Source organism: Bombina bombina, chromosome 2 (genome assembly GCF_027579735.1).
Source record: "Bombina bombina isolate aBomBom1 chromosome 2, aBomBom1.pri, whole genome shotgun sequence".
Lineage (NCBI taxonomy): Eukaryota > Metazoa > Chordata > Amphibia > Anura > Bombinatoridae > Bombina > Bombina bombina.
Window position 1 is genome coordinate 1,063,669,745 of NC_069500.1, and position 71,081 is coordinate 1,063,740,825.

The 71,081-nt window shown below is 38.7% G+C and overlaps 1 protein-coding gene across 1 annotated transcript; it reads left to right on the plus strand.

The window, feature by feature from the left end:
• Positions 1–17,447: 17,447 nt before the first annotated feature.
• On the plus strand, positions 17,448–57,389 carry LOC128650032 (microsomal glutathione S-transferase 2). The gene is made up of 5 exons (XM_053703687.1): positions 17,448–17,559; positions 31,492–31,591; positions 36,891–36,961; positions 45,677–45,758; positions 56,926–57,389. Exons 1-5 carry the CDS (start codon positions 17,502–17,504, stop codon positions 57,056–57,058), a joined length of 444 nt encoding a protein of 147 aa, XP_053559662.1. The 5' UTR covers positions 17,448–17,501; the 3' UTR covers positions 57,059–57,389.
• The last annotated feature ends 13,692 nt before the right edge of the window (positions 57,390–71,081 follow it).

Genomic DNA, 71,081 nt, shown 5'->3' on the forward strand with positions numbered 1-71,081 from the left:
GTTTGTCATGTTTGTTCAAACAATTTATGTTAAATTAAGTTATTTTCTGCTTTGAATAGCTTAAGTAACGTTTATAAATAACAGAAAATGTTATAAATTTGCAAAGTATTACACTTTCCCCACCCGGCGTCTTTATAAAACCACCAAGCTGGCAATCGTTTCTGTGGACAACACTGTTCAGCAAGAGCCTCTGTGTGTTGAATTTGATATCTCAATTTGTTGTAGATACTTCTTCAATAAATTGTGGTCAGAAGGATTGAGATTGTGAAACCAATGTTATCCACACATTGGGGCAGATTGCAAGTGGAGCAATATTTAATGCTCCCGCTTTCACGCTAACTCCGACAGAAGTAAGCTTTTTTCACGCATCGGGTAGCTGTTTTAACATGAACCCTAACCCGCTGTGCGCAGAAAAACAAACTTAAAATATTGCGCACACATTAACGTATTCCGCCATAGAAGTCAATGGTGCAAAAAAAGTGAAAAAAACAAACCACTCTATTCATGCGCAATGATCGCATAGTGCAATAACCCTACATGCTAATATGAATATTCACACAGAAGAATATGTTCAATTTATTCATAAATATATATATATATATATATATATACACTGTATATGGTATTTTGGTACAATATACTGTATATCTATACAAAAATTTACAGACTTTCAGCTGTTTGCAATGAACAAATCAAACAAAAGCAATTGAAATAGCTCAACACAACGAATATTTCAATTGGTTTTCTCAAATTCAAGTGATAATGCAACTTTTAATGAATTCTGCAGTCTCAAAATTATTCAACCCCTTCATGACAAGCATCTTTAGTATGAGACAAAGGAAAAGGTGCGCTACAAAATAGCAGCTAATATGTTATAGAGATCTAAGCAATCAAATCTAGGCAATCAAATACAATCCTCAGAAATATTAATCAAATGTAGAGCATATATATGCATTTATTAAAAAAGACAAAGGGGTAGATTTATTATGCTGCGGATGCAGCTGTTTCCGTGTGAGCCTTCAGGCTCACTGGGAAACAAAAGTTAACACCGCTGCTCTTTAACTCATCTGCCACCTCTGAAGTGGCGGACAGCAATCATCCCGATCAGACACGATCGAGTTGATTGAAACCCCCTGCTAGTGGTCAATTGGCCGTGAATGTGCAGGGGGCGGCATTTCACAAGCATTTCACCAGAAATGCTTGTGCAATGTTAAATGCCAACAGTGTATGCTCTCGGCCTTTAGCGATGTCGAGCGGACAAGATCCACTACAGTAGATCATTTCAGCCTGACTCTTGATAAATCTACCCCAAAGTGTATACCACCGGTGGTTAAAAACACTCAATCATAAATGGCCATACAACTAAGCTAAAAGTAGTAAACGTTCAAGTAAAGTCCCAAGATTAGTGCACGTGTCAAACTTAAAGCAGAATAATTCCTCAAAATGGAAGGGTATAAACGAGTGAAACCGCAAGAGTTCAGGCATATACATTCCCAGAAACAGACTTCATTATCATGGAACTCACCTGGAATACAAAATCTTCTCCTGTGTAGATTTCTCCGCTTCCTATGGACCTACATTAATGAGTTTTGGACCCTCTGACACAGCAGATGTCAACTCCAACCACCACGGGCACTGCCGTTGTTAGTTCCGGTTTACGTGATATCACTCTAACCAGTCAGGAAGTTGGATTACCGGAGTCCGAGTTAAAGACTTTCTGTTGTATACAAAGTTGCAAACTCACTGCGTATCCTCAATGTTAATTCAGATCCCATACAGAGCGCTTTATTCATGTCATCTCATCAACGCATTTCAGCTGGTGCAGCCTTTTTCAAGAGATCGCAGTTTTTTTTTTATTGCTTTTAAGCATCTTTAGTACTTAGTAGAGCACCATTTTGCTGTTATAACCTTCTGCAAACAAGATGCATAGTCAGACACCAGCTTCTTATCCCATTCCTCATGAGCAATGGCCCTCAGCTTAGTAATATTCTTGGGTTTGCATGCTGCAACCGCCTTCTTCAAATCCCACCAGGGATTCTATGGGGTTGTTGAAGTTAGGTGATTGTAAAGGCCACTGTAGAATCTTCCAGGACTTCTTCTGCAACCAAGCCTTGGTGGAATATGAGGCATGCTTGGGATCATTGTCCTTTTAGAAAGGTCCAATGACGCCCCAAGCTTCAGCCTCCTCACAGATGGCATGACGTTTTCTCCTAAGATTTCCTGATACTTCAATGAATCCATCTTGCTTTCCACAAGCTGCAGGTTTCCAGTACCAAAGGAGGCAAAGCAGCCTCAGCGCATCACTGAGACACCACCTTGATTAACTGTAGGCAGAGTGTTCTTTTCAGTGCATGCTTCATTCTTCTTACTCCAGACATACAGTTGATCTTTTAGGCTGAAAAGTCCCAGTTTTGTTTCATCGCTTCACAGAACAGAATCCCAAAACCTCTGTGGTTTATTTATATGATTTTGAGCATATTGGAGCCAACTTTTCTTGTGCTTTTGGGTCAGTAGTGGTGTACGTTTTGGAGTTCTGGCATGGAAACCTTCTGCGTTTAGTACACGCCTTACTGTGCAAACTGAAACCTCAGTGCCTGTTGCCACCAAGTCTTGCTGTAGATCTTTTGCAGTCACTCAATGGTTTTTCTCAACCTGCCTTCTAAGAAATCTGGTTGCAGCTGTTGATAGCTTCCTTTTTCTGCAAACTATGCTTCCAACGGTGTCTCTAGGAACATTCAGGGTCTTCGCTATCTTTTTGTAACCTGTTCCTTGTTAGTGAAGGGCGATGTTCTCTTCTCTTTACTTTTTGAACCATATTTCTAACATGCAGTCAAACGTGACACTCAACAAACCCTAGCCAGTTAAGGTATTTCATGTGTTCTAGCTGAAGCACCCCTGGTGCAGCTAATGAAACCCTTGATTAGTTGCATCAGGTGTGCATGAGACAACATTTGTTTTGCATATTTGTGTTGTTCTGAGGAATTCTATTCAGGGGGTTGAATAATTTTGAGCCTGCAGAATTCATTAAAAGTTGCATTTCCAGGGGGGCGTGTCTTGATCGTGGCCATGATCAGCAGCAAATTTGTGGAGCTCCTTATGTAATTTTGACAATCTGCAGTATATCTTCCCTTAACCTTAACATCCTGCTTTGAAACTTGTTAAGCCAACAAAGGAGAAGACATGAAGCTGTAGGATGCCTTCATTTTTATGATTATACATATTGGGCCCAATCTGTTAGGGCCTTGAATACAGGCCGCGACATCATCTCATGATATTAACCCCCTCGGATACCCATATGATCTGAGTAGAGCAGTATTCATCTGCTATAACCTTCTACATACGCAGGCGCGTCATATAAGGATACTGACATGGAGGATTTTCATACTATACTAAGTGCTGAGCTAGAGGCTTTGGAGCAACTTCGATGGACGCACATGAGGATTTTCCAAGAGGCTATAGACACGAGGAGGCCTGTTCAGTCCACAGACACACGACCAGAGACGGCGCAGCAGACAGTTTTACATAGATTTAACCTAACGAAATAAAGAACAGCTTAAACGAATCCTACCTGAGATGTACGACATGGAGTGTGTGGCGCTGCCCTCGGCTTCCCTGGAGGGGGATGCGGTTGGCCCCCACGGGGGTAAAGGGGGTTTTGCAGTAAAACAAGAAGTAGGAGCCTTTGATCCCATTGGGCACCTTGTCAAAGTCTGGACTATGGTCCTCAGCATGCAGCGCAGTGGATGCAGCGAGGGATCGTTGACAACAGAACTGCTGCGGACTCGATCGACCATGCCTCTTATATGGGACTATACACCATGCTGGTTTGTTCTCCAGATCCCTTACAACTTACCTCACAGACGCTGCATAAGAGTTGGAGTGGGGTGATGCTGGACGTTTGGTAGCAGAAGCCTTAGTCCCCTGAATCAGGTTTCTATAAATCTGTGGTTACTGAACTCGGTAATGAGATTTATACAGTTCGATATGTGGGTCCTAAATACACTTGCTATTGTAATTCACATCACCCTTTGACTTTTTATTTTATTTTATGTACATCCTCAGGTTGTTTACTATTAATATTTAGCAAATACTGTGCAGATTTATAACTGTGTCTGAGATTACCTTTAATGGTGTCTACAACGCTCCCTAGCTGTTAGGTCATGTATTCATCTCTGTAGCTGTGGTCACTGAGTCAAACTGTATTTTTTAGTTTTTATGTATAGATATCCTGCTTCGCTATGATCTTAGAGAGATATTGCATATAGTTGAGTTATACTAGGTAATAACAGAAGCCTTCACTACCATATTATGTGCCAAATGATAAACATACCTAACAATGTATTGGGGGCCTGTAGCACAGTAAGCTCCAGAATATTTAGAAAGGTACATAGGGGTAACATAATTTAGAACTACCTAACATAAGGTCTTACTTTTTGGATGCAGTTACTCTCTCTTGTGCCGCCCCAAATAACTTTTTGGTTCTCATCCGAGGTACGCCTTCAGGTTTTCATACTACTCTAGATTTGACTGCAGGCTGTGGTACTCCTATCATGACGGTCCTGTTTATATATATGCATTGGCCTCATCATAGTTAAATATGTATATAGTCTTTTTCTAGTCTACTTGGTATCTATTTTATTTGTATTTTTCCAATAATAAGTGTTCACTGATACCAACTGCATCTATAAGTGTCTAAGTATAAATATTTTGCCTAGCTAAGGATTAAAAGATATAAAATTTGAGACAGAGGTATACTAAGTTCCAGCAGGAGCCCTTTTAATCCTTTTTTATCTCATTTTATTCCATTTACTGCCAAATACAGAATTCACCTGAAGAAGTGCAGGTGTCTGAGTGCACAGCAAACTACTATTTCAAGATATGGTTGCTATACATAATGTTTCTATTGTAATAATTTTGAGATGTTCTTGTGTATGTATGACAGGTCCTTTGACTTACCATCATATTGTCATAATCCACTGGATATAACTCCCCTCTATTACAAATATGCTCTTTGTCTCGGTTATCATAATTTGTAGACAGATACCACACTATAAGGTGTCCTTCTTTATAAGGGAGAAAAGTTTATTTTAATGTTCACTTTAATGTTTATAGAAAATGAGGTATCATAGTTTGTCATGTATATTACATTATGCTTTGGCAATGGAGTTAATATAGCCTACTTTATTAGCCAATTTTAGTATGTAATTTTTTCAAAGTCACTAAGCAGATGAGTACATGTGAAATATGTGAATTCTTACCCCAATCTGGGCCTGTTGTGGCATGTTGGTACGTTTTATGCCTATACTTTAAAAAATATGTATTTGTTGGTGGCAATTTTTATACATGATGTTATGTAACTAATGTTATATCACGCAATACCTCAATAAAAATCTTTGATTAAAAATAAAAGTTGCATTTTCAGTTGAATTTAGGGAAATCACTTGAAGAATTCGTTGTGTTGAGCTATTTCAATTGCTTTTGTGTGATTTGATAGTCTGTAAATTTTGATAATAAACTTGATTTGCAATGGGGGGGGGGATTGAATAATTTTGATTACAACTGTAAGTACAGATATATATATATATATATATATATAGGAATATCTATTTAAAAATATTTAGAACATATTATCTTATGTGAAGAACATTGGAATATGAAATATTTACAGTAAATACACAATATAATACTTTATTAAACATGAATATTGCATAAATATTTTCATGTTTTCATCTACTTGACTGAAGTAATTGTATAAAACAGTGAAGTGGAGCGCTGGACTCAACCCACATCGCCAACCTCTTATACTACCTCCTTCCTAGGTAGTTCTGGTTTCAAAAGGATTTTTTATTATTGGAGTGTAGGTGGCGCTAGAAGTACACCGAGTTACCCAAGCAATGGGTTAATAAACTAATTGTCTAAGTCTATTTTATTCAGCCTCCAACGATTGGTTTCCAAAATTGTGTTAGTCAAGCTAATACCGTTTAGTGAACTGGGTAGTAATAATGAGAAATGAAAGTCTAAAACTATTTACTAAAATTTCATATCAAATTTATTCAATGGTTCAAAACTTAAAAATCAACATACTCAGTCATACATGTGGCCCACGCTATTCAATCAAATCACCTTACAGAATCACAATGAAAATATCAAACTCTGTTAAAATAATGAAAAATGCAACAGCTTTAGATCAGTTTGCGTATATGAATAATTAAGGCAATAAAAGTGTTGAGGCAATCTGGCTTAGGTTATATTTGCCTTTAAAGTCTCTTGTGTTAAATTCTGATATAAGATTATGTTTAGTCCATAAATATATTCCTTATAGCAGTCAGAATCAGGTAAACCTTATCTCAAGTGGGTTAGGGCAAAACCCGGTGGACTAAACATCATGTTAGATGATGTTATTATGAGTGTAACTGTACTTTGTAATGTATTTTTAATATGTTTTGTAAAACTTTTTCTCTATGCGCGTTAACTTCAATTGCGCTCAAGCGATCGCGTTTACTTTCAACTTGCAAATACAAGCACTACATCCGACACCCGCAAACAGCCGCGATAAACCTGATATCACTTACCACTCGTTATCTGGTCCTGTATTGGTGATTTTACCAATATCTGCTCATACTAGATGTAATGTTTTCCAGTATGCAAATTGTGTTGTCATTTGCATTGTGATCCCTCCAAACTAGAAAAACACATATTGGGAGCTGAAAAAAGCCAATAAACATGATCTGAAAGACTAAATTTGACCCCATGCTTTTTATATGCTGCCTATGTAGGAATGCTTTTCAACAAAGTATACCAAGAAAATTGTTAGGGGTAATATGAACCTGACTGCAGCCATCTTGTTCCCCGCAGCCATCTTGTGATGATTAGCATCCATTTTGTAATAATTAGACTTTATTATAGCAGTTATTATGTAGTGAGAAATATGCTGATGTTAGTAAAATTGTATTAGTATTACTGGCCTTGTAGAAGGTTCCTGGCAAGGTGCCTGGAAGTCTGTTATCTAGGTAAGATGGCCAAACGACCTTGCTTTAGGCTGAAATATGCGCACAGATATATTTTTGCTACTGTCATAAGAAACATTCCTTTATACTCCTCTTTTTCTCATGTATTTTTGTAAGCTTCTTTTGTTCATGAAATATGGTACGAGATGACGTGGTCCTAACGTGTCATTTCCTTAACCCTGTATGTTACTATAAGAAAGGCTTGCACTGTGAAATAAACAGAATTGGCTTTCGATCATAATGCTGCGTGGTCTGAGTCATTCTAAGGGGCCCTTATCAGGTAATCTACATATGCCTCAGGTGGTACACTAGGCCCCAGGCTTTGGCCTGCACTGACACTTACCCCCTGAAGGGGACACCTAACAGTTTTGGTGTCAGAAGTGGGATTCGCAGTGCGTAAGTATGAGTGCTTTTACCATGCTTTCCTTCTGTGAATTTGAACCTAAATTTAGTCTGGTAATAGGTGTTGATAATATATGATAAAGGGTTAAAGGGGTTCCTGTGGTTGAAGCACAGGTTTGCGGAGGTTAGAGTCCTGCCGGCAGTTGTGATACCCCTCCAGACAGGTGTAGAGTCCTGTGCTGGGATACGACAGGTATTGTGAGTCCTGTCTGTGATAAGCGCGCAAGAAATATATGAATGCCAGTTGACGGGAGGATTTTTTTAAGATAAAACTCCCCCGGGCAAGGTGGCAGTGAGTGAGTGAGTCTCACGTCTGTTAAAGTTTCCCATATTCATTCCCATAATAGAGTTTTGTTAACCACCTGAAGCTCATGTTGATATCTGATGCTTGCTTTGCTTTGGTTATTTGTGTGGTGCTGCTATATAAAATGATGCTGTGCGTAGAAAATATTAAGTGGCTGTGCATGTTATTATTGTGGCTTTTATTGTGTTGAGAAATGGGAACTGTTTATAGATAAGAAGGCACAGAGAAAATTACATGTATAAGGTAAAAGAAAAGAAGAGTTAATAGTTTCTGTAAAAGACAGAAATATTTTTTTTAAAACACTGTCAGTAAGTACTGCTGTGTGATAAATAGAGGAATCTCTGTGTTTAAAAATGTAGCAGGCAAAGAAGGGGGGCCACCACTGAGCGCGCACATAGATCAGAAAAAAAAAGAGAGAAGAAACTGTTACAGCAACTCCGTTTGTGAGACTTTTTGTATTTGCAGTAAGGAAATTTAGGAAATTTTGTCTGTCGGTTCTCACTGTGGTATGCGTGTGACAGATTTGCTTTAAACCAAAAAACAGAATGTATTATTTGAAAATGATTATCCCAATCCAGGCAAAAAATGGCCATTTTGCGTGGAATCGGAAAAGAATACATTTTGGACTTGGTGACAGGTTAATCTGGTGGTCTTTAATATATATATGTCGTACGGGATGCAATAGATGTTTTTCTGCGAAAGGAAAAAAAGGGAGTGAATCTTTGGCATGCGAGATGAAATGAGCTTGTGTGTGTCTGTATCGTTGTAATAATGTTTCTTTCTGTTTCTCTGCTGGGAAATCAGACGTTTTTAGAAGATATTTGGTAATGTTATTTTATGTAACTGTATTTCAAAGTCACCAGCATGTTTTTAGTATGTGGTATTCATATGCAGTTGTAGTTTTAAGTGATAATTGTGTGGCGGCATGTAAAGATATGATATTGTTTTTGTAAGTGAAGTAACGGCTTTGAAAGTGGCTTTGAAAGTGCGATGGTGTGTGTGATTTTTTGTCACGCTCTGGTAAATATGAAACTGTTTCTGGTATGATTAATGGGTTAACGTATGTTGTATTTGTAAGGTCTGTGCACAGAGTTGGTGCACCCAATGACATATAGTTATAAGCTGTAATTGAAAGTTTATTTAAAAGTGCGTCCGTTTTTGTTGCAAGTTAATTAATCTGCAGGTCATGCTACAGTACAGAGGTGAAATTTGTGTGGTAAATCATACAAGCAGCCTAAATTATGGTTAGGATATACATATGTAATTTACGTGATGAATGGTTAGTCCTTAAAGGGACAGTCCACTGTGACAAGGTGTTGCTATTAATGTATTGTCAATGACTTGTGATACAAGCTGAATAGTATAACATATAGGAGAAATTGCATTTGCAAGTTTATTTGTATATATATGCAGTAGCTGGTCTTATGCTTTCAAAACACAGTTGATTGCAATGGGTTGCATTTTAGATAATAAGAATATCGCATTATCTTATATTTGTCTGTAAAATCAGAGCTCAGTGTTTAGACGGAGCAATAGAAAATTGTCATTTTATTATTTAAAGGACCAGTGCAATAACACTGTATTAGTAATTTGCACTAAATATATTTTAAGAGACTTTTCTTTGTATATATTTATTTTAAATCTGCCGTTTAGATCGCAGATATTTCTTTTTGCAGTATAACTTAATTCTCTCTGTAATGCAAACTGAAGTGATAAGTTGTCTACAATTTTAGTGTAGGGATCCGTGAGACTAGCGGACAGAAAAAAAAAAAAAAAAAAAACGAGGAAAAACAGGAGAGAAAATATTTAAAGGGATACAGTCAAACTGATATAACATCTGAGAATTTAAGGGAATATTTACATAAAAGACAATGAGGTTTACTGTAAGCCTAACACTAGTATATTCCACTGTGTTAGCAGTTTCAATTAAAGATTATTTTTGCGTTTGGGTAAAATGTCCCTTTAATTAGTCTGCATCCCGCTGTGAGTGCGTTCTTATGCTGCTTATGCTTGTTTAGGCTATTTCATGAACGTCAGTATGCATTTTTTATTATAAGGATCATTGGGAATAATTTTAAGGGGAAATTGTATTAGTATTCTTTTGTAGAAAGCTTATTTTTGTGTTATATACGGTTGTAATATTTGGCTGGACAACTGCAGAATGGTGAATATCAATTTATACACAATACTAAATCCAATAATTTTGTTGTGGTTAAACTAATTAGCATTTATCAAGTTTTAGTGTGAATTTTATATTTTTAAGCAGTAAACAGTGTTTCTCCTTTAAGTAGAAATGAAACTTTGAGCTTGCCTCACTATCCTTGAGAAGAATGATAACACTGTGCATGTTTTGCTTTTCTTTAAAAAAAAAAAAAAAAAAAAAAAAAAGTTTCTCTGTTTGGCTTTGTTGCAGAGAGAACAATTTGCACTTTACATTTAAAGCGGCAGTACTGGTGTTCTATGTTATGAAAAATGATAAATATAAATTGCTCACTACAAAGGAACCAGTATTTATGTTATATTCTGTCACAGAATATTTCTTAAAAATGATAATTTTATTTCTGTGGCTGTCAAACTGTATATCACAGATATAACTCTTTGTTATTTAAAATAACCCCCACTGCGTTCAATGAATAAATGAAATATTATTTAATGAAGTGATTTCAGTGACACTTTAAAATATATATAGTTATTTGGTTATTAACTAGTCTACCACTATTATTGCAATGACTTTGATTGCTGCTTAACAGCTAAGCCGTGGTCTATAAGGTGTCTACAAATAAACACCCCGAATTAAGGCAATAGGGGTCAGCAAACAAATGATGCACATTTTATCTGATTCTACTGCATTTATATAACTTGCTAATTTATCTGATCACAGTTTTAATTTTATTTATATGGCTTACGTGTATTTTGTCTCTTGGGGTTGTAATGAGATTTATACAGCCTGTGATAAGAGGCAGTCCTCAAAGGTTTAAAAAATTAGCATATGAGCCTACCTATGTTTGGTTTAATCTAGGAAGGTTGGTGAAAATTAAAAGTCCTATCTGAATAATGAATTTTCATTTATCCTAGAATGTCCCTTTAACAGTGGCTACTGTGGTTATCTGATCTTTCCCAAATAAGCGCAATTTTATTTGTGCAATCTGCAGCTTAAGTTTTTTTGGCATCTGCTGTGATTGTACATAGTGGATGTTTTTAATTGTTTATAGTGTTCTGAGAGTGTTGCATTCCAGTGAATGTCAGAATATGTGGTGCATTCTAAGTTAATTGTGGTTGTTTGAAATTTGTGTCTGCAGCTAATGTTTTGTTTTGTGAAAGACAAGAACGATTGGTTTTCACTGTTTGTTATGTTTTTCTCTTTTGTGAATACGTGTGGAAGCGTGCTGTATGGACAGCATATTGAAGTGTGAAGTGTATGTCATTTTGCTTGCTATTGAGCAGTGTCTCTGCATGAGTGGAGTGCATGCTTTGCGTTTAGTTTCTTGTTATCTTGTGTTTGCGTGTCACATGAGATGTTTCACGCAAACATGGGGGAAGTATTGATGAGTATTGATGAATATCGCTATGTAATGGGGGTGATTGCTTTTAGGAGGTGAACCTAAAACGTTTTGAATCTCCTTGTACAATGTTATTGTCTAACCACCAGCTGTGCCCTAAAATTTCCTTGTCTTACCCCTATGCAGGATGCACTACGTCCCTAGGATTGTCTAGAACTTTCCTTCATTGGGAATCTGGCCACGGAAAAGCATCTACCTTGCTGGCCACCCCGGTCGTAGCCTGTACACCCACACCCCACTCTTTTTTTTCCCTCCCTGGTGGATTAGATCTTTTTATTGTCTTTCTGTGTTGTATCTTGCTCTCATATTTCAGAGGCCTAAAATGTTTTATTTTTCTATTTGGTTCTTAACACTATATTTGTATTTGCAGGATGAGATCATGAAGCTGTCTTCAGAGATTGAAACACACTAACTGAATTATTTTTGAGTTTCCATATTTAGGTGAAATCTGTACAGGCAAAATTCCATAAGTGCACTCTTCAAAAGATTAAAGATTGAAAGCAAGTAAACCTTTAAAGAAAGAAAAGATGAAGATGAGAGACCTTTTGTCAAGCTTTTACCAATATCTGCTCATACTAGATGTAATGTTTTCCAGTATGCAAATTGTGTTGTCATTTGCATTGTGATCCCTCCAAACTAGAAAAACACATATTGGGAGCTGAAAAAAGCCAATAAACATGATCTGAAAGACTAAATTTGACCCCATGCTTTTTATATGCTGCCTATGTAGGAATGCTTTTCAACAAAGTATACCAAGAAAATAAAGTAAATTTGATAATAGATTCAAATTGAGAAAATCTTTTAACATTGCAAGTTTTATCTGAACCATGAACCATTCATGTTGATTTTCCTGTCAATTTACAGTCACTTAATTTAACTACCAAAACCACCAACTAGAGCAATAACATAATGATAATCTACATTTATACATCATAAATAATCAAAAACAGATGATAAAATATCTAATATAATTAAAGTATATTAATAAAAATAAAGTATCTAAATGATATTTACAACAATTCACGTGAACTAATGCTGCATGTCATTGGAATGATACATTTAGTATCAGTTATTATTTGGAACATGCTACTTAGAATACATTGATTGTAACTCTTTTTTTAAAAAGTGGATATCCTAGAGGTATATGACTGCACCTCCCTGACAAGGCCTACACAATTTATTCTGAAGAGCGAATTGCTGACACTGTGTACTATTTGTGTAGAGAAAACCCAAATAAAGGACATGTAAAAGAATCCCTCTATGAGGGGCTGCCTCTCACTATATACTTATATACACTACTATCTTAGTAAAAAAGGGGGAAAGAAAAGTGAAGGGGAATGGGAGTTATAGGCGCACAATTTTTAACTCTATTACTCAGTATAAAACTAAAGTTTATTGTTTATGTTAAAAAACATATATCGTTGGCCTTATATCTGGCTATCCAGACTGAGTGGAATTTATCTATATATGTTTTTTAACATAAACAATAAACTTTAGTTTTATACTGACTAATCGAGTTAAAGATTGTGCGCCTATAACTCCCATTCCCCATCACTTTTCTTTCCTCCTTTTTTTCTAAGATAGTATTATACATAAGGTCTACACAATGACACTGTCAGACCTAGACCACTCCTGTCCTCTGTCTCCCTGTGGGAAGTTGCAGGATCCCAGCAGCAACACTTAATCTTGCACAAAGACAAAGAACAGGTATAGGGCAACAGTCAAGGTGGGATAAGTGCATCTCTTCCCTAACTTCCTTCCCAATTATTGAACAATTGGACATAAGCATTGGTTGCATGCAGGTAGGCAGGCTTAGTATGGTCAGCGGCAAGGCTATTAGGGTGATAAGCTAATCAGTAATGTTACTCTGAATGTATGTTTTAACTTTTTATAAAGTAATGGACACTTTCATGTTAATATATAGGTTTCCCTTATCTAATCACTTGTCCTGAGGGCAATTAGGGGCAGATAATAATAGGGAACATTAAAGGGGGGTAGTTATCAAGCCGTCAACCTCAAATACGCTGCGTATTCCGCAGCGTATTTGTGGCGAGGCTGATACGCCTTAGTTATCAAAGGCTCGAGACCGGCAAAAGTAGAATTTTGTGACGTAAGCTTCGATCCGCCGGACTCAGTCCGACACAGATCGATTCTTACGTCACTCCAGATGTTCCGCACACAAGTGCGGCACATTCTCACTACTTTTGCTAGCTATCAAAAAACTAGCAGGTACGCTCGGCACTTTTACGGCCCAGCGTACCTGGTTTTCAAAGCGCCAGCCTGGAGGCGGCGGATCCCATAGGAATCAATGGGAGTCTGACCATAGCGAAAGTACAAGTTCGCTGCTGACAGACATCCCATTGATTTCTATGGGAGCTGTCTACACCTAACACCCTAACATGTACCCCGAGTCTAAACACCACTAATCTGACCCCCCCTACACCGCCGCAAATAAATAAAGTTATTACCCCCTAAACCGCCGCTCCCGGAGCCCACCGCAAGCTACTCTATACATATTAACCCCTAAACCGCCGCTCCCGGAGCCCACCGCAACTATAATAAATGTATTAACCCCTAACCCGCCGCTCCCTGAACCCGCCGCAACCTATATTAAATGTATTAACCCCTATCCTGCCCCCCCTACACCGTCGCCACCTATAATACATTTATTAACCCCTAATCTGCCCCCCCTACACCGTCGCCACCTATAATAAATTTATTAACCCCTATCCTGCCCCCCACTACGCCGCCGCCACTGTAATAAAATGATTAACCCCTAAACCTAACCCTAACCCTAACGCCCCCTAACTTAAATATTAATTAAATAAATCTAAATAAATTAACTCTTATTAACTAAATGAATCCTATTTAAAACTAAATACTTACCTTTAAAATAAACCCTAATATAGCTACAATATAAATAATAATTATATTCTAGCTATCTTAGGATTTATTTTTATTTTACAGGTACCTTTCAATTTACTTTAACCATGTACAATAACTATTAAATAGTTATTAACTATTTAATAGCTTACCTAGCTAAAATAAAGAGAAATGTACCTGTGAAATAAATCCTAACCTAAGTTACAATTACACCTAACACTACACTATACTTTAATAAATTATTCCTATTTAAAAATAAATACTTACCTGTAAAATAAACCCTAAGATAGCTACAATGTAATTAATAATTATATTATAGCTATCTTAGGATTTATATTTATTTTACAGGTAACTTTGTATTTATTTTAGCTAGTTAGAATAGTTATTAAATAGTTATTAACTATTTAATAACTACCTAGCTAAAAGAAATACAAAATTACCTGTAAAATAAATCCTAACTTAAGTTACAATTAAACCTAATACTACACTATAATTAAATTAACTAAATAAACTACCTACAAAGAACTACAATGAAATACAATTACATAAACTAACTAAAGTACAAAAAATAAAAAATTAAGTTACAAACATGTTAAAAATATTACAACAATTTTAAGCTACTTACACCTAATCTAAGCCCCCTAATAAAATAACAAACCCCCCCAAAATAAAAAAAATCCCTACCCTATTCTAAATTACATAAATTTCAAAGCTCTTTTACCTTACCAGCCCTTAAAAGGGCCATTTGTGGGGGCATGCCCCAAAAAGTTCAGCTCTTTTGCCTGTAAAATAAAAATACAACCCCCCCCCCCAACATTAAAACCCACCACCCACATACCCCTAATCTAACCCAAACCCCCCTTACAAAAACCTAACACTAATCCCCTGAAGATCATCCTACCTTGAGTCGTCTTCACTCAGCCGAGCCACCGATGGAACTGAAGAGGACATCCGGAGCGGAAGAAGTTAATCCTCCAAGCGGCGCTGAAGAAATCTTCCATCCGATGAAGTCATCATCCAGGCGGCGCTGAAGAAGTCTTCGATCCGGCCGATGTCATCTTCAAAGAGGGTTAGACTTAGGTTTAGGGGTTAATCATTTTATTACAGTGGCGGCGGCGTAGTGGGGGGCAGGATAGGGGTTAATAAATTTATTATAGGTTGCGGCGGGTTCATGGAGCGGCGGTTTAGGGGTTAATACATTTATAAGAGTTGCGGCAGGGTCTAGGAGCGGCGGTTTAGGGGTTAATACATTTATAAGAGTTGCGGCGGTGTCTAGGAGCGGAGGTTTAGGGGGTAGTAACTTTATTTAGTTGCGGGAGGTTCTGGGGGCGCCGGTATAGGGGGTAGAACAGTGCAGTTTAGTGTGGGTGCTTAGTGACAGGCTAGCAATAAAGCTGGGAAAAAGCCGAAGGGCAGCGAGATCGGATGAGTGATAACTGTCACAGTCCGCTGCTCATCGCCCCGCTTTATTTGATAACTTAGGCGTATTTTTTCAGGTCCGCGGCGGCGAAGGTAGGCGAGCTTAGGCGGACGTATTGGGCCGGCGAAGCCAGAAAAGTAGACGGCTTGATAACTAGCCCCCAAAGTGTGCAAAAACCCTGTGAGATAGTTTTAGTTCATTTATAATTGTTACATATTGGCCTCAACAGGTGATAAAAGATAAGAAGAAAAGACAAGAAGAAACAAATTATAGAATAATGCCCATCAGGGGCGGAACTACAGGGGGTGCAGAGTTCGCAACTGCGACTGGGCCCCTGAGGGTGGGGGCCTAACTTCAAAAAATAAAATAATTTTTTTTTCTTCAATAAAAAACGTTGACCTGCCACTGCCTGCACTGATATCATGTGAGTGTGACATGATGCTTCACTAGTGACTCTGACTACAGGGGTTAATGTTTCTGTTTTACCCATTGGTGTTTATGTATGTGTGTGTATGTATGTATGTGACTCTGTGTGTATTTATGCATGTATGTGTGTGTGTGTGTGTATGTTTGTGGAACCAGAAAATTACAGACCTTGTTACTAAAGCATGGGGGGGGGTGCGGGAGGTAAACAGTGTCAATATACAGTACCACTATATACATTACAGGGGTGCTGGACCATGTCACAGACTACTGTGGTCACTTTATAAAGTACTGGTGCGGGTAGGGTCAGGCCAGCCATCTCACCGGCAGATTACAGACTGTGTCACTAACTCACTATATACAGTACTGGTGGGTTAAACAGTGTCACTATATACAACCCCCCCAAAAAAAACAAAACTAACACTAAAGCCCCAAATAGGTACTCACAGTTTCAGAAATTATTTCACCACCATGCCATTTTTGGAATCCACCTGGATGCAGCGAAGGGTGAATTATTTTGGCTGCGTGCGCAGTCAACAATCTGTTGGCTGCCTCGCGCTGCCAACATTCTTTTGAGGATGTGTGCGCAACAGGCGACACCGACGGACACGTTACAAACGCGATTATAGTATAGACAATTAGGAAGCCCACAATTTTACACAGGAAAAGAGGACAAAAAACTAATAAGTGACTAGTATAATGCAAAGGTTTTTTCCCTAATGGTTTATTTAAAGGGACACAAAGAAACTGATTTAAAAAGCAATGCAGTGAAATAATTGAGGTTGATCCTTTTAAAATTATGTCTAGTAAAATATAGGATTTTTTTTTATCTTCTTAGAGCTTTAAAGGGACAGTCTACAATATAATTGTTATTGTTTTAAAATATAGATAATCCCTTTATTACCCATTCCCCAGATTTGCATAACCAACACAGTTATATTAATATACTTTTTACCTCTGTGATTACCTTGTATCTAAGCATTTTCTGACAGCCCCCTGATCACATGACTGTGACTATTTAAAATCTATTGAGTTGCATTTAGTATTGGGTTGAGCTAACTCTTAAATAACTCCCCCGGGCGTGAACACATTGTTATCTATATGGCCCACATGAACTAGCAGTCCCCTGTTGTCAAAAGCAAACACAAAAGCATGTGATTAAGATGCTGTCAATAGAGCCTTTGAAACAGGCAGAAATTTTGAGGTTTAAATGTTATATAAAGTATATGAATCTAACAATGTTGGTTGTGCAAAGCTGGGGAATGGGTAGTAAAGGCGTTATCTATCTTTTTAAACAATAACAATTTTTGCATAGACTGACCCTTTACTTTGGGGTATTTACATATTAGGACTACAAATTCAAAATGTTTAGTGTCCCTTTAAAATATTCTTTCCAGCTCTGAGTGCAGTGGGAGTGCCTGTAGATAAAGGCGTGTCTTATGCTACAGACTAGAGCAGATTACTTCTCTTCCATATACACAGTCACACAATCTCCGGTTGACATGGCTGATGACATTGTTTTAGTTGCTGCTGTCTCCCTTCTCTCTGCTTGTCAGAATGGTAAGACTAACATTTTTTTAAACTGTGTTATAACAATTGACGCTATGTATAATCTGTTGCAGGATGGATATTTTCTGCACCCTTACATAAGAGCTATGTCTGTGTTACACTTCATAAAATACCTTACTAACCTTGAGTATTGACGGCATTGTGGATAATGCAAGTTTATACTACAATGTGACTGTATGTACAACCACAATAGTTCTGCTTAAATCAACAGATTCTACCATAATATTTCTGCCAGTCTAAAATAATGTGCAGAGAGCAGGACAACAAAGGCAGTGCTGGGAGTGTTGTGTGCACTGTACACCAGGGGCTGTAGTCTCTTTGGAAGTAGTTTTGTTGTCCTGCAATTTAGAATGTTTTAATCCCTGAAATGTTATATTGATGAATTAGATTGCAAACCAGTGCAGCAAGCTGATCCATATAATACATAACAATGTGTTCTCTTACGTGTACTGAATGTGTTTTCACTGGAACACCTTTACTATGTTATAGTGCTGAGAGGTAATTATACATAGAATTATACATTTCTATCTGAGACCAGCTGAACTGCAACACACACTAATGTAAGACTTCCAGTACTGGGTATAAGCTTTATGTAACATTTTCACTAACACTCACCTAGATTACATGTTTTGCGTTCGTGTTTTAACGCTAAAAAAAATGGTAATTTCAGCGTTAAAACAGCAATGCAGCCATTACGAGTCTTGTCGGTATAGCTGTACCGCAGCCTTTTAGCCTGTAATGCAACGTCAGTCCTGCCTCGTAAAAATGACATTTTTTCAAAGGACTTCCATAGCGCTGCCATTGCGAGTTTTGCGGTGAGGCTAAAAAGCTTGCAGCCTATGCCGACAAGATCTGTTTCGCAATCTAAAAGCAGTAGTTATGAGTTTTACGCTACAAAACTGTTACATAAAACTCATAACTAAAATGTTACAAAGTACACTAACACCCATAAACTACCTATTAACCCCTAAACCGAGGCCTAAACCTCCAGCATTGCAAATACTATATTAAGGTTATTAACCCCTAATCTGACGCTCCCGACATCGCTGCCACTAATAACATGTATTAATCCCTATTCCGCACCACTATAATAAAGTTATTAACCCCTAAACCGCCACCCTCCTACATCGCAAACACTATTGAAAGATTACAATCAAAAGGATGGTAGTCACAGCACAACTATAAAGATCAAATACTATAATTGTAGTTATAAAAATATATATATATGTCTAAGGGTGCAAGAGTCTAGTACCACCACAAAGTACTAGAATAAATATATTAATGTATGACTCAGCACACCTATTTAGAAAACAAGGCTCAATTTTATTTGTTATGCCTAAATAAACAAGTATATCAAAACCCAAAATTCATGTCCACCCAAACATTCATCAGTCATACATATAAAATAAATATGATTCTACCCCAGGCATCCCTAGGGGAATCAAACATATGCTGTCATATTATGGAGAAAAATTTCTTTGTTAAACGTAGAACAATTCAACAAGATATACTACGAATAGTCCCCCAACAAGGGATATGAACAGACAAAGTCCACGTCCAATAAACACATCTGTTGCGTTAGACGTATCAAAAGTCACTTCAGATACAGTTTTGCAAGAACTTGGCTGAAATGCTGTCAGTGTAATTGAACTGTGCACCACTTCTCTTTTAACTTTTCAATTGATTTGTCACTTTGTATTCTTTTTGTTAATCGATGAAGTTATACTGTAACACATTCTCACCGACATACATATGGCTCCTTGAGTGTAAACAGCATACATTTATTTTATTATGTGCAGCTGATAATGTAATTCATTAGTATGCCAATGTGTTAGTAAAGCGAAGCGCTTAATTTCTCAGCATGTGTATTAATTACAAGACATCATGTTTGCATTCCCATTAATGTCTTGATTCAAGCTCTATGCATATATTCATCCCACTTTTAATCCACTATTGCGGCAGGGTAGAGTTAAGCCAGAATATAGCAGTTTTAGAGAGAGCAGCGTTCATGCAAAACCAAGCATATGTATTGACATTTGTTAAAATTTCCAAAACATACGGCAATGTACATTTAAACAGCAATAGGAGTGTCCCGCTGTGTGTAATAGTGAATGTCACTTTGTTTCAGATGCCAGTATGTTAGTGCGATGTAGCCACTTGTTAACATGCATGTTAGTGTATAATATAATATTTGCGATTCCGTTCCACTCCCCCAGTCAAGTACGTCACTCCCAGCTTTAATCCAATTTCGCGGAAGGGAGATAGCATGCCCAGAATACCATCCGTTGTTGAGGTGTGGTAACTGCCAGCCTTCGCTTAGTACAATAACCTCAAGTGTCTTTGTATCGGAAGTGTTATAGGTCAAAAGATGAACAGCACAGCAAACAAACTCCGACGCGTGTTTCGGGACTCCGCTCTTTTTCAAGGAGTATATCCTAATCTGCCGTCCGCCCACATCGCCCCCACTATACTAGTTATTAAGTCCTACACCGCCGCCACTATAATAAACCTATTAACCCCTAAACCGCAAGCCCCCCCCACAACGAAATATACTAAACTAAACTATTAACCCCTAAACCGAAAGCCCCCACATCGCAATAAACTAATTTAAACTAGTAACCTCTAAACCTAACACCCCCTAACTTTAGATTAAAATTACTATTTCCTTATCTTAAATTAAATTAAAACATACCTGTCAAATTAAAAAAACTAAGTTTAAACTAACAATTAAAATAATATAAGTATTACACTAAAATTTAACTAACTACCAATAAAATTAAACTAAAATACACATTAAAAAAATCCTAACACTACTCTAAAAATTACAATCTATCTAATTACAAAAAATAAAAAATACTAAATTGCGAAAAATAAAAAACGAAATGATCCAAAATAAATAAGAATTACACCTAATCTAATAGCCCTATCAAAATAAAAAAGCCCACCCAAAATAAAATAAAAACCTAGCCTACAATAAACTACCAATAGCCCTTAAAAGGGTCTTTTGTAGGGCATTGCCCTAAGTTAAACAGCTCTTTTACCTGTAAAAAAAATACAAAGACCTCCCAACAGTAAAACCCACCACCCAACCAACCCCAAAATAAAAAAACTCTAACAAAAACCTAAGCTACCCATTGCTCTGAAAAGGGCATTTGTATGGGCATTGCCCTTAAAAGGGCATTTAGCTCTTTTGTTTTGCCCTGAAAAGGGCATTTAGCTCTTTTACGAAAAGCCCAAACCCTAAACTAAAAAAAAAACACCCTAAGAAACCCTTGAAAAAACCTCTCTCTAACCCCCCAAGATCCACTTACAGTTTTCGAAGTCTCGCTTGAACGATCTTCATCCAGGCGGCAAAAAGTCTTCATTCAAACGGCCTCTTTTATCTTCATCCAGGGGGCGAGAAGTCTTCATCCAGATGGCCGCTTCTATCTTCATCCAGGTGGCATCTTCTATCTTCATCCTGGCAGCGCGGAGCGGGTCCATCCTGAAGACATCCGGCATGGAGCATCCTCTTCATACGGTCCCTGCCGTACACTGAATCTTCAATGCAAGGTACGCTATTCAAAATGGCGTCCCTTGCATTCCTATTGGCTGATTTGATTTTGGAAATTCAAATCAGCCAATAGGATGAGAGCTAGTTAAAACCTATTGACTGTTCAAAACAGCCAACAGGATGAGAGCTTCTGAAATTATATTGGCTTTTCAAATCAGCCAATAGAATTTTATTAGCTCTCATCCTATTGGCTGATTTGAATTTCCAAAATCAAATCAGCCAATAGGAATGCAAGGGACGCCATCTTGAATCACGTACCTTGCATTGAAGATTCAGTGTATGGCAGCGACCGTATGAAGAGGATGCTCCGTGCCGGATGTCTTCAGGATGGACCTGCTCCGTGCCGCCGGAATGAATATAGAAGATGCCGCCTGGATGAAGATAGAAGAGGCTGTCTGGATGAAAACTTCTCGCCGCCTGGATAAAGACTTCTCGCCGCCTGGATGAAGATAGAAGAGGCCGCTTGGATGAGGACTTCTCACCGCCTGGATGAGGACTTTGCCGCCTGGATGAACTTCTTTCAAGCTGGACTTCAAAAACTGTAAGTGGATCTTTGGGGGTTAGTGATAGGCTTTTTTTGGGTGTTTTTTTTTTTTTAGTTTAAGGTTTGGGCTTTTCTTAAAAGAGCTAAATGCCCTTTTCAGGGCAAAGCAAAAGAGCTAAATGCCCTTTTAAGGGCAATGCCCATACAAATACCCTTTTCAGGGCAATGGTTAGCTTAGGTTTTTTAGATAGTTTATTTTTTTTATTTTGTGGGTGTGGGGGGTGGGGGTTTGTAATGTTAGTGGGTCTTTGTATTTTTTTTTCAGGTAAAAGAGCTGTTTAACTTAGGGCAATGCCCTACAAAAGGCCCTTTTAAGGGCAATTGGTAGTTTATTCTAGATTAGGTTTTTTATTTTGGGGTGTCTGTTTTTTTTAAATGGGTATTTAGAATAGGAATATTTTTTATGTTTGATAATTTGTTATTTTGTGTAATGTATTTTTCTCGTTTTGGGGTTGGATTTTATTTTTAGATTAGGGCTTGAGCATTTAAAGGATTTTAAGGGTAGGAAAAAGAGCTAAATGCCCTTTTAAGGGCAATGCCCATACAAATGCCCTTTTCAGGGCAATGGGTAGATTAGGTTTTACTTTATTTTTATTTTGTGGGTTTGGGGGGTGGGGGTTTGTATAATGTTAGGGGGTGTTTGTTTTGTTTTGTAGCAAAAGAGCTGTTAACTTTAGGGCAATGCCCCACAAAAGGCCATTTTAAGGGCCCACAAAAGGCCCTTTTAAGGACCCTTGGTAGTTTGTTATAGATTAGGTTTTTTTATTTTGGGGTGTTTTTTTTTTAAAGGGTATTTGAATAGGAATAATTTTTATTGTTTTGTATAATTTCGTTTGTTAATTTTTGTAATGGTAGGTTTTTTATTTTTAGTAATTTTTGTGTTTGTTATTTTATGTAATGTTAGGTTATAGTGTAAGGCAGGTTAGGTTTTATTTCACAGGTAAGATTGTATTTATTTTAACTAGGTAGTTAGTAAATAGTTAACTATTTACTAACTAGTCTACCTAGTTAAAATAAATACAAACTTACCTGTGAAATAAAAGTTAAACCTAAGCTGGCTACAATATAACTATTAGTTAGCTAGCTTAGGTTTTATTTCACAGGCAATTATTTAGTTTTAACATCCCATCTCTTCCCTCACATTTCCCTCATTCAAAACCCACATGATTCGCTTATTGTCTCTTCTCTCTAGACGTTGCAGTCATATACCGACCCCCTGGCTCCTCAGCTCAATTTCTAGATCACTTTGCTGCCTGGCTACCTTATTTCCTTTCCTCAGACACCCCTGCCCTCATTCTTGGCGACTTCAACATCCCTCTTGTCAATCCCACTGCCTCATCTGCAAAACAGCTTCTGCAACTCACTTCCTCTTTCGGTCTGTCACAATGGACTAATTCTGCCACTCACAAAGACGGTCACTCTCTTGACCTGATCTTTAGCTATTGATGCACTCTCTCAAACTTCACAAACTCCCCCTTTCCACTTTCAGACCACCATTTCCTTACTTGCAACTTATCATCCCTCCTTACAACTTTCCCTCCTTCTGCTCCTCACACCAAACTTCACAGAAGCATTATGTCATTAGATAAGCAACAGCTTGCTAATTCCCTCAAACCTCTCCTCTCATCCTTCTTCTCCTTTTCCTGCCCTGAACAATCTATCTGCCACTATAATTCCACCCTTACATCTGTCCTTGACAATCTCGCCCCTCTTACCATAGCTCGGAAATCACACACTCATCCTCAACCCTGCCATACTCCTCTGACACGATACCTAAGCAGATGTTCCCGTACTGCTGAGCGGCACTGGAGAAAATCTCTGAGTTCAGCTGATTTTCTTCATTACAAAATCATCTTGAACTCCTACTATTCTGCCCTTAATCTCCATAAGCAACACTACTTCTCTACTCTTATCTCTAATGTTTCTTCAAACCCAAAATGTCTGTTCTCCACTTTCAATACTCTCCACTTTCAATACTCTCCTCCGCCCTCCCCCACCTCATACAACTTCTCTGTCAGCTTAAGACTTTGCCAGCCACTTCAATAACAAAATCGACTCCATCAGAAATGAAATCAGCTCTCAACATAATTCCATTCTCCCCCCTCCAAATGCTCTCAATCAACCTCATCCCACATAACCTTAAATTTGGTTCATTCTCCCCTGTTACTGAGAATGAAGTTTCGGCACTTATACTGTGCTCTCACCTCACTACCTGTCCCCTTGACCCTATCCCCTCACAGCTACTCCCCTCCCTCTCTGCTACCCTTACCCCTATACTAACACACATTTTCAACCTCTCCCTCAGCACCAGTATATTTCCCTCATCGCTGAAACATTCACTGGTCACTCCTATCCTCAAAAAACCTTCCCTTGATCCTACCTTCCCATTCAACTACTGTCCTATTTCCCTCCTCCCTCTTGTCTCAAAGCTTCTCGAAAAACTAGTATATGCACGCCTATCCCATTTCCTTACGTTAAACTCCCTTCTTGACCCACTGCAATCTGGATTTCGTCCCCATCACTCCACAGAGACAGCAATTGTTAAGGTTACCAACGACCTACTTACAGCAAAATCAAAAGGCCACTTCTCTCTGCTTATTCTCCTTGATCTGTCTGCAGCCTTTGACACTGCTGACCACCCTCTTTTGCTCCAAACCCTCCAATCCTTCGGCATCTGTGACACAGCCCTTTCGTGGCTCTCTTCCTAGCTGTCAAACTGTACCTTTAGTGTAGCCTTCTCTGGGGCCTCCTCTGCCCCGTCACCACTTTCTGTCAGAGTACCGCAAGGCTCTGTCCTCGGTCCCCTTCTCTTCTCAATCTACACGTCATCACTAGGTTCCCTAATAAAGTCCCATGGTTTCCAATATCATTTGTATGCCAACAACACCCAAATCTACTTCTCTGCACCAGACCTATCTCCTTCCTTGCTAACCCGTGTCACTAACTGTCTTTCTCACATCTCTTCCTGGATGTCCTCTCACTACCTCAAGCTAAATCTCTCCAAAACTGAGCCCCTCATTCCCCCCGCCCCTTCTTCCAAAATCTCCACCCCCCAATCTCTCTATAACTGTTGACAACTCCATCATTACCCCTACCCTGCATGCCCGATGTCTCTGGGTCACATTTGACTCAGATCTTTCTTTCACTCCTCACATTCAGTCCTTGGCTAAAGAGTCCACTTCCACCTTATAAACATCTCTAAAATTAGACATTTCCTTACACAAGACACAACTAAGATTTTAATCCACTCTCTCATTCTTTCCCGCCTTGATTACTGCAACTCTGTCCTCTCTGGTCTCCCCACCTGCCGCCTAGCTCCTTTACAATCCATAAGGAATGCCTCTGCCAGACTCATCTTCCTTACACGTCGCTCTTCATCTGCTGCACCTCTCTGCCAATCCCTTCACTGACTTTCTCTTGCCTCTAGGATAAAACACAAAATTCTCACTCTAACATACAAAGCCCTCATCTGCACTACTCCCCCTATATCTCAGACCTTGTCTCTAGATACTCTCCCTCCCATCCCCTTCACTCTGCTCATGACCTCCTACTCTCCTCCTCTCTGGTTACCTCATCGCACTCCCGTTTACAGGACTTCGCCAGACTGGCTCCCAACTTGTGGAACTCTCTGCCTCGCTCCACAAGACTCTCCCCTAGTTTTGAAAGCTTCAAGCGCTCCCTAAAGACTCTGCTGTTCAGGAATGCATACAACCTATGCTAACCTTACTTTATACCAGTTTCACTCCTCCATTGCTATCCCCTAAACCCCCTTAGCATGTAAGCCTAAGAGTCCAGCTGTTTGTAGATCACCTTCTTAAGAGCTGACTACAACCGTGCAACTCTTGGCAGGGCCCTCTACCCATTTGATCCCTATAATTGTTTTGTTGTACTCCGCCTTTGTTTATAGCGCTGCGGAATCTGTTGGCGCTCTACAAATAACCGATAATAATAATAATAAAATTTTAAATAGGAATTATTTAGTTAATAATTGTAAGTTTAATCTAGGTCTATTTTAATTATGTTAAAGTTAGGGGGTGTAAGGGTTAGGGTTAGGTTTAGGGTTACTGTTAGAGTTAGGGTTACACTAAGGTAAGGGTTAGGTTTAGGGGTTAATATATACTTTAATTTAGGTTGTTGTGATGTGGGGGGCTGGCGGTTTAGGGGTTAATAACTTTAGTATAGTGGCGGCGATGTTGGGGCGGAAGATTAGGGGCTAATAGCTTTATTTAGGTGGCGGCGATATCGGGAGCGGAAGATTAGGGGTTAATAACATTATGCAGATAAGTGGTGTTTAGACTCGGGATTTATGTTAGGGTGTTAGGTTTAAACATAACTTTATTTTTCCCCATAGACATCAATGGGGCTGCGTTAAGGAGCTTTTCATTCCGCGACCGCAGGTGTTAGGCTGTTTTCTGACCCTCTCTCCTCATTGATGCCTATGAGGAAAGTGTGCACGAGCACGTCAAAACAGCGCTTGTATTGTGTGCGGTATGGAGCTCAACGCAGCCATATCGCACGCCGGCTGTTTGAAAACTTGTAATGGCTGCGATATAGTGGGTTAAGTAACGCAACTTTTGTTGCGTTCGTTAATTTCCCTATAGCGTGCATAACTCGTAATCTAGCTGAAAGTCTTGCGTGGATCCCTGCACAAGAACAGAAGGCAGGAAACTGGTCTTTCATTCATTCATTCAGTTGCAACAGCAGACACATGTGAAAAGGGACATTCTTCTGTAAACTATTCTGAGGTTTTACTGCTCCAGAATTGTAAACAAAGCAAAATTGCAATATAAATTCCATTATAAAAAAGCTTTTTAACTGTTACTAAACAGAACCGTTTCCTGGCCCACAGATTGTTCCAGTGCTGCATTGGTTGATTAGATATATTACATTATTTCATAATAATTAGAGCTAGCACTTCATAACATATTGGATAACAAATTAAACCGGATAATGTTTTTTATTTGTACTTTGGCAATGTTACAATAAAGAGATATTTACACATAAATTAAAAGAACACCAGAAGAAAATGAAACAATATGAAGGTTAAATATTAACATCTACTGTATTTTGGTATCCACCTTAGATCCACTAACATCGTAAGGCAGTAGCTGCATATTCCCTCTGTTGCCTGGTATTGTAAGAATGTTTATTGTCTGTGTGAGAATCTTGGAAGACAAACCAGTTTAACCTGAAAATGCACTGTTTTATGTAATTTCTTTGCCTCAGGTGAGCAGTAAACGAAGGACTCACTTTGATCCTCTGCATGGCAAACTGTAACAAAGTGGATTGTGGGGGTGGATTGTAGGAGTTTAGCATCAGGTCTGCAGTATATGTATCATCCTGCAAAGCTAAATAATACAATACCAGGCAAAATAAACAATGACTGTGCATTATATTGTACTTTTATATTTTACTCAAATGTTTTTAAATTCACTAGCCTAGATTTGGAGTTTGGCGGTAGCCGTGAAAACCAGCGTTAGAGGCTCCTAACGCTGGTTTTAGGCTACCGCCGGTATTTGGAGTCAGTCAAAAAAGGGTCTAACGCTCACTTTTCAGCCGCAACTTTTCCATACCGCAGATCCCCTTACGTCAATTGCGTATCCTATCTTTTCAATGGGATCTTTCTAACTCCGGTATTTAGAGTCGTGGCTGAAGTGAGCGTTAGAATTCTAACGACAAAACTCCAGCCGCAGAAAAAAGTCAGTAGTTAAGAGCTTTCTGGGCTAACGCCGGTTCATAAAGCTCTTAACTACTGTGCCCTAAAGTACACTAACACCCATAAACTACCTATGCACCCCTAAACCGAGCCCCCCCCACATCGCCGACACTCGATTAAATTTTTTTAACCCCTAATCTGCCGACCGCCACCTACGTTATCCTTATGTACCCCTAATCTGCTGCCCCTTACACCGCCGACCCCTATATTATATTTATTAACCCCCCACAACGTCGCCGCCAGCTACCTACAATAATTAACCCCTAATCTGCCGACCGCCACCTACGTTATACTTATGTACCCCTAATCTGCTGCTCCTAACACCGCTGACCCCTATATTATATTTATTAACCCCTAATCTGCCCCTCCACTTGCCTACACTTATTAACCCCTAATCTGCCGAGCGGACCGCACCGCTATTATAATAAAGTTATTAACCCCTAATCTGCCTCACTAACCCTATAATAAATAGTATTAACCCCTAATCTGCCCTCCCTAACATCGCCGACACCTAACTTCAATCATTAACCCCTAATCTGCCGACTGGAGCTCACCGCTATTCTAATAAATTTATTAACCCCTAAAGCTAAGTCTAACCCTAACACTAACACCCCCCTAAGTTAAATATAATTTAAATCTAACGAAATAAATGAACTCTTATTAAATAAATTATTCCTATTTAAAGCTAAATACTTACCTGTAAAATAAATCCTAATATAGCTACAATATAAATTATATTTATATTATAGCTATTTTAGGATTTATATTTATTTTACAGGTAACTTTGTATTTATTTTAACCAGGTACAATAGCTAAAATAGTTAAAATAATTACAAAATTACCTGTAAAATAAATCCTTACCTAAGTTACAATTAAACCTAACACTACACTATCAATAAATTAATTAAATAAAATACCTACAATTACCTACAATTAAACCTAACACTACACTATCAATACATTAATTAAATACAATATCTACAAATAAATACAATGAAATAAACTAACTAAAGTACAAAAAATAAAAAAGAACTAAGTTACAAAAAATAAAAAAATATTTACAAACATCAGAAAAATATTACAACAATTTTAAACTAATTACACCTACTCTAAGCCCCCTAATAAAATAACAAAGCCCCCCAAAATAAAAAAATGCCCTACCCTATTCTAAATTACTAAAGTTCAAAGCTCTTTTACCTTACCAGCCCTGAACAGGGCCCTTTGCGGGGCATGCCCCAAGAAATTCAGCTCTTTTGCCTGTAAAAAAAAACATACAATACCCCCCCAACATTACAACCCACCACCCACATACCCCTAATCTAACCCAAACCCCCCTTAAATAAACCTAACACTAAGCCCCTGAAGATCTTCCTACCTTGTCTTCACCATACCAGGTTCACCGATCGATCCAGAAGAGCTCCTCCGATGTCCTGATCCAAGCCCAAGCAGGGGGCTGAAGAGGTCCATGATCCGGCTGAAGTCATCATCCAAGCGGGAGCTGAAGAGGTCCATGATCTGGCTGAAGTCATCATCCAAGCGGGAGCTGAAGAGGTCCATGATCCGGCTGAAGTCTTCTATCAACGGCATCTTCAATCTTCTTTCTTCCGGAGCCATCATCTTCCAGCCGACGCGGAACATCCTCTTCTCCCGACGCCTACTCGCCGAATGACGGTTCCTTTAAATGACATCATCCAAGATGGCGTCCCTCGAATTCCGATTGGCTGATAGGATTCTATCAGCCAATCGGAATTAAGGTAGGAAAATTCTGAGTGGCTGATCGGATCAGCCAATCGGATTGAACTTGATTCTGATTGGCTGATTCCATCAGCCAATCAGAATTTTCCTACCTTAATTCCGATTGGCTGATAGAATCCTATCAGCCAATCGGAATTCGAGGTACGCCATCTTGGATGACGTCATTTAAAGGAACCGTCATTCGGCGAGTAGGCGTCGGGAGAAGAGGATGTTCCGCGTCGGCTGGAAGATGATGGCTCTGGAAGAAAGAAGATTGAAGATGCCGTTGATAGAAGACTTCAGCCGGAGCATGGACCTCTTCAGCTCCCGCTTGGATGATGACTTCAGCCGGATCATGGACCTCTTCAGCTCCCGCTTGGATGATGACTTCAGCCGCATCATGGACCTCTTCAGCCCCCTGCTTGGGCTTGGATCAGGACATCGGAGGAGCTCTTCTGGATCGATTGGTGAACCTGGTATGGTGAAGACAAGGTAGGAAGATCTTCAGGGGCTTAGTGTTAGGTTTATTTAAGGGGGGTTTGGGTTAGATTAGGGGTATGTGGGTGGTGGGTTGTAATGTTGGGGGGGGGGGGGTATTGTATGTTTTTTTTTACAGGCAAAAGAGTTGAATTCTTTGGGGCATGCCCCGCAAAGGGCCCTGTTCAGGGCTGGTAAGGTAAAAGAGCTTTGAACTTTAGTAATTTAGAATAGGGTAGGGCATTTTTTTATTTTGGGGGGCTTTGTTATTTTATTAGGGGGCTTAGAGTAGGTGTAATTAGTTTAAAATTGTTGTAATATTTTTCTGATGTTTGTAAATATTTTTTATTTTTTGTAACTTAGTTCTTTTTTATTTTTTGTACTTTAGTTAGTTTATTTCATTGTATTTATTTGTAGATATTGTATTTAATTAATGTATTGATAGTGTAGTGTTAGGTTTAATTGTAGGTAATTGTAGGTATTTTATTTAATTAATTTATTGATAGTGTAGTGTTAGGTTTAATTGTAACTTAGGTTAGGATTTATTTTACAGGTAATTTTGTAATTATTTTAACTATTTTAGCTATTAAATAGTTCTTAACTATTTAATAGCTATTGTACCTGGTTAAAATAAATACAAAGTTACCTGTAAAATAATTATAAATCCTAAAATAGCTATAATATAAATATAATTTATATTGTAGCTATATTAGGATTTATTTTACAGGTAAGCATTTAGCTTTAAATAGGAATAATTTATTTAATAAGAGTTAATTTATTTCGTTAGATTTAAATTATATTTAACTTAGGGGGGTGTTAGGGTTAGACTTAGCTTTAGGGGTTAATACATTTATTAGAATAGCGGTGAGCTCCAGTCGGCAGATTAGGGGTTAATGTTTGAAGTCAGGTGTCGGCGATGTTAGGGAGGGCAGATTAGGGGTTAATACTATTTATTATAGGGTTAGTGAGGCGGATTAGGGGTTAATAACTTTATTATAATAGCGGTGCGGTCCGCTCGGCAGATTAGGGGTTAATAAGTGTAGGCAGGTGGAAGCGACGTTGTGGGGGGCAGATTAGGGGTTAATAAATATAATATAGGGGTCGGCGGTGTTAGGGACAGCAGATTAGGGGTACATATCGATAATGTAAGTAGCGGCGGTTTACGGAGCGGCGGATTAGGGGTTAATAATAATATGCAGGGGTCAGCGATAGCGGGGGCGGCAGATTAGGGGTTAATAAGTGTAAGGTTAGGGGGGTTTAGACTCGGGGTACATGTTAGAGTGTTAGGTGCAGACGTAGGAAGTGTTTCCCCATAGCAAACAATGGGGCTGCGTTAGGAGCTGAACGCGGCTTTTTTGCAGGTGTTAGGTTTTTTTTTTCAGCTCAAACAGCCCCATTGTTTCCTATGGGGGAATCGTGCACGAGCACGTTTTTGAGGCTGGCCGCGTCTGTAAGCAACTCTGGTATCGAGAGTTGAAGTTGCGTTAAATATGCTCTACGCTCCTTTTTTGGAGCCTAACGCAGCCATTCTGTGGACTCTCAATACCAGAGTTATTTTAAAGGTGCGGCCAGAAAAAAGCCAGCGTTAGCTACGCGGGTCGTTACCGACAAAACTAGATCTAGCCGACTGATTGCTGGAAGTATATTATATGCTGTGAAAAACAAATTTAATATGGACCATGGATCCAGATTTAAAAAAAAAACATTCAAAAAGAGACCTTTATTTGACAATCACATCAGACTAAAAAGTTAAAGCGTTGCATATAAAATTAGGGCCATTAAGATTGTACCTAGAGGTAAATATGAGAATTTTCCTTTGCTCCTCAGAAGAAGTCTTTTATTTTATTATATTTTAAATGAGGATAATAGGTTATTGGAAATGATCTTTATCTATTACAGGATATTATGCCCGGCTGGTGGGAAGGTCCAGAATGAAACATAAAATAATGCCCCCTGCTATCAGTGGGCATCCAGAATTTGAAAGAACATTCCGTGCACAGTAAGTTCCATATTATAATGCTTGGGGACAGCCTTAAATGGACATAAAAAACAAATTGTAAGCTGCACGATAATGTACCTTAAAGGGATATGAAACCCCAAAAATGTATTTTGTGATATAGACAGAGCATAACATTTCAAAACAGTTTCCAATTTACTTCTGTTATCAAATTTGCTTCATTCCTATGGTATTCTTTGTTGAAGATCTAGGTAGGTGTATGGGGCACTACTTGGCAGGAAATAGTGCTGCCATCTAGTACTCTTGCAAATGGATAACATTAATAAAACTGCTGCCATATAGTGCTCCAGACATGTGTACGCTTCTGAGATGATATACCTGTCTTTCAACAAAAGGTACAAAAAAGAACAAATACTATTTGATGATGAAAGTGAATTAGAAAGTTGTTTAAAGTGGAATGCTCTATCTAAACCATGAAAGAAAAATGTGGGTTACATTCCCTTTAATGCACTTAAACTCTAACACCTTGTTAGTTAACTTATTGCAAGACAGTAGAAAATCTTGCAATTGCAAGGTGTTTATTGTGCTGTTTATGAAGGAATAACCATTTACATCCCAATGAAACACAACATAAAAGAAAATGAGCAATGAACTTGGTTCATCTTCAACAGTTATAAACAATATGTAAAGTGGTTTAATTGTACCTAATATTTGTAACGTGGCTGAGGCATATTATGGCCAAGGCCAACAAGGCCAGTGCCTAGGGCAGCAGATTTGGGAGGGGCAGCACATCTGCCCTATCCTCTCTCTTACAGAGAAGACAAGGCACGAGCGCTGATTAAGGTCGCTCTTCACAGGTAGTGCACCTCTAAACTGTTGCTTCATTTAGAGCCGCCAGCTTTTTTGCAGTGTAAGCGTTCTTGGTGAGAAACTTGCCCGGGTCATGCTCTATCCAATCCATTGAAGTCTAATTTTTACTTTACTGTCCCTTTAATATTAGAAAATAATTTGGCAATTAATTATGCAGCTTTATTTTGTCAAATGATAATATTATTTAAGTTTCTTCTTTTCACTTTTTCCCAGTCCCCTAGAACAAAAGAACTTTTGCTAACAATCACAGACTTATACATATTTATAGCATGAACTGTTGTTTGCACATGTGTAGTTAAAGGGACAGTCTACACTAAAATTGTTATTGTTTAAAAAGATCGATAAAACCTTTACTACCCATTCCCCAGCTTTGCACAACCAACATTTATATTAATATACTTTATATCATTTAAATCTCTAAATTTCTGACTGTTTTTAAGCCATTGTAGACAGCCTCTTAATCACACGCTTTTTTATTTGCTTTTCACAACAGGAGACTGCTAGTTCATGTGGGTCATATAGATAACATTGTGCTCACGCCCGTGGAGTTTTTTTAAGATTTAACACAACACAGTACTAAATGCAAGTCAATAGATAATAAATAAAAAGTCATGTGATCAGGGGGCTGTCAGAAGATGCTTAGATACAAGGTAATCACAGAGGTAAAAAGTGTATTTATATAACTGTGTTGGTTATGCAAAACTGGGGAATGGGTAATAAAGGGATTATCTATCTTTTTAAACAACAAAAATTCTATTGTAGACTGTCCCTTTAAGGAAGCCAATCCCTTAAAATGGTTAAGGGGACAGTCTACAATAGAATTTTTATTGTTTTAAAAGATAGATAATCCCTTTATTATCTATTCCCCAGTTTTGCATAACCAACACAGTTATATTGATATCATTTTTACCTTTGTGATTACCTTGTAAGCATCTTCTGACAGCCCCCTGACCACATGACTTTTAATTTATTATCCATTGACTTGTGTTTAGTACTGTGTTGTGCTAAATCTTAAATAACTCCTTGTGCATGAACACAATGTTATCTATATGGCCCACATGAACTAGCAGTCTCCTGTTGAGAAAAGCTAAAAAAAACGCATGTGAAAAGAGGCTGTCTGTAGTGGCTTAGAAACAGGCAGGAATTTAGAGGTTTAAATGTTATACAGTATATTAATATATCAATGTGGGGAATGGTTAGTAAAGGCATTGAGGCCTATCTAACAACGGTCTGTCGGACCTAATCCGACAGTGTGGATCAGGTCCGACAGACCTCGCTGAATGCGGAGAGCAATACGCTCTCCGTATTCAGCATTGCAACGCCGCCCAATGCAGATTCGCGGCCAATCGGCCGCTAGCAGGGGGTTGTCAATCAACCCGATCGTACTCGATCAGGTTGATTTGTGGCGATGTCTGTCCGCCTACTCAGAGCAGGCGGACAGGGTTATGGAGCAGCGTTCTTTAGACCGCTGCTTCATAACTGCTGTTTCTGGCGAGCCTGCAGGCTCACCAGAAACACAGTGCGTCAAGCTCCATACGGAGCTTGATAGATATGCCCCATTAACTCTCTTTTTAAACAATAACAATTTTAGTGTAGACTGTCCCTTTAAGCACTGACTCAGCTTAGTTAATTAATAATAATGTATTAGACAGGTATTTAACCATATACAGTATATACCTTTCTGATCTCCATCTAATAGCTACATTTAAATATATATCAATACAATTTTTTTTGCATAGGAAATTAGCACATCCAGGCAAGTTCCCTGCTTGCTTTTCCAGTGGGGAACTTGCCTGGATGTGCTAATTTCCTATGCAAAAAATGAGTGAACAGCCTGTATAACAGTGCTAAAGAAGCTGAGGGTAAAAGTGATGGACTGGCCAAGCATGTCTCCAAACCTAAACCCTATTGAGCATCTGTGGGGCATCCTCAAACGGAAGGTGGGGAGTGCAAGGTCTCTAACATCCACCAGCTCCGTGATGTTGTCATGGAGGAGTGGAAGAGGACTCCAGTGGCAACCTGTGAAGCTTTGGTGAACTCCATGCCCAAGAGGGTTAAGGCAGTGCTGGAAAATAATGGTGGCCACACAAAAAATTTACACTTTGGGCCCAATTTGGACATTTTCACTTAGGGGTGTACTCACTTTTGTTGTCAACGGTTTAGACATTAATGGCTGTGTGTTGTTATTTTGAGGGGACAGCAAATTTACACTGTTATACAGGCTGTACACTCACTACTTTACATTGTAGCAAAGTGTCATTTCTTCAGTGTTGCCACATGAAAAGATATAATAAAATATTTACAAAAATATGCGGGGTGTACTCACTTTTGTGAGATACTGGTGTGTGTGTGTGTGTGTGTATATATATTATATATATATATATATATATATATATATATATATATATATATATATATATATATATATATATATATATATATATATATACATACATACAAACACACTTTTCTTCACACTGAAACAACCTCCTCGTTTTTTTGCTATTGCAACCTCCTATTATAATTGTTGACGCAACAAGTGATAATCCACCTTAAAGGGACACTCAATCAAAATTAAACTTTCATTATTCAGATAGAGCATGACATTTTAAACAACTTTCCAATTTACTTCCATTAACTAAATGTGCACAGTCTTTTTATATTTAAACTTTTTGAGTCACCATCTACTACTGACCATGTGCATGAATAAGTGTGTATGCATTTGTGAATGGCTGATGGCTGTCACATGGTATGTGTATGCATTTGTGATTGGCTGATGGCTGTCACATGGTACAGGTGGAGTGGAAAAAGACATAACTTTTAAAATTGGCAGAAAAAAAATCTACTACTCATTTGAAGTTCAGACTAAGTGCTATTGCATTGTCTTGTTATCTTGCATTTGTTGATTATGCAAATCTACTGTGTTGACTGGTCCTTTAAATGAGCAAATGCAGAACACAGATAACAGTATCAACCTAAGTCTCCCTGGGAGAAAGTGGAACAAGCACAATTAAAATAAATAAAGAATGTATATTGCAATAATGTTATACTTTTAATAATGAAACATTTTATGCATTGATAACATTTTGAGTTTAATGATCTTATATATCACCATTTGAGTTACCAAATCCTCATACACTGCTTTATGGGTCAGAGATGGCCATTAGAGGATGGATAAAATATAAGGTGCAGTGCAAACAACCATGTATTTATCATTAAAAGAAAACAAATAGAAATGGTTGTAAGATGTAAGATATACTGTATACCTAGCAGTGCTGGAGTGAGCAGTGTGACAATGTAATCCCTGGCCTGTGTTCTTGCAGAGGGGAGTGAAATACATAAATAAAAAGTAAATCTCTCATAGTATAGCTGTAAAAGACCTTGTGTTGCAGCACTGCAATTTCATTACTTTGTAGGTTGGCTCAGATAAACAGTTACATTTATTTTTTATATCAAACAGATTATAATAAATTGATTTCTAATGTAGTGCCTTAGTATCTGATTATGTAAAGGTCTCTGGGCTTGTGAGATTCTGTAAGAAATTCAGCCAGTACTTTTAAAGGAATAGCCTATAGTCAAAATTAAACTTTCATGATTCAGATAGAGCAGGGAATTTTAAGCAACTTTCTAATTTACCGCTATTATCAATTTTTCTTCGTTCTCTTGCTATCTTTATTTTAAAGGGACAGTCAAGACCAAAAAAGACATTCATGATTTAAATAGGGAATGTAATTTTAAAAAACTTTCCAATTTACTTTTATCACCTATTTTACTTTGTTCTCTTGGTATTCTTAGTTGAAAGCTAAACCTAGGAGGTTCATATGCAAATTTCTTAGACTTTCTGAAGACTGCCTCTAATCTGAATGCATTTTGTCCACTAGGGGGCATTAGTTCATGTGTTTCATATAGATAACATTGATCTCATGCATGTGAATTTACCCTGGAGTGAGCACTGATTGGCTAAAATGCAAGTCTCTCAAAGCAACTTAAATAAGGGGGCAGTTTGCAGAGGCTTAGATACAAGGTAATTACAGAGGTAAAAATAGTATTTCTATAACAGTGTTGGTTATGCAAAACTGGGGAACGGGTAATAAAGGGATCATCTTTCTATTTATACAACAAATATTCTGGTGTTGACTGTCCCTTTAATGTAAACTTAGGAGCCGGCTCATTTTTGGTTCAGAACCTGGGTAGCACTTGCTGATTGGTGGCTACATTTAGACACCAATCAGAAAGCGCTACCCAGGTGCTGAATAAAAAATGGGCCGGCTCCTATGCTAACATTCTTGCTTTTTCAAATAAAGATAGCAAGAGAACAAACAAAATTGATAACAGGAGTAAATTTGCTTAAAATTGCATGCTCTATCTGAATCATGAACGTTTAACTTATTTATTTGTTATCCACGTTGATGAGACATCCACTTGCAATGTCTGTGATCTAATAATAACAACTGCTTTTATCTCCTTTTAGGCAGAACTGTGTAGAGTTCTATCCAATATTTCTGGTTGTGTTGTGGACTGCCGGGTTATTCTTTAATCAAGGTAATGCTGCTTTCACATTTATCTTTAAAGTATTTCTCATATTCTATGTAGATATCCCTTACTGATCAATAAGATTAATCTCCTCTAAAATGAGGGTTGGATAAAAACTCCATCTCCGCTTACCTGATTTCTTGTTTACCTCATTTTATGCAACATTAAACTGTTTAGCTGATAACAAATAAGGGGTGAGCCATAGCAGAGGGGGCCCATAGCAACTCATAAATAGTGTCAAGTTTTGTGACCCGCTTAACCAGCAAATTGATTTTGCCATATTGCCATGGGTGGAATCATTTTAAAGGACACATTCATGCCCTGGGGTAGCATTACAGCTTTAATGGAGGCATGCGAACCATCATTATCTGGGAATAACAAAAGCTGTATTCATAATAATAATAATATTATTATTAATAATAATAATAATAATTATTATTATTATCATTATCAGTTATTTGTAAATCACCAATAGATCCCACAGAGCTATAAACATAGGTAATCCAAAAAACGAATCAGAAGAGTTGTCAGCTAAAAACAGTTTTTTATTTGCTTCATTTAAAAAACAGGTACAATGGTGCGACATGACAGCCATCTCAGGTGCATATAAGGCTTACGCTTTTCAGCAATGGTGCCGTACTCATAGCCCTCTAGTGTTCCCTACATCTTCTGAGCTTAAAAAGGAAGTAAAAGCATTCTATTCGCCAATGGGCAGGTGTATACTAATCATAAATCAGGCAAATAACCTAAAGAAATACTGCCTACAATACATGTCTCAATACACTTTGATGATTTCTTCACACCAAGACCTATTCAAAAAATACATTTTTCATGAATACAACATTTAGTTCACCGTGTACCCACTTTTATAAGTTGTCAATATGATATTAATAATCAATAAGCCAGAAATAGAGTAGTAATTGGTGTATGGTGTACACATTTGTTGGACCTATATTACAATATGCAGATCTATTTACAATTCAAGCCTATTTCTTATCCTTATATCCTCATTCTATAAAGCCGTTTTCTATTGGTACCAAGTACATATTATATAACTTTTGATCAAAGCTGAAAAACTGCAAAAACCCCATTCATCACATATGTGTTAAAGGCTTAAATACAGGCATAGTTTCACAGTAAATTTATAACAACATTACATATTTGTTAAACTTAAGTTTCATTTTATATATATATGAAATACGAATATAACTTATCCGAAAAAATGTAATATTGACAATAATCTCCATTCCTTGGCTGAATGGTAAAGTTGTTTGGAGCGCTAATATATAGAATAGTATGACCATGGAACCTTAGATCAGTGTATTACCTAATGACCAATCATCAAAATTATTTCAAGTCCCAGTAAAGAGCAATGTACTAATTGTCCATTCAGTAATAACATGGGAATATTTCAATTCCAATGATTAATTAAATCATAAGAAGAATTTATTCCTTTGGGGAACCTCGTCTGTAATTGGAAAATCCAAGACACCTCTCTTTTCGCTAGTGCTACATCCCTGTCGTCTCCTCTCCTCCCAGCATCCACTACCTCAATGATGGTCCATTTAAAGCTTGTATTCTCCTTATTATGGAACCTATTGAAATGCTGGACGAGAGGGGTGGTCAGGGTACCAGCCTTGATATTTGAGAGGTGCTCTCTGATGCGTGAACGTACCTCTCTGGTCATCATGCCTGCATATTGCAGATGGCAAAGATTACATCCCAATAAGTACACCTGATTACTTTTTTACCTCATTTTATGCAACATTAAACTGTTTAGCTGATAACAAATAAGGGGTGAGCCATAGCTGAGGGGGTCCATAGCAACTCATAAATTGTGTCAAGGTTTGTGACCCGGTTAACCAGCAAATTGTTATTGCCATATGTCAGGGTGCCAGGAATTAGACTGAGACGAAAAGTGCAAAAATAATCACACCTTTATTAATAGCAAAAAATAATAAAAAGTCCACAAGTCAAATAACAAGCCAGGAATCAAAACCAGAGCTGGTAGTCAGACGAGCCAAGTCCGGAGACAAAGCGAGTAGTCAGGTGAGCCGGAATCAGGAACAAGGAGAACAGCAGAGTCAGGAACAAGCCAGGGATCAGGAACCAGGAGGGACGTCAGACAGCCAGGTAATACACAGGAGCTCTCACAAACAGGTCTGAGACAACACAAGGGCAAAGCATACTGAACAGAGGTCCTTTAAATAATAAGTGATGACATCACAATTCTGAGACTGCATCCTGTCTCACACGGATGATGTACACCAGTCTGGCCATAAAAGGAAGTGCAGGAAATGAGCAGCATCACACAGTATGCACCAGAGTCAGCAAGAGAGGTGAGTAAAATGGCTGCCAGCAGCACATGGCAAACAAAACAGGGAAAAAACCCTGACAGTACCCTCCCCTTAACGTCCCCTCCCCCGTGGGAGGACAAAAGGCTTATTGGGGAAACGGCATGGAAGGCACGGAGGAGGGCGGGAGCATGAACATCAGAGGAGGGAACCCATGAACACTCCTCTGTACCGTAACCCCTCCAGTGAACCAACTACTGTACACGGCCCCTGGACATATGAGAGTCAATAATGCTGTTGACCTCATACTCCTCATGGTTGTCAACAAAGATAGGATGGGGATGAGGCAACACAGTGGTAAAACAATTATAAACCAATGGTTTCAAGAGGGAGACATGAAAAACATTGGAGATGCGCATAGCAGGAGGAAGGTCAAGAGCATAGGCCACAGGATTAACCCGTCGGAGTATTCGAAAAGGACCAACATAACGGGGAGCCAGTTTATTGGAAGGCACACGAAGATTCAAGTTGCGGGAGGACAGCCAAACTCTCTCACCAACCTGGTAGGAAGGTGCGGGCAGATGCCTACGATCAGCCTGGAACTTTTGGCGCTGCATAGAACGATGAAGGCAATCCTGAATCTGCACCCACGTGGAACGGATTTGCCGGAAATGCTCCTCCAAAGCCGGAATACCCTGAGACATGAATGAATCAGGCAACAAGGATGGTTGAAACCCATAATTCGCCATGAACGGGGATAACTTGGAGGGAGCATTAATAGCACTATTATGAGCAAACTCTGCCCAAGGTAACAGTTCAGACCAATTATTGTGGTGATCTGAGACATAGCAACGGAGGAACTGTTCCAGAGCTTGATTAGACCATTCCGCAGCCCCATTGGATTGAGGGTGATATGCAGAGGAGAAGGAAAGCTGGATCCCCATTTGAGCACAAAAGGAACGCCAAAATCTGGGGACAAACTGGCTACCCCGGTCCGACACTATCTCCTTGGGTAACCCATGTAAATGGAAGACCTCCCGGGCAAAAATTGAAACAAGCTCCTGAGCGGTAGGCAACTTCTTCAAGGGAATGCAATGTGACATTTGAGAAAAACGGTCAACCACCATAAGGATAACAGTATTGCCATTGGAAACAGGGAGCTCGACAATGAAGTCCATGGAAAGATGCGTCCAAGGACGCTCACCATTAGCAATAGGTTGAAGAAGACCCAAAGGAAGACGTCAAGGAGTCTTACTCTGTGCACAAACTGAGCAGGAGGCAACATACGCAGCAAGATCAGAATGAAGACCTGGCCACCAGAATTGTCGAGTGACAGACCAAATCATTTGGTTCTTGCCTGGGTGACCTGCGGCTTTAGGATAGTGGTAAGTGTGCAAAAGTTTAGTTTGAAGATTCTCAGGAACAAAACACTTACCAATAGGTTTCTCATTAGGTGCATTGGTTTGTGCAGCCAGGATCTCCTCCCCCAAGTGAGAAGTCAAATTAGTACGTATGGTAGCCAAAATATGGTCAGGAATTATAACTGGAGTAGGTACAGACTCCTCCTTGGACAGAGTGCAAAATTGTAGAGAGAGGGCAACAACCCTAACATCCTTACTACCAGGCAGGTAGGAGACCACATAATTAAACCGAGACAAAAATAGCGCCCATCTGGCCTGTCAGAGCAACAAACGTTTTGCTTCAGATAGATAAGTTAAATTCTTGTGGTCAGTAAGAATGAGCACTGGCACGCTAGTACCCTTGAGAAGATGCCTCCATTCCTTGAGTGCTAAAATTATGGCCAGTAATTCCCTGTCGCCAATATCATAATTGCACTCCGCTGGAGACAATTTCTTAGAGAAGAAACCACACAGATGCCAGGAACCGTCAGGCATAGGACATTGAGACAAGAGGGCACCTACTCCACTCTCACACGCATCGACCTCAAGAACGAAAGGCAGGACAGGGTTAGGATGAGCCAGAACTGGAGAGGCAGCAAAGGCAATCTTCAGACTATCAAAGGCCTTAATGGCAGTTGGTGACCAATGGAGTGGATCATTCTCTTTATGGGTCATGTCTGTGATAGGTTTGACCAAGGAAGAAAAGTTTTTAATAAACTTTCTATAGTAATTGGCGAACCCCAAAAAATGTTGAATAGACCGAAGACCAACTGGGCGAGGCCACTGCAGAACTGCAGATAAATTGTCAGGATCCATGGAGAACCCTGCAACGAAGATAACATAACCTAGGAATGTTACTTGAGTCTGATGGAACTCACATTTCTCGAGTTTACAAAACAGGCCATTCTCACATAGTCTCTGAAGAACCCGTGTAACATCAGAACAATGAGCCTCAAGTGTGGGTGAGTGTATGAGGATGTCGTCCAAGTACACCACAACACACTGTTTCAACATATTTCATAGGACATCATTAATAAATTCCTGGAAAACAGCAGGAGCATTACATAGGCCAAAGGGCATTACAAGATACTCATAATGCCAGCTCCTGGTGTTAAATGCTGTTTTCCATTTGTGGCCCTCCTTGATCCTAACGAGATTGTACGCTCCTCTCAAATCAAGTTTAGTAAAGACCATAGCTCCCTTGAGGTGGTCAAAGAGTTCCTTGATGAGTGGAATAGGGTAAGCATTCTTAATGGTAAGATGATTAAAACCCCTATAATCGATGCATGGCCTTAACTCGCCACCCTTTTTCTTCACAAAGAAGAAGCCAGCCCCTGCAGGAGAGCAGGATTTGTGGATGATCCCCCGCGACAGAGCATTGGCAACATACTCCTCCATAGCACAATTCTTCTCAACAGACAGAGGGTAAACCCGGCCCTGAGGAGGAATGGCTCTGGGTTGCAGGTCTATGGCACAATCGTAAGACCGGTGAGGAGGCAATGTACCGGCACACACCTTGTCAAAAACGTCTAGGAACTATCGGTACTCCTCTGGCAATTGAGATACAGAAGAACTGCACAATACTTTAACTGGTTTCCAAAGACAAGTGGAAATACATTGCGGAGACCATGACAAAATTTCAGACCTGCGCCAGTCGAGACTGGGATTGTGCTTTTGGGGCCAGGGATAACCCAGAACAACCGGAAAATGTGGAGAGTTTATCACCTGGAACTGGAGGGTTTCAAAATGGAAAGCCCCAACAGCCATTGATAACGGAGCAGTTTTGTGAGTAACAAGAGCGGGCTAAAGGGGCCTGCCATCAATGGCCTCAATAGCAAGCAGAACGAACCAAAGCAAAACAGGAATGGAGTGCTTTGATACAAAAGCACTGTCAAGGAAATAACCCACAGCACCGGAGTCAACAAGAGCCTGGGTGACTATGGAGGAGTCCACCCAGGAAAGGACAACCGTGACCAAATATTTCTCCTTTAGCGATTCCAGGGACAAGGATAAACCACCCAAGGTCTGCCCCAGACAGGACCTTAGGTGTGAGCATTTCCCTGCAAGTCTAGGACAAGTCTTCAAAAGGTGGCCCTGTAACCCACAATAGAGGCAGATCCCCTCCCTCCTCCTAAAGGCCCACTCTGCCATGGAGAGACGCGTGAATCCCAACTGCATCGGCTCAACAGTACCTGGTGACTCGGGACCAGGAGGCATGGGAGGGAGAGGGAGATATGGGTGGGAATGAAGACGTAGGAGACAATGGAACAGGAGGCTTCCACAAGCGCTCCTTGAAAGAGGGCCTCTCACTTAGTCTGATGTCAATTAGGATTAAAAAAGATACCAATGCCTCAAGATTTTCTGGTAAATCTCTGGCAGCAACTTTGTCTTTAATCGCATCAGAGAGCCCATGAAAGAAGGTGGCAACAAGGGCTTCATTGTTCCAACCTACCTCTGCGGCAAGCGTACGGAACTCAATGGCATACTGAACAACAGATCTTGTACCTTGCTGAATGGACATGAGTCGTTTAGCAGCAGAGGAGGAGCGAGCCGGAACATCAAATACCCTTCGAAAGGAGGCCACAAATTCAGGGTAATTTGAAATCACAGGTTTATTTGTTTCCCACAAGGGATTAGCCCAGGCAAGAGCTGTGTCAGAGAGTAACGAGTAGAGAAATCCCACTTTAGCTCTGTCAGAGGGAAACGCCTGAGGTAACATCTCAAAGTAAATGCCCACCTGGTTCAAAAACCCTCTGCACTGATTAGGATCACCTCCATAATACTGAGGTAGAGGTGCAGAACCGGACATGCTCCTGGTAGGACTAGATGCAGCAGCAGAAACAGGAGCAGCCATAACTTGCGGGACACTTTAGTTTAAATGTGCAGTGCGAGTCAGCAGGGTTTGCAGGGCTAGTGCAAATTGAGCCAAGCGGTGATCCTGTTCATCCATCTTGGAAATGATGGCAGGTAAAGGTAGATTATTAACACCATCAGGATTCATGGCCCTTGTGTAATGTCAGGGTGCCAGGAATCAGACTGAGACGAGAAGTGCAAAAATAATTACACCTTTATTAATAGCAAAAAATAATAAAAAGTCCACAAGTCAAATAACAAGCCAGGAATCAAAACCAGAGCTGGTAGTCAGACAAGGTCTGAGACAACGCAAGGGCAAAGCATACTGAACAGAGGCCCTTTAAATAATAAGTGATGACATCACAATGCTGAGACTGCATCCTGTCACACACGGATGATGTACACCAGTCTGGCCATAAAAGGAAGTGCAGGAAATGAGCAGCATCACACAGTATGCACCAGAGTCAGCAAGAGAGGCGAGTAAAATGGCTGCCAGCAGCACATGGCAAACAAAACAGGAAAAAACCCAGACTCCATATTGCCATGGGTGGCATCATTTTAAAAGACACATTCATGCCCTGGGGTCACATTAAAGCTTTAATGGAGGCATGTGAACCATAATTATCTGGGAATAACAAAAGCTTTAATAATAATAATAATAATAATAATACAAATATTATTATTAATAATAATAATTATTATTATCATTATCAGTTATTTGTAGATCACCAATAGATCCCACAGAGCTATAAACATAGGTATAATATACAACGGTAGCATTTATAGGAGACAAATGGGCAGAGGGCCCTGCCAAGAGTTGCACTGTTGTAAACCTCTCATGAATGTGGCCTACAAAACAGTCAGGCTCTTAGTCTTACATGCCAAGGGGGTTCAATGGGATGACAAAATGAGGAGCTGAACGGTGAAAAGAAACTTTAACATATGCAACCCTGAACAGTAGAGTCTTTAAGGATTGCTTGAAACTTTGAAAACTAGAGAAGAGTCTCATGGAGCGAGATTGGGGCCATTCTGGAGAAGTCCTGTGGATGGGAATAGAATACAGGTAGTATTGAGTACAGACTGGTTACGGATATGCTAAAAACAGTTATTGCAAATGACTGAATAATCATTGCAAATACAGATTGAGAATATCCTAAATAGAGACTGAGTTCCAGCAGTACAGTAAGAAGACTACACCCCAAACAGCCTGATTGATAGGAGCAGAGAGGCAGCCTTAAAGTGACGGCAACAGCAGGCACATGGGCTGTCCTGGCTTTTGTCCCTGGGTCTCATCTCTAGGTCACAAAATCTTTGCCCTTAGCCTCGCAGTCCAGGTTACTGCCCAGAAAATAGGAGGAAATCTATATGCTGAAGAACTTAGAGCAGTATAAGAAATATATTTTTTCCATTTAACGCTTTCTTTACCAACTAAGAGCAAGATTACAAGTGTTGCAAAATAGATAGTGCATGCTGCCTAACCTTTTGCACAATTCTGTGCAAAGAATAATGCACAGTCTGGTATTATAAGTGGAGGGTTACGTTTTTTAACTAAAACATCTTCACATGAACTTTTTTAGCGTGCCCTATACTATTAATTGAGTGCAGTGAGTGCTATTAGTGTGCTTTGGGCTTGCATTACATGTGGTCCTCAAAGACAATCACAAATGTAAAATGTAGCACTTTTTAAGACCTGAAGTAAACCATTATTATTAATAGTATAGCCCAGAACTACATGAAGACCTCCACTACTTGCGCAACCTTAGCTTAGAGCACCATCGAGTTAGCACTCAAGCAATATCTGAAATGACATTTACTGCTTGTGCCCATAGAAGTCTTTTAAGTCTTTTATGTGTAGGATTTAGTGCTATCCAATATGCAGGTGCTATGCATGCGCCCTAGGGCATTAAGCCATAAACAATAAATTTGGCAAAAATTAGCGCAAAAATTACAAGCACTATTGCTTGCACTTGTGCAATGTTAATGCACAATAGCGCCAATATTTTTGTGCTCTACTTGTAATCTAGGCCTAAATCTTATATAAATGTGTCTTGCATATTCTCTGTGGCAAACTTCCATTAATATTACTGTTTTGAAAACCAGATCTCTTTTAGTTGTCATCATAGCATTATGTTATGACTTTGTGAGACATAACCTCATCTCTTTGCATTTGTCTTTAGAAGCTGCAGCAGTTTTTGGATCACTATATATATTTGCAAGACACTTTTACTTTAAAGGCTACGTGGACTCTGCCAAGGGCAGGTAAGTAATTCTTGAAAAAAAAAAGTTATTTAAAGAAAAGAAAGCTGATCTGCCAGTAATGTTGAGCTAACAATATGAAGTGTGTCTATTAAGTCACTTTATCTTTGCACCCCCATACCTCTTCTCAGTTTATATATGACAAAAACACACATATCCTCTGGTGAATTTTCCATCAATCTCTGGGGTCAAATAGAAGGGCACATGGTTCCTCTTTCTGATCCCTTCTCACATTCAACTCCTTGGTGGTATAGTGGGGACATCTGATGATCTTTAGTACTACCTCTCCTCAAATAATTTAAAGTGATTGTAAACTATAATGAATTACCACCCAGTATCAAAAAATAATCAGAAAAAACAGGGGCACTTTAATTTATTAAACTTTACAAAGATGCTTCATTTTTATAACATTTATCACTGATTTATGGTAAACATACTGCCGATCATCCACCCGCATCTCCTCCTTTCTTTAGCAGAGCGATGACGAATCTGGCTTCCTCCAATCGTTGTGTGCCCCAAGAGCTGGACGCCAGATGGGGCATGCCATGATTGGAGGAAGCCGGACTCTGCATCGCTCGGCTTAAGAAAGTAGGAGATGCGGGTGGAGGAGCGACGGAATGTTTACCATAACTCAGTGGTAAATATTTTAAAATTAAGCGTCTTTTGTTTCATGAATTAAAGTGTCCCTGTTTTTAAGATTATTTTTAGATACTGGGAAGTATTTCATTAAACTTTACAATAACTTTAAGGTGCAAATCACTTATGATGATGCTATAAAACTGAGATCTTTTGTGTGTGTGCTTGCATACAATTAGCCAGTTACCAGTTCGGAAAGGTACAGTATGTATATGTGTGTGTGCTTGCATACAATTAGCCAGCTCGGAAGGTACAGTATGTATATGTGTGTGTGCTTGCATACGATTAGCCAGCTCGGAAGGTACAGTATGTATATGTGTGTGTGCTTGCATACAATTAGCCAGTTACCAGTTCGAAAGGTACAGTATGTATATGTGTGTGTGCTTGCATACAATTAGCCAGTTACCAGTTCGGAAAGGTACAGTACGTATATGTTTGTGTAATTGCATACAATTAGTCAGTTACAAGCTCGGATGGTACAGTATGTATGTGTATGTACTTGCATACAATTAGCCAGCTCGGAAGGTACAGTATGTATATGTTTCTGTGCTTGCATACAATTAGCCAGTTACCAGCTTGGAAGGTACAGTATGTATATGTGTATGTACTTGCATACAGTTAGCCAGTTACCAGCTCAGAAGGTACAATGTGTATATTAGCCAGTTACAAGCTTGGAAGGTACAGTATGCATATGTGTGTGTGTGCTTGCATACAATTAGCAAGCTCAGAAGGTACAGTATGTATATGTGAGTGTGCTTGCATACAATTAGCCAGCTCGGAAGGTACAGTATGTATATGTGCTTGCATACAATTAGCCAGCTCGGAAGGTACAGTATGTATATGTGTGTGTGCTTGCATACAATTAGCCAGCTCGGAAGGTACAGTATGTATATGTGCTTGCATACAATTAGCCAGCTTGGAAGGTACAGTATATTTATGAACCAGCTCGGAGGTTACAATATGTATATGTGTGTGTGCTTGCATACAATTTGCCAGCTTGGAAGGTACAGTATGTATACGTGTGTGTGCTTGCATATATTTTGCCAGCTCGGAAGGTACAGTATGTATATATGTGTGTGCTGGCATACAATTAGCCAGCTCTGAAGGTACAGTATGTATATGTGTGTGTGCTTGCATACAATTAGCCAGCTCGGAAGGTATAGTATGTATATGTGTATGTGCTTGCATACAATTAGCCAGTTACCAGCTCGGAAGGTACAGTATGTATATGTGTATGTACTTGCATACAATTAGCCAGCTCGGAAGGTACAGTATGTATATGTGTGTGTGCTTGCATAGAATTAGCCAGCTCAGAAGGTACAATATGTATATGTGTGTGTGCTTGCATACAATTAGCCAGCTCAGAAGGTACAGTATGTATATGTGTGTGTGCTTGCATACAATTAGCCAGTTACCAGCTCGGAATGTACAGTGTGTATATGTGTGTGTGCTTGTATGCAATTAGTCAGTTACCAGTTTGGAAGGTACAGTATGTATATGTGTGTGTGCTTGCATACAATTAGCCAGTTACCAGCTCGGAAGGTACAGATGTATGTGCTTGCATACAATTAGCCAACTCAGAAGATACAGGATATGTGTGTGTGCTTGCATACAATTAGCCAGTTCAGAAGGTACACTGTGTATATGTGTGTGTGCTTGCATACAATTAGCCAGCTCGGAATGTACAGTATGTATATGTGTGTGTGCTTGCATACAATAAGCCAGCTCAGAAGGTACAGTATATGTGTGTGTGCTTGCATACAATTAGCCAGCTCAGAAGGTACAGTATGTATATGTGTGTGTGCTTGCATACAATTAGCCAGCTCAGAAGGTACAGTGTGTATATGTGTGTGTGCTTGCATACAATTAGCCAGCTCAAAAGGTACAATATATGTGTGTGTGCTTGCATACAATTAGCCAGCTCAAAAGGTACAATATATGTGTGTGTGCTTGCATACAATTAGCCAGCTCGGAAGGTACAGTGTGTATATGTGTGTGCTTGCATACAATAAACCAATTTCTCATCCTGCTGACAGTGTTGTGTTGTACCCAATAAACACTAACTTTTGCTGCTACTCTCTTTGGATTTCTTTTTCTTGCATACAATAAGCCAGCTCAGAAGGTACAGTATATGTGTGTGTGCTTGCATACAATTAGCTAGCTCAGAAGGTACAGTATATGTGTGTGTGCTTGCATACAATTAGCTAGCTCAGAAGGTACAGTATATGTGTGTGTGCTTGCATACAATTAGCTAGCTCAGAAGGTACAGTATATGTGTGTGTGCTTGCATACAATTAGCTAGCTCAGAAGGTACAGTTAAGTATATGTGTGTGTGCTTGCATACAATTAGCCAGCTCAAAAGGTACAGTATATGTGTGTGTGCTTGCATACAATAAGCCAGCTCAGAAGGTACAGTATATGTGTGTGTGCTTGCATACAATTAGCTAGCTCAGAAGGTACCGTATATGTGTGTGTGCTTGCATACAATAAGCCAGCTCAGAAGGTACAGTATATGTGTGTGTGCTTGCATACAATTAGCTAGCTCAGAAGGCACAATATATGTGTGTGTGCTTGCATACAATTAGCTAGCTCAGAAGGTACAATATATGTGTGTGTCCTTGCATACAATTAGCTAGCTCAGAAGGTACAATATATGTGTGTGTGCTTGCATACAATTAGCCAGCTCAAAAGGTACAGTATATGTGTGTGTGCTTGCATACAATAAGCCAGCTCAGAAGGTACAGTATATGTGTGTGTGCTTGCATACAATTAGCTAGCTCAGAAGGTACCGTATATGTGTGTGTGCTTGCATACAATAAGCCAGCTCAGAAGGTACAGTATATGTGTGTGTGCTTGCATACAATTAGCTAGCTCAGAAGGTACAATATATGTGTGTGTGCTTGCATACAATTAGCCAGCTCAGAAGGTACAATATATGTGTGTGTGCTTGCATACAATAAGCCAGCTCAGCAGGTACAGTGTGTATATGTGTGTGGGTGCAAATACCTATTATTCTGTTTGTGGTGTTGGCACATGTTTCTCTAACTCACCTTACTCTATAGTTGATATTAAGAATTATATTACAGCTATACTTTCCACTTTGGCAGCTTTTTTTTCTTTTTGTTACATTTTATTTTATTATATAGTTAATTTATTATGTTCAATTAGACAAATTGGGGTTGATTCTAATATTTCCAATCCTTGTTTTCTTTGATTCCTGATCCATGTTTTTCAAGTTCTGAGTGATTGCAATAAGATAATACTATTTCTATATTGGCAAAAGATCAGATCAAACCTGAGCAGATATTATTGCTGCTGAATCTGTTGCTGCTCTACAAATAATTGATGATAATAATAGTATGAAAATCACCCATACAATGCATGGGCAGCAATGGCTTTGATGATCGCAAACTTCTGACCAAAGGTTTTGCTCTTTACTTTGGCAAAAAACACACTAACACCAAGATTACAAGTTTTGCTCTATACCTGGTGCATAAATAATGCAAAAAAATGAGCGGTTTCACACTTTCCATAGAGCTGCCATTACAAGTTACTGAAAAACCCTCTCATGTTGTGCGGTTTGATGCGTTAAGCTCCATACCGCACAAAAGCCAAGGCCTGACTTGACGTGCTCGTGCATGCTTTCCCCCATAGACATCAATGGGAAGAAAGTATCAGAAAAAAACTAACACCTGCGATCGCGGAATGGCGATTGCCGTAACACAACCCCATTGATGTCTATGGAGAAAAGAAAGTTATGTTATAACCCTAACACCCTAACATAAACCCCTAGGGGCATATTTATCAAGCTCCGTATAGAGCTTGATGCCCCTTGTTTCTGGCGAGCCTCCAGGCTCCATAACTTGTCCGCCTGCTCTGAGGCCGTGGCATAAATTAACCTGATCGAATACGATCGGGTTGATTGACACCCCCCGCTAGCGACCGATTGGCCACAAATCTGCAGGGGGCAGCATTGCACCAGCAGTTCACAAAACTGGCATTTATCGATGTGCAGCGGACATGATACACTACATTGATAAATATGACCCTTAGTTTAAATACCCTTAATCTGCCTCCCCCGGCATCGCCGACACTAAATAAAGTTATTAAACCCTAAACCGCCACTCTCTGACATCGCCGACACTAAATAAACCTATTATCCCCTAAACCGCTGGCCCCCACATCACTACTAATAAAATAATCCTATTAACCACTAAACCACTGGCCCCACACATAGCAACTGATAAAATAAACCTAAACACCCCTAAACCGCTGGCCCCCCACATTGCTACTAATAAAATTAACTTATTAACCCCTAAACTGCTGGCTCCCACATCGCTACTATTTAAATAAACCTATTAACCCCTAAACCACCCCCCACATCGCTACTAATAAAATAAACCTATTAACCCCTAAACCGTCGGCCCCCCACATCTCTACTAAAAATATAAACCTATTAACCCCTAAAACTGCCGGCCCACCACGTCGCTACTAATAAAATAAACCTATTAACCCCTAAACCACCGGCCCCCTACATCACTACTAATAAAATAAACCTATTAACCCCTAAACCGTCGCCCCCATCGCTCCTAATAAAATAAACCTATTAACCCCTAAACCGCCTGCCCCCCACATCACTACTAATAAAATAAACTGATTAACCACTAAACCGCCGGCCCCTCACATCTCAACACACTAAATTAAGCTATTAACCCCTAAACCTAACACCCTCCTAATTTTAAATTAAATTTATAATATAACTATCTTTAAATAAAGAAAAACGTACCTGTGTAATAAAAAAAAACTAAGTTTAAACTATAAAGTAACCTAACATTACTATTTTAAAACAAATAAGTAGCGATGTGGGGGGCCGGCGGTTTAGGGGTTAATAGATTTATATAGTGTTGGCTATGTGGGTGGGCGGCGTATTAGGGGTTAATTCGTTTAATATAGGATTTGCAATGTGGGAGGGTGGCGGTTTAGGGGTTAATAGGTAGTTTATGGGTGTTAGTGCACTTTGTAACATTTTAGTTATGAGTTTTGTGAAACATTTTTTGTTTTCGTAAAATCCATAACTACTGGTCTCAGATCACGGTATGGATCACGGGGGGGGGGGGTATAGGCTATAACGCAAGCATTTTAGCCGGACCACAAATCCTGTACTACAGCGGTATGAAAATCCTGCACTTTAACGTAATTTTTTGAGTCTCGAATGGATCGTTGTGTAATACCGGAGACCTGCCATTCCACGCGCAATGGCCAATTTTTCAAATGTATAGCCGTACCGCACCATACTGCAAAACTTGTAATCTTGCTTAAAGAGCATCGATAAAGTATAAAAATTGGCTTTTTTGGCATGTTTATGAGTATTCCAAAACTATAAGGAATAATTCTATATGACACAGATACCATTTTAGATTTACATATAGTGATATATGGTCTAGATACATTAAGTCTATACTCATCACTATTGTATAGTCCCTCACTAGTGGGTGAGACAGACATTTACATATGTATATGTATTTAATAGATTGATAATGTGATATATTGTACAACAAACATGAGAACGGAAATCATAAATGTTTGTTTTTATTTCATATTTACATTTTTGTGATCCCAAGTTACAGTAATTTCATCTTCTTAAATCTGATGTCTATGAGCAATCAGATATTTGTAATCAGGATTTCTCAGTGTTTTCATTCCATCCTGTTTGTTGGTAACTTAGATCCTTTACACAAATTTTTCATTAAACAGAAGTCCTGAAAATTGTATTTTGAAAAACTCCAGTTTACAATATCACATCCAGGGCTGGATTTACCATTAGGCAGAGTAGGCATGGCCTACAGGGGCCTTCCATAGAGGGGCGCCTGTCTCTCTGCTCCATATGCCTTTTCTGTAAACCTCTGCCCTCACTCACCATAGTAGATAATAACTTTGCCCTAAACAAAGATAGCCGCCACGCTGGCCGGTCTGGTTCATTTCTCCAGTGGACACGGAAAGAGCAGCCAGCGCGACCTGAGAGTAAGTGTGTGAGGGTTGGTTCTTTTATGGGGAGTGACAGTGAGTGACTGTGCGCTATTACAGAGTGCTCTGAGTCCATGGTGGGCAGGAATCAGTTGTAGCAGCAGCAGCTGTCAAAATCAAAATGACAGATTGTACAGTCAGATGGCAGTTTTTCATATAATATACCATAGGTATGAATATTATTGCTAAAATGCAAAATCTCATCATACTGGGCAAATACTGTCTGGAGTGTTTTGTTATATATCATGGACTGACTTTTATGTGGCAAAATTAGCAGCTGCTGTAAAAAAAGTTTTAGGCTGTATCTATAGGTTCATACATGTGAACCGGGAGTGCGTGGGGGGCGCTTTAGATTTTAATGCCTACAGGCACCTAGGTTATAAATCTGGGTCTTATCATATCAGCTGGCTGAGCATCATGGGAAATGTAGTTTCTTCATACAAGTATGCATATTTAGCAATGTCAAACCTCATTCTGTACAGTGGTGTTTGGAACTTTTGGTAATATTTTAAACCTTGTCACTTAGCAGTAGGGTTTGCCAGCTTTTTGTGAAGAAAATAAGGGAAACTATGAAATAGACAAATTTCATGTAGGAAATCGACAAATTATACTGAAAAAAAAAACACTTTTTTACAGTGCAATACAGTTTGGTGCAACACAATTCTTCATACAAATCACCTTCAGTCACACAGTCTAGCTTAATGCATTCAACAAGTTTCTGCAAATCCGTGAATTATATTTCTCATTTAAGGCACAGCGGGAGTAAAGACATTAAACTGTTAGATACACTAACATTATTAACTAAATAAGGGTAGAAGAGTACAATATTACGTCTAATTAAAGATTTTACATGTTATAAAAAATATGGAAGAAAAATGTTCTAAGAGCAGATAAATAAAGAGCCTGGGTGACTGTAAAAAAAAGTTTGGGCAAATAAGGGAGATCTCTGGATATAAGGGAGTGTCGGTATCATGATTTACAGTGTGAAAATTGTTAAAATCCTGTTATGTTGCACCCAGGGGCAAAATTACAGGGAGTGCAGAGGTCGCAACTGTGACTGGGCCCCTGAGTGTGGGGGCCCAGATTAAAAAAAAAAAATTTCAATAAAAAAACGTTGACCTGCCACTGCCTGCACTGATATCATGTGAGTGTGACATGATGCTTTACTAGTGTCTCTGACTACAGGGGTTAGTGTTTATGTTTTACCCATTGGTGTTTATGTGTGTGTGTGTATGTGTCTATGTATGTATGTGACTGTGTGTGTATTTATGTATGTATGTGTCTATGTATGTATGTGACTGTGTGTGTGTGTGTGTGTGTGTGTATGTGTCTATGTATGTATGTGTGTGTGTTTGTGGAACCAGCAAATTACAGACCTTGTTACTACAGCATGGGGGGCCAGGGGGTAAACCGTGTTACTATACAGTACCACTATATACAGTTAGGGTTGCCACCTCAGCCATGTTTTCCTGGACACTTATGAGTTACACATGCTGCAGGGTGTGCAGGGAGGAACATGTATTGTGTTTCTGGCCAGCACTATTCATATTCCTCCCTGCACACCCTGCAGCATGTGTAACTTATAAGTGTTCTGTATTTTACGGGAAGGGTGGTAACCCTAATATACAGTACGGGGGGGCTGGACCATGTCACTGACTTCTGTGGTCACTTTATAAAGTACTGGGGCGGGTAGGGTCAGGCCAGTCATCTCACCAGCAAATTACAGACTGTGTCACTAACTCACTTTATACAGTACTGGTGGGTTAAACAGTGTCACTATATACAGTAATAGGGGGTCAGACCATCTCACAGACTGTGGGCACATGCAGACATGTAATCTGATTCACATTTTTTGTCTGTGTTAAATGTAAAAAAAAAAAAAAAAAGATATGTATCAAATTCACATTTTGGGGGGGGGGGGTAGGGGGGCCCTTCTTAGATTCTTGCACCTGGGCCCTGTGGTTTCTAGTTACGCCTCTGGTTGCATCCTCTTTATAATTATGGAAATTAATATCCCGCACTGATCTTCTTGATTTTAGTTGCCTAAGTTGAAAACAAGGTTTCACTTAAGGAATTAAAAACACATAGTAAAAGAAAATACTTACTAATATAACATGTTAAAAGTTTGACAAACATCCTTGAGCAAACATGCTCAATATACCCATCATGCCCATATACAAATGGCATTTAGATTGTTTAACACTTACAATATACACTACTTTTCACAATTATAAAACACATACAGCCAGATTGCGAGTTTTCCGTTATGGCTGGCTCACTAATAACTTGCAAGTTATTTCCACCGCTCACCTTTAATAGCGCTGCTAATACAGGTTTGCATAAACCCGCCGTTTGCGGGCAATATGGCTGCGTTGAGCTCCATACCGCACACAAATACAAGCGCTGCTTTGAGCTGCTTTGATGTGCTCGTGCACGATTTCCCCATAGACATCAATAGGGAGAGACGGCTAAAAAAGAGCCTAACACCTGCAATCTTGGATTGTAAAGCTCCATAACGCAGCCCCATTGATGTCTATGGGGAAAGAAAATGTATGTTTAATAAACCTAACATAAACCCCAAATCTAAACACCCCTAATCTGCTGCCCCTGACATCGACAACACCTACATTACACTTATTAGCCCGTAATCTGCCGCCCCAACGTCGCCACCACCTACATAAATTTATTTACCTCTAATCTGCCGCCCCCAACGCCGCCGCCACTATACTAAAGTTATTAACCCCTAAACCCCTGGCCTCCCACATCACTAACACTAAATAAATATATTAACTCCTAAACCTAACCCTAAGTTTAACCCTAACCCTAACGTAACCCTAACACCCCTAACTTTAACAAAATTAAAATAATTCTAAATAAAACCTACTATTAATAACTAAATAATTCCTATTTAAAAATAAATACCTGTAAAATAAACCCTATGCTAGCTACAATATAACTAATAGTTACATTGTAGCTATCTTAGGTTTTAATTTTATTTCACAGTTAAGTTTGTATTTATTTTAACTAGGTAGACTAGTTAGTAAATAGTTATTAACAATTTACTAGCTACCTAGTTAAAATAAATACAAATATACCTGTACAATAAAACCTAACCTGCCTCACACTAACACCTAACATTACAATAAAAAATAAATTAAATTAAAAAAATACATTTATCTAAATTACACAAAATAAAAAAAGAAATTATCAAAAAGTAAAAACAAATTACTCCTAATCTAATAGCCCTATCAAAATAAAAAAGCCCCCCCCCCCCAAAATGAAAAAAACCCTAGCCTACACTAAACTGCCAATAGGCCTTAAAAGGGCCTTTTGCTGGGTATTGCCCCAAAGATATCAACTTTTTTACCTGTAAAAAAAAAATACAGGGGTTAATAGGTTTATTATAGCGGCGGAGTGGGCGGATGGCAGATTAGGGGATAATTATATTTAAATAGTGTTTTTTATGCGTGAGGGCGGCGGATTAGGGGTTAATCATTTTATTATAGTGTCGACGATGTCGGGGAGCAGCGGAATAGGGGTTAATAATTTTTTTAAGTGGCGGCGAGGCGGCGGAGCAGTAGTTAAGGGGTAATAAATTTATTATAGTGTTTGCAATGCGGGAGGGCCTCGGTTTAGCGGTTAATAGGTAGTTTATGGGTGTTAGTGTACTTTTTAACACATTAGTTATGAGTTTTATGGTACAGCATTGTAACGTAAAACTCATAACTACGGACTTTAGATGGCGTTACGAATCTTGTCGGTATAGGCTGTACTGTACTTTTTGGCCTTCCAGGCAAAACTAGTAATACTGGCGCTATGGAAGTTCCATTGAAAAAGGACTTTTTTAAAAGTGCGGTACTGACGTTGCGTGACGGACAAAAAAGTGTGCGGTACACCTATACCTACAAGACTTGTAATAGCAGTGGTTGGGAAAAAGCAGTGTTATACTCATAACGCAAAACTCATAATCTAGCTGACAGACTCCATTAACCCTTTTGGGATTTCAGGGATCAACACCACCTCAGAGGTTGTAAGATCAATCACACTAACACTCGCTCATTCTGGGTGATTGACATGCCCTGCCCTCAAGCAATTGGTTGCATGAGAGTAGGTGGTGACAATGCTCAAGAAAGCTCTTGTACATTGCTGCATTTTGCCATGTGTGCAGGAAGACAGGTTTTCTACTTGATAACCTGTCCACAATGATAGATTTAGGAAATACTTGTAAGAAACATTATATAATTCCTATTATTTCTAATATATTAGGTTTTTGTGCTGCTGTCATATACCAAGCTTATCATAGACCTGTCTAGGTCTAAAGAGTCTACTTTCATACCAAGATAGATATAGATAGATGATAGACAGACAGACAGACAGATAGATAGATGTATTATATTTTTATATCACAAGTATTTTATTCATTATTTTGGATCTTCACATTGGTTTTTTTTTTATTAAAACTTTTCAAAATGCAAAATCATTTAAATAACATTTGCTGTCTCTTCCTTAGGATCCCTGGATTTTATCTGAGTTTGCTGTCACTATTCCTGTTACTTGTCTTGGCTGCCATTGGGATCTCAAACAGTTTGCTAAAAAATTATTTTGATTTGAACATTTTTAAGAAAATTCGTCATATGTTCTAATGTGGAAAAAAAGTTGTTTATAAAAGTGTATGAATAATTTTCACATCTCTGTTTTAAATGTCCTATTAAATTCCTTTTACAACTGCAATTAATTTATTAAGTAAAAGTGATGCACTGCTTTGTTTTGATGTGCACATGCAACACTATCTACAACAGCTATAAGAAAAAAAGAAGCTACTACAACGACACAGACGTTTGCATTATTTTACAACTGAGTCTTTATAGATTGGAGTTGGGGATTTAGAGTCATGTGAAACACAAACATTTCAGATGTCAGTATCTATAGCATCTGTATCTGTACTGTGCATTAATAAAAATACATCCAAACAAATTAAGTTGTTCAGTATACAACTCTCTGGATTTCATGGCTTTTAGCCTGTTAAAATGTGATGTAATCTGGTTCAGTTACTTTAGGACACATGTACTGAAGCAAAGAGACCATTGAAACTAGATTTTATTATATTTTTTTATATTTATACATCCTATTCTTGTGCACTAGTAAAAACTATGTGGTTGCATTGTATGCTAGATTAAAGTGATGGTAAACGTTATTGTTTTATAGTAACAATATTCGTAATCATAAAGTAAAAGATGGACACTTTACTTTCAGTCATGAAATTAATTGTTAACGCTTAATTTTGTTTCACAATTACCCTTTCAAGTTTTTATATATTGGACCATTCCTTCGCCCATTACCAATACTCTATTTCTGTCTTCACTGACAATTTAAGGCTGTAGCCAATGGTATCGCGTCCCCTTTGGCGTTAAAACCAGGGGAATTATTAACTTGATAGATGCTAAAGGGGGCATAACATGATTGGCTACAACCTGAATTGTCAGTGAAGACAGAAATAGAGTATCCGTTACGGCAGTTCACTTTATGATTACATATATTGTTACTATAAACTATAAAGTTAACCATCACTTGTATATAGTAATTATGTAGAATCAGTTTTATATGTTCAGTGATAAATCAGTTTCTTCACATTCATGATAGAGCCATATTCTTGGTGGTTGGGTTTAATTTCACTCCTTTATAGTAGGTAGAAACCTCTCAGAAGCCTTTTTACTGCAACCTTGTCCTTCCTATATACTGTATATATTCTTTCTTTTTGTGGAAGATACTTGCCTAGTTATACACAAAATGGTTCTGTTTGTAGAAAGGCTAAGGGGTCAATTTATCAAAGGCTTTGCAAGCCTTTCAACCCCATAAAAATGCAGGTTCTCGCAAGAGAACCTGCAGTCCATATTTAACAAGCAGCGGTCACCAGAGCACTGCTTCCCTAACCTTTTGCCATCTTTAAGGTGGTGAGTTTCAATCTCCCCGGTCTCGTCTGACCGGGGAGATTGACAGCGCCTGCCCACGTGTGACTGGCTGTGCGCGGGCAGGGGGCGGGATTAAGATTCTCACTCTGCGAAAATAAAACCAGACAGAAGGCGCCTCCTAGTACAATCCTGTTATTATCCCAACTTCATGTGCAGGAAAAACACTCAGTGTTCGAAGATACAAAAGTAGCAGCACCAATGTGTGCTGATTGGATCAGACTGTGATCTCACAGTGTCCCAGCTCACTTGCAGACTGTGTGGGGTAATTCCTACCCCCTGCTCTCTCCCAGTGCAGGAACCAAATAAATGCTCATCCTTCTCAGTATAAAGTTTAAAAGAAATTATTAAAACAAAGGATTAAAACCCTTTTGCCCTTTAGGGATTAAACAATACTCTACGCCAGTGTTTCTCAACTCCAGTCCTCAGGACCCTTAACAGACCAAATATTAATTATATCTTAACTAGAGCGCAAGTGAAATAATCTGCGGATCAGTAACCATGGTTACTAACCTGCTCTCACCCTTAAGATGATTATCTGGCCTGTTAAGGGTCCTGAGGACTAGAGTTGAGAAACACTGCTCTACGCGTTTCTCAGCTTAACAAGCCTTTTCATCAGATGTCTCTGTGATCTGGGACACTATGAGATCCCAGTCTGTTCCAATCAGCACACATTGGTGCTGCTACTTCTGTGAGTATCATTAAACACTGAGTGTGTTTCCTGCACATGAAGTTGGGATAATAACGGGATTGCACTAGGAGGCGCCTTCTGTCTGTTTTTATTTTAGCAGAGTGAGAATTGGAGTGGAAACCTTTGGGAAGAGCAGCCTGTGCCACTATTCATCAAGGATGAATTCATTTACTTTTGGATCAATGGTGCTCGGACAAAATTCCGACGGACAAAATGCCGAAACACATTCGTCCGTCAGACATATGTCCGAAATACACTGCTTCCGACTGCACGCCGAACAGCACAATCACGCAATCACGTAATTGCGTAATTGTCATCAGTAAAAAAGCGGAAAATTTAAATATATATTGTGGCTACTGAGGTAAAAAAACAACACAAACACTTAAATAAATAAATTAAAAAAAAACATCAAATTAAAAAAATGGAGTTCATAAAGACGTGTAAAGGAGGAAGAAAAATGTTATATGAAGGTTATGCATACATTGTAGACAAAAAAAAAGAAAATGTCACATATTGGAGATGTGAAAAAAAAGGTTTTTGTGGAGGAAGGCTAAAAACCATTAATGATATAATTGAAAAAGATGCATCAAATCATTCACATCCACCTAATGCAGCAAGAATTTTATCTATGAAAACAATTGAAAAAATAAAAGAAGTTGCTAAAAATTCAGAAGAAGTAACATCAAGCATAATACAAAATTGCATATCTAATTTCCCCCTTTAAGCAGCAGGAGCACTACCTAAAAAAGAAACTCTTGCCAGAATGGTACGTCGACATCGAACAACACCAAATGGAAACATTTTAAATGATGATTTAAGAAAAACAACCAGAGGAGAAGATTTCATCATGTACGAAAGTGAAAATTTAATCATTCTGTCTACTAAAAAAAATGTAGATCTTCTTTCAAAAAAACAACACTGGCTCTGTGACGGAACATTTGACTCAGCTCCTTTAGGTTTTCAGTTGTATACAATACGTTTTAATAGAAGATAACCATACCATACCATTAGTATACTGCATATCAAAAAATAAAAATCAGGAAACTTATAATTTAATTTTTAGTATTATAAAAGAAAAAAATCCAGATATCAATCCTATATCAATTACTGTAGATTTTGAAAGAGCAGCAATAAATTGCATGACAAATTTTTTACAAAATACAATAATTTATGGATGCTTTTTCCATTTTTCCCAATGCCTGTGGAGAAAAATACAATCTTTGGGCTTAAAAATATGGTATAATAATGAAAAAAAATGCTCTGATCATAAAATGCTTAGAAGCATTAGCATTTGTGCCAGTGGAAGATGTAGTTGAAACATTTAATGACTTTGTAAAATCAATAGAAAAACAAAACAGTAACATTTTATCTGAATTTTTAAATTATTTTGAAAAAACCTGGATTGGCGAACTACAACAAGGTACAAGAAGAAAACCTACTTTCGATATTATGATGTGGAACACTTTTGAAAGAACAAAACTAGGGTTACCTAGAACAAACAACTCTCTAGAAGGATGGCACAGAGCATTTGACCAACGAATGTCTATAACCCACCCAAGCATTGGCAGACTAGTTTCAAAAATAAGAAAAGAACAAGCAGAATGGGAGTTAACAATTGAAAAAATTAATTCTGGAGTTGAACTGAGAAAACCAAAAAAAAAAAAATGAAATCATAAACAACAGGATAATGAAAGTTTTAGAAAAATTCAGTGAATACTCAAGATTAGACTTTTTAAAGGCAATAGCACATAATATATAAGATTTACTTAAATAAATCAAGATACATTCGGCCGAGGGCAGATACGATCCAAAATTTTCTGTTACAATCAGTGACTTGGGCGCCGCAACCGCCTCTGGGAACCTATCCATGGGTCCCTACCCTCACAATGTACTTTTAACACATAATATAATTATTATAATTATAATATTATAATTAATATGTTATATATAAATTGATTTAATTGTCTTTTGTCAGTCCACTATTAAAAATGTTATAAATGTTATATATAAGATGATTTAATTGTCTTTTGTCAGTCCACTATTAAAAATGTTATAAAACCGTGATTTTTAAGCTTCATTCCCACCCAGCAGCCGGATAAATGTCTTTCGGAATATTGTCCGTCGGACAAATGTCCGTCGGACAAGTGTCAGTCGGATAACAGTCCGGCCACGGGATCAATATTGATAACGTTTAAAGGGATTTTACTATTTGCACTGTATGGTATGAGGGGCATATTGATGCCACACTGAATTTTCATATTAAGATTTTATTGGTCAAATGAGACTTGTGGTATTATTATTTAGCACTGTGTATTTCATATAAGAATGTTTGCGCCCCCTATTTTCTATAAGGATTATATCCTTTGTGTGTATAGTATACTTACTGATTTAGGGCTAGATTATTAGTGGAGAGCTATTTATCGCTCCCACTTGTGCGTTAATTCTGTCAGACCTCTGCTTTTTGCTCGCGTCAGTTAGCGTGCATATGACAAGTTGAAAGTAAAAAGGTTTTACTTGCGCGCTAACCTGACGTGCGCAAAAAGCCAAAGTCTGAATACTGCAACCACGTTTACGCATTCCTCCATAGACCCATGGATTTCAATGGAGCACAAAAAGTGGAAAAAGCCTAACACAAGGGTGCATTTTCTCCAGTGCGTTAACCTGACATGAAACATTAATATTTCACATTCCATGTTCTTGCCATAAAATAAAATGTTCTATTTATTTATAAATATATATTTCTATATATATATATATCTGATGGTGGCGATGAAGGTGGCAGGAACGGTCTTTTACACTATATAGATTGTGCATTTGCGAAAATAAATAATGATTTCTGTGTATGTACAAATTATGCATATGTACTGTATATTAATTTTTACTGTACATTCGTTAGATTTGTCACACTGGTAAATATCGCCCCTGAAAACAGGCAAAACTGATATGGCTGAAAAGGAATAGCTAAGATGGAGGACACTGCTTTGAATATTAGAAACCCACAGCGATGTTTCCCCATTAAAATACAGATTACTCCCATGGAACTCCCAGTAAACTTCTGCAGAACTCCAATATAGTCGTTAGTGATCTCGCAAACCCAAAAACTTTGCGTTGGTGAACGCGAACTTCCGCAAAAGCCACAGGGACTCTTTCTGGCCACAAAAGTGATGGAAAAGTTATTTCAAGCGGACTAACACCTGGACTGTGGTATGCCGGAGGGGGATCCATGGCAAACTCCCATGGAAAATTACATAGTTGATGCAGAGTCTGGTTTTAATCCATAAAGGGCATAAATCACCTAACATTCCTAAATTGTTTGGAATAACGTGCTTTAAAACATCAGGTATGATGTTGTATCGTTCAGGTAGTGAAGATTTTTTTTTTTTTTTTAAATGTACACTACTGTTTTAGCAGATATGACTTGCACTGGTGTGACACTGTGCCCTGGCAGGACCTGGAACGCACACGTGTGAGGGAAACTGACTGCTATTGTTTTAGTAGATATGACTTGCACTGGTGTGACACTGTGCCCTGGCAGGACCTGGAGCACACACGTGTGAGGGAAACTGACTGCTATTATTTCACAATAAAAAAAGGTTTTTTTTAAATGTATGTACAGTGTACACTACTGTTTTAGCAGATATGACTTGCACTGGTGTGACACTGTGCCCTGGCAGGACCTGGGATGCACACGTGTGAGGGAAATTGACTGCTATTATTTCACAGTAAAAAAAGGTTTTTTTTTTTTTTTTAAATGTATGTACACTACTGTTTTAGTAGATATGACTTGCACTGGTGTGACACTGTGCCCTGGCAAGACCTGGAGCGCACACGTGTGAGGGAAACTGACTGCTATTATTTCACAATAAAAAAGTTTTTTTTTTTTTTAAATGTATGTACACTACTGTTTTAGCAGATATGACTTGCACTGGTGTGACACTGTGCCCTGGCAGGACCTGGAATGCACACGTGTGAAGGAAACTGACTGCTATTATTTCACAGTAAAAAAAGTTTTTTTTTTTTAAATGTACACTACTGTTTTAGCAGATATGACTTGCACTGGTGTCACACTGTGCCCTGGCAGGACCTGAAACGCACACGTGTGAAGGAAACTGACTGCTATTATTTCAAATTAAAAAAAAGGTTTTTTTTTTTTTTAAATGTACACTACTGTTTTAGCAGATATGACTTGCACTGGTGTCACATTGTGCCCTGGCAGGACCTGAAACGCACACGTGTGAAGGAAACTGACTGCTATTATTTCAAATTAAAAAAAGGTTGTTTTTATTTTAAATGTACACTACTTTTTTTAGCAGATATGACTTGCACTGGTATCACACTGTGCCCTGGCAGGACCTCAAACGCACACGTGTGAAGGAAAATGACTGCTATTATTTCAAATTAAAAAAAGTTTTTTGTTTTTTTTTAAATGTACACTACTGTTACACCAGATATGAGTGGTGGCACTGGGCAAGTGGGCAGAGTATACGCTGTGAGCCTGAGCTGGCAGGCAGGCTGCAAATAGATTACACAGGGAAAAAAAAAAAAAAAGCAGACTGATGTTCTAGCCCTAAAAAGGGCTTTTTGGGGTGCTGTCCTTACAGCAGAGATCAGATGAGTCCTTCAGGACTGTAGTGGACACTGAATACACTAGCCTAGCTATCGATTTCCCTATTAAATCAGCAGCAGCTACACTGTCCCTCCTCTCATTAAGAATGCAGGCTCCGAATGAATCTAAAATGGATGCTGTCCAGGAGGTGGGAGTCTGGGAGGGAGGGTCTGCTGCTGATTGGCTGGAATTTGTCTTGTGACTGTGAGCTACAGGGTCAAAGTTTACTCAATGATGACGAATAGGGGGCGGATCGAACATTGCATATGTTCGCCGTCCACTGCGAACGCGAACATGCTATGTTCGCTGCGAACTATTCACGGCAGAACTGTTCGCGGACATCACTAATAGTCGTCATGTCTGCCGATCTACTTTGTTAATAAAGACAAAACCTACATAAATATTATTTTATTGGTACATACTGTGAAACTTATTCACAAGTCTGTGTTATATGCTCTCAATATCTTTAGCAATGTTTTTCCTTCTACCTACATTTTATAATCTTATTCCTCACATAATCTAAGGGGTCCAAAAGTGGCCACATTTAGAAAGCAGGTTTCTATACGAGATGTTGCATAATCTGTGTACTTATTCTACTATTTGTGTCTGGTTTCTGTCTAATTGCCACTTTATTATAAAAATGAGGTTGTTGCAGACATGTTTTAATCGTGGCCGGACTTTTAGCCGACGGACACTTGGCCGACGGACACTTGGCCGACGGACATTTGGCTGACGGACATTTGGCCGAAACACAATTGGCTGTCAGATAACAGTCCGGCCACGAGATAGATAGATTTGATAGATAGATAGATACATAGATTAGATAGATAGATCAATAGATGCAATAGATACATTTGATAGATACGATAGATAGATAGATAGATAGATAGATAGATAGATAGATTTGATAGATAAATAGATAAATAGATTTGATAGATAGATAATTTCCCAGACAGAGAATTACAAAATGTGCGGCCTGGGACCCATGATAAGGTTCCCAGAGGCAGTTGGGGCGCCCTAGGCTCTGATTAGAACAGAGCACTCTGGAACGTATCTGCCCTCAGCCGAAATCAGAACATTCTTTAGCTTTCTGTCTGTCAGCCAAATGTCCGTCGGCCAAATGTCCGTCTGCCAAATGTCCTTCTGCATTTTGTCAGAGCACCGTTTTAATTGTGTTGTTTTGTGTTCATCCAGCTACTTTCTGTACCAAAGATAAACAAACAAAAAAAAACAAGATGTGTAGCTGTGCCTCTACGTGTTTGTAATTGTGATTTTAAACCCCAATCAAAAGAATATTACAAAAATAAATAAAAAAATACCAGTTCTTTGTGGGAATAAACAGCTAAAGGGAATTATCTCAGATTATGTTGTATTCGTTATTATAAAATCGTAATCATAGGTAACTTGTCATCCCCAACTATACTTAAAAGTTCAAAGGCGTTTTCAATTGTGCCAGTACTTTAACTCACATGTAACTTTATACAGGTGGCTAATGTGTTTAACTCATATATTACAGGAAGTTCTATAAATAGAAGAATGTATTGTTTATCTACTAAATATGTCATATGTCTGATTTAGTGCAAAAGGGAAATAGGCCTCAAGAGATGCCAGGGATCAGGAACCATTTGATTAACATTAGAGGAATAAATGCCTGTTCTGCCCATTCACATCCCTTCACTCAGGGACACAATCCATTCAAAATATTTATATCTTTAGATGTGCAGCTATTACATTAATACAGATAATCATGGTGGGGGAGGAAGAGCAACACAAACTTTTTGGATTTGTAAGTTAGGGGCCGATTATCTAAAGCTCTCTGGGCTGGTGAGATTCTATAATATTGCTCGTCAGTTCTTCTATTTCCCTAGCGGGATTACATAAAGCCACTTTTTTACCCTGAAAAACAGGGAGTCCTGCAAAAAGGGGCATCTTGTATGGGGGATTTCATACTTTACAAAAGTGCACAATTAAAGGGATTGAACGGTAAAAAATGAAATGTGCATGGGTGAATTTCAGTTTGAAATATAAGCATTTTTGCAATAATGCTTCTAGTAAAAGTTATTGTTTTTCTGCGGCATACGCACATATCCTGTGAGGCCCTGTGTGGTGGTGTGTATTGCTTCTGAAGACATAGTTTGTGTCATACAAGCCACTGCTGACTCTCTGAACAGTTATTGTGTTGGAATACACGACCTTCACAAGATATGTGCGTATGCCGCAGAAAAACAGTAATTACTCTCTTCTAGTTTTAAAAGCTTCAAGCTCTCCCTAATGACTCTACTGTTCAGGGATGCATACAACCTACGCTAACCTTTCTTTATACCAGTTCCTCTCCTCCATTGCTATCCCCTGAACCCCCTTAGCATGTAAGCCTAAGAGTCCAGCTGTTTGTAGATCACCTTCTTAAGAGCTGACTACAACAGTGCAACTCTTGGCAGGACCCTCTACCCTATAATTGTTTTGTTGTACTCCCCCTTTGTTTATAGCGCTGCGAAATCTGTTGGCGCTCTACAAATAACTAATAATAATAATAATAATAATAATAATAACTATTACTAGAAGCGTTTTTGTTAATGAAAGTATATTGTAAAACATGCTTCTATTTCAAATTGAAATGCCCCCCATTCACATTTTATTTTTGAGCTTTCTATCCCTTTAAATTTGTCATTTTAAAAATCACATAAAATGAATAAATTAAACATTCACAAAAAAATGCTCAGGATTTTTTTTTTACTTTTACTGTGCATCAAAAATTGCAGCAAAATTGTTTGACAAAAACGTATTTTATAAAAATTGTAAAATTTGTATGTAATTTAAACAGGAATAAATTGTATTAAATATGCACAGCGTAAATAGTAATTTAAGTATACTGGATGTGCAAAAAACACAAATAATCATACTTATAAGTACAAAATAAAAAGTGTAATTGTTTTTCGTAAAATGGACTTATAACATTTTCGCTTAAATCTCAGCGTAAATCTCTAAACATTTCTGCCCTACAGTTCTCACTGTTTTTTCTGACAAATGAAATAGTGACGAGTTGGTGACAAAATACTCAAAATACATACAGAAATATAGGCAAAATTGATTTATATTGGCAGCAGGATTTAATTTTTAAGGTGCGCCCCCTGCTCACTGCTAACTTCATCCTATACAGCAATTTCCCTTTGCAGCGAGCTCTATTAATTTCAATTGGAGAAATTTCGCCACTCGCAAGGGACTGACCCTTTTTTAAGATCATTCAACCAGGGCAGCCCCTGCAAGGGTCGTCATAAAAAAAAAAAACAGGTCTGATCTGGCGAGGTTTAGATAATCAGCCCCTTAGTGACTCAAATACCAAATTATTCCAATTGGAATTTGATGTTATTAATTATTAGGATGTTTTTTAATGAGCAATTGTATTTTTTTATATTTATTATTAATATTTCATAATACAATAACTATTATAAGAAAAGCTCAATAAATGTTTAAGGGGTCACACTTTTTCCCTACTTATAGTGACTTTCAGAGAAGATATACTGACATTATAATTGAATATAAAATAAATATATTGTATCCTGACAGCATATACATTTAGACGGATCTTTCCTTCCACGACAGCTGTACTTTCATACCTCGTTTTGACTCATTCTGTCCTAGTTTGCCTTCCTTGTCTCATTTTTATTTATTGTACCCCATATATAGCTCTGCAGAATTTGTTGGCACATTACGCATAAAGATAAGAATGACAAAGTAAAATGATCAAAACAACCTTGAATGGTCTTAGTGTAGTTCAGATTATAGCCACAAGGTGGCTCTGCAGAGGAGGTTTTGTATGTTGCATGAATATTATGGTATAATACAGTTATAACATTTTGGAACTTTCAGGCTGAGCTAACCATGGCCTAGATTTGGAGTTCGGCGGTAGCCGTCAAAACCAGCGTTAGAGGCTCCTAACGCTGGTTTTGGCCGCCCGCTGGTATTTGGAGTCAGTGATAAAAGGGTCTAACGCTCCACTTTTCAGCCGCGACTTTTCCATACCGCAGATCCCCCTACGCCATTTGCGTAGCCTATCTTTCAATGGGAATCTTTCTAACGCTGGTATTTAGAGTCGTTTTCTGAAGTGAGCGTTAGAGCTCTAACGACAAGATTCCAGCCGCCTGAAAATAGCAGGAGTTAAGAGCTTTCTGGCTAACGCCGGTTCATAAAGCTCTTAACTACTGTACCTAAAGTACACTAACACCCATAAACTACCTATGTACCCCTAAACCGAGGGCCCTCCCCCACATTGCCGACACTCGATTAAAAAATTTTAACCCCTAATCTGCCGACCGCCACATTACGTTATATTTATGTACCCCTAATCTGCTGCCCCTAACCCCGCCGACCCCTGTATTATATTTATTAACCCCTAACCTGCCCCCACAACATCGCCGCCAGCTACTTAAAATAATTAACCCCTAATCTTACCGACCGCAAAGCGCCGCCGACCTGACACCCTACGTTATCCCTATGTCCCCCTAATCTGCTACCCCTAACAACCCGCCGACCCCTATATTATATTTATTAACCCCCTAATCTGCCCCCCACAACGTCGCCGACACCTGCCTACACTTATTATACTCCTAATCTGCCGAGCGGACCTGAGCGCTACTATAATAAAGTTATTAACCCCTAATCCGCCTCACTAACCCTATCATAAATAGTATTAACCCCTAATCTGCCCTCCCTAACATCGCCGACACCTACCTTCAATTATTAACCCCTAATCTTCCGATTGGAGCTCACCGCTATTCTAATAAATGGATTAACCCCTAAAGCTAAGTCTAACCCTAACACTAACACCCCCCTAAATTAAATATAATTTACATCTAACGAAATAAATTAACTCTTATTAAATAAATGATTCCTATTTAAAGCTAAATACTTACCTGTAAAATAAATCCTAATATAGCTACAATATAAATTATAATTATATTATAGCTATTTTAGGATTAATATTTATTTTACAGGCAACTTTGTAATTATTTTAACCAGGTACAATAGCTATTAAATAGTTAAGAACTATTTAATAGTTACCTAGTTAAAATAATAACAAATTTACCTGTAAAATAAATCCTAACCTAAGTTATAATTAAACCTAACACTACCCTATCAATAAAATAATTAAATAAACTACCTACAATTACCTACAATTAACCTAACACTACACTATCAATAAATTAATTAAACACAATTCCTACAAATAAATACAATTAAATAAACTAGCTAAAGTACAAAAAATAAAAAAGAACTAAGTTACAGAAAATAAAAAAATATTTACAAACATAAGAAAAATATTACAACAATTTTAAACTAATTACACCTACTCTAAGCCCCCTAATAAAATAACAAAGCCCCCCAAAATAAAAAATTCCCTACCCTATTCTAAATTAAAAAAGTTACAAGCTCTTTTACCTTACCAGCCCTGAACAGGGCCCTTTGCGGGGCATGCCCCAAGAAGTTCAGCTCTTTTGCCTGTAAAAAAAAAACATACAATACCCCCCCCCCAACATTACAACCCACCACCCACATACCCCTAATCTAACCCAAACCCCCCTTAAATAAACCTAACACTAATCCCCGGAAGATCTTCCTACCTTGTCTTCACCATCCAGGTATCACCGATCCGTCCTGGCTCCAAGATCTTCATCCAACCCAAGCGGGGGTTGGCGATCCATAATCCGGTGCTGAAGAGGTCCAGAAGAGGCACCAAAGTCTTCCTCCTATCCGGCAAGAAGAGGACATCCGGACCGGCAAACATCTTCTCCAAGCGGCATCTTCGATCTTCTTCCATCCGGAGCGAAGCGGCAGGATCCTGAAGACCTCCAGCGCGGAACATCCATCCGGACCGACGACTGAACGACGAATGACTGTTCCTTTAAGGGACGTCATCCAAGATGGCGTCCCTCGAATTCCGATTGGCTGATAGGATTCTATCAGCCAATCGGAATTAAGGTAGGAATTTTCTGATTGGCTGATGGAATCAGCCAATCAGAATCTAGTTCAATCCGATTGGCCGATCCAATCAGCCAATCAGATTGAGCTCGCATTCTATTGGCTGATCGGAACAGCCAATAGAATGCGAGCTCAATCTGATTGGCTGATTGGATCAGCCAATCGGATTGAACTTGATTCTGATTGGCTGATTCCATCAGCCAATCAGAAAATTCCTACCTTAATTCCGATTGGCTGATAGAATCCTATCAGCCAATCGGAATTCGAGGGACGCCATCTTGGATGACGTCCCTTAAAGGAACAGTCATTCGTCGTTCAGTCGTCGGTCCGGATGGATGTTCCGCGCTGGAGGTCTTCAGGATCCTGCCGCTTCGCTCCGGATGGAAGAAGATCGAAGATGCCGCTTGGAGAAGATGTTTGCCGGTCCGGATGTCCTCTTCTTGCCGGATAGGAGGAAGACTTTGGAGCCTCTTCTGGACCTCTTCAGCACCGGAATATGGATCGCCAACCCCCGCTTGGGTTGGATGAAGATCTTGGAGCCAGGACGGATCGGTGATACCTGGATGGTGAAGACAAGGTAGGAAGATCTTCAGGGGATTAGTGTTAGGTTTATTTAAGGGGGGTTTGGGTTAGATTAGGGGTATGTGGGTGGTGGGTTGTAATGTTGGGGGGGGGTATTGTATGTTTTTTTTTACAGGCAAAAGAGCTGAAATTCTTGGGGCATGCCCCGCAAAGGGCCCTGTTCAGGGCTGGTAAGGTAAAAGAGCTTGTAACTTTTTTAATTTAGAATAGGGTAGGGAATTTTTTATTTTGGGGGGCTTTGTTATTTTATTAGGGGGCTTAGAGTAGGTGTAATTAGTTTAAAATTGTTGTAATATTTTTCTTATGTTTGTAAATATTTTTTTATTTTCTGTAACTTAGTTCTTTTTTATTTTTTGTACTTTAGCTAGTTTATTTAATTGTATTTATTTGTAGGAATTGTGTTTAATTAATTTATTGATAGTGTAGTGTTAGGTTAATTGTAGGTAATTGTAGGTAGTTTATTTAATTAATTTATTGATAGGGTAGTGTTAGGTTTAATTATATCTTAGGTTAGGATTTATTTTACAGGTAATTTTGTTATTATTTTAACTAGGTAACTATTAAATAGTTCTTAACTATTTAATAGCTATTGTACCTGGTTAAAATAATTACAAAGTTGCCTGTAAAATAAATATTAATCCTAAAATAGCTATAATATAATTATAATTTATATTGTAGCTATATTAGGGTTTATTTTACAGGTAAGTATTTAGCTTTAAATAGGAATAAGTTATTTAATAAGAGTTAATTTATTTCGTTAGATAAAAATTATATTTAACTTAGGGGGGTGTTAGTGTTAGGGTTAGACTTAGCTTTAGGGGTTAATCCATTTATTAGAATAGCTG

Excerpts from the sequence above, each read along its gene's own strand:
- LOC128650032 (XM_053703687.1), top strand. The coding sequence starts at position 17,502 with ATGGCTGATGACATTGTTTTAGTTGCTGCTGTCTCCCTTCTCTCTGCT. Across the intron at positions 17,560-31,491 it reads TCTCTCTGCTTGTCAGAATG|GATATTATGCCCGGCTGGTG; the intron begins GTAAGACTAACA and ends TATCTATTACAG. Across the intron at positions 36,962-45,676 it reads CGGGTTATTCTTTAATCAAG|AAGCTGCAGCAGTTTTTGGA; the intron begins GTAATGCTGCTT and ends ATTTGTCTTTAG.